At 41.4% G+C, this 71,811-nt stretch overlaps 5 protein-coding genes across 6 annotated transcripts; 4 read left to right on the top strand and 1 right to left on the bottom strand.

Moving 5' to 3' along the window:
- Window positions 1–451: 451 nt before the first annotated feature.
- On the top strand, window positions 452–1,048 carry LOC111601435. Its single transcript, XM_023318011.2, has one exon. It carries the CDS (start codon window positions 452–454, stop codon window positions 1,046–1,048), a length of 597 nt encoding a protein of 198 aa, XP_023173779.2.
- Window positions 1,049–25,689: 24,641 nt separating this feature from the next.
- On the top strand, window positions 25,690–34,228 carry LOC111601511 (homeobox protein slou). The gene is made up of 5 exons (XM_023318106.2): window positions 25,690–27,046; window positions 27,137–27,461; window positions 27,548–27,806; window positions 33,449–33,729; window positions 33,794–34,228. The coding sequence occupies exons 1-5, from the start codon at window positions 26,109–26,111 to the stop codon at window positions 34,007–34,009; spliced, it is 2,019 nt and encodes a 672-aa protein (XP_023173874.2). The 5' UTR covers window positions 25,690–26,108; the 3' UTR covers window positions 34,010–34,228.
- Window positions 34,229–50,666: 16,438 nt separating this feature from the next.
- LOC111601485 (C-type lectin 37Db-like) lies at window positions 50,667–51,364 on the top strand. Its single transcript, XM_023318073.2, has 2 exons — window positions 50,667–50,807; window positions 50,868–51,364. Exons 1-2 carry the CDS (start codon window positions 50,717–50,719, stop codon window positions 51,299–51,301), a joined length of 525 nt encoding a protein of 174 aa, XP_023173841.2. The 5' UTR covers window positions 50,667–50,716; the 3' UTR covers window positions 51,302–51,364.
- Window positions 51,365–55,904: 4,540 nt separating this feature from the next.
- On the bottom strand, window positions 55,905–63,190 carry LOC111601550 (phosphatidylinositide phosphatase SAC2). Of its 2 annotated transcripts, XM_023318190.2 has the most exons (12): window positions 62,939–63,190; window positions 60,969–61,197; window positions 60,489–60,906; window positions 60,307–60,428; window positions 59,883–60,248; window positions 59,494–59,821; window positions 59,362–59,432; window positions 58,608–58,823; window positions 58,113–58,346; window positions 56,982–58,058; window positions 56,425–56,575; window positions 55,905–56,366 (listed from the first exon to the last, which is right to left on the bottom strand). In XM_023318190.2, the coding sequence occupies exons 1-12, from the start codon at window positions 63,036–63,038 to the stop codon at window positions 56,238–56,240; spliced, it is 3,441 nt and encodes a 1,146-aa protein (XP_023173958.2). In that variant the 5' UTR covers window positions 63,039–63,190; the 3' UTR covers window positions 55,905–56,237. The 2 variants fall into 2 exon arrangements, with proteins under 2 accessions (XP_023173958.2, XP_023173959.2); XM_023318191.2 differs by lacking the exon at window positions 58,608–58,823 and having other exon boundaries at window positions 62,939–63,189.
- Window positions 63,191–63,453: 263 nt separating this feature from the next.
- On the top strand, window positions 63,454–65,126 carry LOC111601551 (serine protease HTRA2, mitochondrial). The gene is made up of 2 exons (XM_023318193.2): window positions 63,454–64,680; window positions 64,740–65,126. The coding sequence occupies exons 1-2, from the start codon at window positions 63,482–63,484 to the stop codon at window positions 64,903–64,905; spliced, it is 1,365 nt and encodes a 454-aa protein (XP_023173961.2). The 5' UTR covers window positions 63,454–63,481; the 3' UTR covers window positions 64,906–65,126.
- The last annotated feature ends 6,685 nt before the right edge of the window (window positions 65,127–71,811 follow it).

The following is a 71,811-nucleotide window of genomic DNA, read 5'->3' as shown; positions in this document are numbered from 1 at the left end:
GTAGCCCCAGTTGTTCATCTTAGGAGGTGGGAACGATGAAAAACAAATAAGAAAGAGTCTAAGCGCTCTCAACACGAAAATGTTCGAATATATGATCTTATCCGTTTTACCCTGAAAAACGAGAGGCTGCTCCTGTATTGCAGACGCACTATGAAAACATCGTTTTTTAATAACTCAATCCATTTCCATATTATTAAGCATTCCAAAACCATCAACGCCTACTGGAAAGTGAGGAATTGGCTTCAGCTTCAAGTCGCTTCAGTATTTTTTTTTTTTTTCAAAATAACACTTCAGATAACGTATCGATGAGACGTCAAAATTTGTTTTAAAAAATAGTTTTTTTTATCAGAATATACGGCGTTATTTGGATTTACCTTTAAAGAAAATTATGCCATTCAGTCGAACGTTGAGTTTTGAGGAGCTACAAGAGTTGAATAAATGGCTGTCTTCAATGCAAATAAAGCTGGACAATCGCACACGACGCGAGCTCTCGGATGTCGTACACATGGCTAAACTAGTTAAGAAGTTTAATTCCAAGCTGATAGACATGTACAGCTACACCTCGCGCAACAGCCTAGCCTTAAAGATAGAAAACTGGGAGATCTTTAACTTTAAAGTGCTGCGCAAATTAGGCCTAAGATTGTCTTCTGACGACTTGACGCAGCTTGCATCGGGCAGTCTGACTTCTTTAAAGTGCCTGCTTTATCATCTGATGAAATCGGATCGAAGAGAATTATTGCAAAAAAGAACATTGAAGACACAATCATACTCGGTGGAAGGCCAGAAGCTTTCCGATAGCTTATCTCTGAGCGAGAAAAGTGTGATAGAACAGCAATCAAAAGAAGACCTCCAGCACGAGTTGACACCTAAAGATAGCAAAGCGGACGTGCCGTATGCTAAATATAAACAATTGGTCCGGGAGAATTACAAGAAGAAAAAATATCTTAGCTCAATAGCCCACAAGACTAAGTATCTGCAGAGCCTTATCCTGGTAAAAGAGGAGCGCATCAATTATCTTCTGGAACAGCTGGCCGCACTTTCCACATAATCAGAGACTGCAAACTGACTCCAAACCGATGTCCGGACGTTTAGCAGCAGAGCAATAGGTGTTCCATTAGTCAGTAAGCCAACAAAAGCAATTCCAAGGCATTTTGTACTGGTTGGATCCAATAACTTATTTGTGCATTGCTAGATGCTTGGATGCTAATACTTTGAACATTCATTTGTATGTATCGAATGTATCTACGCAACTTCCAAGCAATCAAGCAACTTTTACAATGATTCAATTTACGGCGTCAGAACCAGAATGTCGTGTTATATTAAAAAATACAGTGGTAAATTTTGGTTTTTGGACGGATTAAACGTATTATTTTATTTAATATTATTGGCGAATTTCTCTTATGCTTTTGTAAAAATTGCAGGCTTCGATTAATAATGTTCACATGAAATCACAAAAAGTTAGGACGTTGTTTTTAGCAATTTTGAGAACTTCTCGGTTTTTCATCAGCAGACTTTATTACCAACTACAGATGTCTTCTCCTAACCCAACTGCTTGAGAGTTTTTTGGTTTTTGCACAGAATGAAGTAAGTGGCATAGCGGGTTACTGCCAGATCATCCATCTTTGTAAATGTGTAATTTGTAATTATGATAATTTATTTAAATTAGTAGCTAGCCAATTTCGTATTAAAAGATTCAAATTTATGTAAGCAAGCAATGTTCTTGGGTTTTTTCAACGAAATCGTAGTTATCGAATTGGGATCTTCTTGATTTAAGTCTTTAGTAGAGCTTCAAGAAAATTACTATTATTATTATTATTATATATTATTAATGTTACTGCAAGCCTTGTTACGTTCATAAAATGGGAACTGCCTATTCAGAGAGCATCTTTCCGTAGTCCTTCACGCTCATTGCTGTCATTAATTATGATAAGGTATAAGGATAACGTGTCAACATAGTGAACAGTGTTCAACTATACCCTAAGTTGTGCGAATATTAAATAAGGTCGTTTTTCTCAGCTCGTTGATGTAAGTGAATCGTGCCTTCCAAGGTGAAGTTTTGAGGTTTGGGTAACTGCAGTATGGCTCTAATTTGAGATAGAACCCAACATTAAAAATCCAAAAATTGAATTTCTCTCAACATCAAAGCTCAGCGTAGTAATGTCGAGAATTGTAGCTAGTATATAAATACTACCTGTATCTTGTAACGAACGTTCGGCATATTCCGAATTCAAACAGGCAGAGTCGGCTGTATGTGCGTGTCAAGGTAAAGTAAATAAATTCGTCTTCTTACTGCACAGTAAACAGACGGACAGACTCTTTTCGATTCGTGAACGAGTATTAAAATCATCCGACGAGAAAAACGTAAGTTAAAGTGTATTTTATTAATTTTTAGTAACAATATCTGTTTTGTGTATTTACTCAATTCAATTTATTATGAAGTCATCCCTCAGAAAGTGAATTAGTCATAATCAACTGTCACAGCTAAGATCTATTAATATTAAGTAAACACCTGAAACTTATCGAGCTAACACTGCACCTGAATAATATTTGTATAAACAAACTCAATGTTAAGGTCAGACACGCTTAAATGTTGTTGATTAATTTTAAATATATATATATATATATGAACTTAAATATTTTTATGATATGCTTTAAGATATATTTAATTATATTTTCAAAATGTTAATATCATTAGCTGTTTCTAGCTGTTACTAACTGCCTTCCTTCAAGTCTTAATGTATTAATCGAGGCCGAACATGAGTGAAACTTGTAAATTTCGAGTCTCTTGCTTTAAAAATTGCTGAAACATGCAATTTATACTATTTATAAAATATTTACTGTAAATAATGTAAATACAAAACGAAATGTTTCTATTCTTGGAAAGCTGCATCGTCTATTTGATTAATTTTAAGAAAAATAATAATTACAAAAATATCTCATAATACATCTGCTCAAACAATTGCTTATCCCGGTCTTCACCTATAAAAAGACATTCAACTGCTGCAGACTCAAACAGTATCAATTCATTCGTATCAGTAGCATCTGCTCCCGATCGCAATGTTCAATTTAAAACTCTTGATTCTCTTCGCCGTCATCCTCTGTGCGGCACAGGAATGTGTGCTCGGTGAGTCTGACGTGGATGAAGGCATCGATGCTGCCGATATTGGACATGGACCAGGCTGCAGTTGCTCCAGATGCAGTTGCGGCAGATGCGCCTGCGATTGCGGCGACTAAGTTTAACAATAAAACTAATGGTAAGCACTTGACAAATGAATACGAACAGAATCCTAAAATCTTTCAATGTTTGCAGAGCAGAGAAATGTCGAACCAGAAAATGTTAATTATTTGCAAATTGTTTTGTCGTTATCATTAAAATTGTTGTAGCCTTTGAATCTAAGTGTTTTCTTTCAACAATCCCTTGCTCGCCACAGCGTTCTTAATGCAGTGCTTTGTGCGCTCAATTGTGAAGCTTTTGATGCTTCAATTCACAGAGAATCATTTTCATTGCATTGATCACTTGTTTATTCATATCCATTCATTCGTTGGCAAAGTAATTTCTTTGCTCTTTATGCTCCACGCTTTCTTGACTTCGCAGCGACAATCAGAAACAAAGCAAAAGTAATCATCTCCTACACCTTCTTTTGCCTCGGCTCTGGAGCTGTGTTTTTCTTTGAATATCCTATGGAAGAAAACATGTGTGGGTATATTGAGCTTTATATTTGTTATGAAACATAGATGTTTGAATTTGAAAAAAATATTAAGAAATTTAATATAATGAATATATAATATAATATAATGAATGACAGAGTTCCTTAGAAATTTCTGATGGAATATTATCTAAAGACCTTTGAGGTTAAGTGAGGGACAGTGAATAGAAAATACTATAAAAATGGTTGGTATCATTGTTTGACATGAATTGAAGACTATTCCTTCTTAACTATCCTTTTCACGATTGGAGACACTTTTGACTGACTACAGGGGATATTGTGAGTGTCGCCACAGGACATGTGGCGTCTCCACCTAATAACCTTAAAAGCCTTATCGAGTCATTTAATATAAAAACAAGCAATTAAAATGATGAATATGCAATAAATGTGTATACACACATTAAAAGGGACAATTCTCTGGCCCTGCTACCCATTCATACATTTTATATGCTAATGAGGAGAACATTTTTTATCTAAAAAGCAAAAAAATGCGGACACACATTTGCCTAATGAAAATAGCGCCATTAAAATGAGAAAAACAACTTTAGATACCGAAATTCGAAACACGCCGAGTTTTGGCAATTAAAACGCTGGGAGCATAAGGTCCTGTCAACCTTCCACTCGTGCCGTTGCGTCCCGCTGGCTTCGACTGTCTATATATGTGGACAGAGCGGGTGCATGTGTGTATATATGTGTGTGTATCTGGCAACGATCGCCTAGCAAATTAGAGATTAACACGCATGTGTCATCCTTCTTTGTGTATTTCAGTTCATTGACCGCTACGCGGCAATAAAACTACGTAAATTTCCAAAATTTTAACTGAGTGCCAAACTTGTGGCCGGTTTTATAACTTTACGAATTAGAGCAATTTGATGAAACTATAAAACTGTCAAATCGCACAAATGTGCCGACTATGCCCAGGAAAACTTGCTGGCGCGTGCTCAAAAAAGAGAAAACATAGGTAGATAAGCCGAGGAGGGGCTACCCCTGGCCGTGTTCAATAAGCTATGACGAGCGCAAGCCACGCACATTAGAAGTGCAGCTAGTCAAAAGTGAGGGAGGGAGAGAAAAAAGGTGCAGGAGAATTAAATGCACTCTCAGGTGTAGACTAAGGGAGAGAACCCAGAGAAGAGAGAGGGACGCCTTCAGCTGGGTGTGTTGCATCTCCCAATGCCAACATATTAATTAAGCTGCCCACGAGCCTATGCGCCTGTCAGTTTGTCAGTCTGTCAGCCAACCCGCTGTCAGCTGGAGGTCAACTTCGGTCAGTAACTTAATTATGTTACAAGCTCCGCGCTTCCATTATGATATATAATTAAGTTTCATTATGTTTTGCATTTTTAACTTATTTATTTGTTTTTCGTACTGCATCCATTTAATTTGATAATTGCAATTACGTGCGCAGTCAGCGGCAATATGAAGCAGCGCATGCCCCTCGTTTACATAACTGATGGGTTAATTGGCTTTTAATTTGTGGCAAATTAGCTGGTATCCCATTTAACGGGCATATTATGTGTCTATGAGATACATAAATACATATGTAATTGGTAAAGTAGTTGAGTCAACAGCAATTATGTTTCACTTGGGCATTGAAACTGCAACCTTGTTGCACAAACTCCTTAAGGCGATCGCACAGAATAGAAAATTAAGAATATCCACTATATATAATTATATAATGGATATTCCTAATTCCTATAAATTTATATAAAAATCTTGGTTTGTGTACTTTTGAAGATATATATATATATATATATATATATATATATATATATATATCAGAATGTACATATCAATATATCTGAATTGATTCGTACTTGCTATATATATATCCTGATTTTGCAGTCTATAGACTGTCCTTTCTTAATAAATGCATGTCCATTACTTAACTAACGTAATATCTATTTAGTTGACAGCGTGTCAATTGTTGAAATCAGAGCACCAAATTAGCATCGTTTCGGGCAAATGTCCCTTGGCTACCGCCTGAGCCAAATAAAATCGTTGAGTGGCATTGAGTGAAATAAAATTGATTGATGACTCAGCTTGTATGTATATATATCTAACACTTTGATAGATTGCTGTGATTCTGTGCTCGCATTGGCTCTGGCGGGCGGTTGGGTTGACGGGTGCCTGCTAAATCCAAGCAGCAGGCAAAGTGTCAAAGTGTAATAAGGCCCGCGTTAAGGCCAACAATGCCAAAAACATTATCATTATCAATCTCATGCTTGTCCTCATTGCCATCATCAGCGGGCCATGGAAAGGGGTGCGGCGACTCTGGCTTGCGGCCTATGCCCAAAATGAGATACAAATGTAGCGCTCCATGTAAATGCTCAAAATTTGCTGTGTCTGTGGCTTATTGACAATAACCCAACAATTGTCCCTGGATTTATTAAGGACCGATTCGTCGGGAAGGGGTGCCACACAACAAGCCCAAATTGCCAGGAAAGCAACATGCGGCGTTAGTGGTTAAAATGTGCCTAGGCAGCATTTGCGTGTTGCGTGTGTTTGTCTGTGTTATCAGTCATTTGATTGATATTAATGATCTAAAATTTGCATTATTTTGTAATGAGGACTCAACTGCAAAGTGCCTTTGAGTTTGATTGTGTGTTGTTTATTTGTCAGTCAGACATTTGCAAAATATTCGCATATATTTCAGGGTTAATTAATTTCAGCAAACACGAAATGGATTTCTAACCCAAATCGATCGACCTATTTATACAGACTCTATATAAATTATAGTCTTAGCTGAGATATAATGCATGTGTTGTCATTTTGTATATAAAACTTCTCATGCAGAATAGAGGTGAAGTCCACATGGCAAGAAGATCAATATTAAACCCAGAAGAATACAAATTATCAAAGGAGAAATACCCACAAAGACTGCCACTACACACACACACATAAACACACACACAAACACAGAGGGAGCCAGGCAAAGAGGCAGAGTCATATAAATGCACAGTTTGTGGCGCATATAAAAACGGAAAGAAAATTTGAATTTTTAAATTAGTTTTTGTTAACTTTTGCTGCTGTCGTTGTGCACGTTGCTGTTGTTGCTTTTGGCATAGCCTGGAAATGTTTAACGACTCGTAAGGAAATTGCAAAGTAAAATGTCTTCAGGAATTTCAACATTTTTTATGCAGGAAGCACCAACGGCAGCAGCAGCAGCAGCAGACACAGCAAATGTAATAAAAAGCAAGCAAAACAGCAACAACAACAACAACAACAACTGAAAAAGAAACCACAAGATGACGGCAAGGTAAGTGGGTGGGCGGTGGCTTAGTGGATTGTTGGATTTGCTCAGTTGGGTGGCTCCGGCTGCCACAAAATGGCGAATTAAATTTGAAATTGCTAGAGAGGGAGAGAAAGAGAGACATGGAGAGGTGGTGGCAAGTTGTGGCAAAAGTTGTGTGGCAAGGCATTGCTTTTGTGGTGTAAAATATGGAAAATGTCTAGCTGACTGCCTGCCATGCCTGACTGCCAGAAAGATAATATGCAGCAAGGTGTGCGACAGTTGCTGCTTATGCATACCAAATGTATGTGGCATCCACAAGGATTGCCAAGAGATGGCAGCCAGCTAACTTGTTTGTTTTATCAGACTCCGGCCGACCGCACGTAGTTCACTCAATGAATGCCAATGAGCGAGTCATTTTCCAATTTCTATCAGTTAGATAACAATGCTTAAATATTTAGTTATTATTATTGCTTGTCTTTGTGTTTCCTGATGTGCCGTCAACTGTATAATTATGTTTTCACGTGGACTACTAATCAGTGTCAGTATATGTAGATAGATATATCAAATTTGTAAACTTAGTGTTGCTCTGAAAGATGAGCAAGCAGAGGACTATTCAAATTGGAGCAAATAAATCGTAAATTGTGGCCAATCAGCTCAAAGGAAACTTCATGCAACATACACGACGTCCGTCACATACAAAGTGCACAAAGCAAATGTCAGTTGGTCGCGGGCGGGGCGAGGGCTTGGCAGCAGACAGCAGACAGCAAAGGCAAAGGCAAAGGCAAATGAAAGCAGCAAAATCTTTGTACAATTTATTCGTCCAAGCAAAATTACATGTCGCTCCTGGCAAGCAACTAGCAACTGACGCATGGAACTTACACACGAGCCCTCTGCTGTTGATGTGTGTGTGTGTGTGTATGTTTGCACATTAGACAACAAAAGCAACAACGACAGCAATGGCGTTTTCAAAGTGAGCCATGTCACAAAAAATATTTAAATTAGCATTAATATTTTTCGTTCTTTCTACCCCGCAGTTGTTGCTTGTTGCTGGTTGCTGCTGCTGCTTGTTGCATGCTGAAATTGCCTGCGCTGAAGATGAGCGCGTGCCCAAAATTAGGCAACGCGATGAATTCGTAACACAACCCAAAACCTTCAAAATATTTTTTATAATTTTTCAATTACATTATTTCAAGACATTTTCAGTCAGAAATCTCTTCTATCTTTCTATACGAGCTTATCATATGTCAGCTATATGTTATCGTTTATATATCCAACTTTAAGAAATTATGTCTCAAAAATTCCTTATGAATATGGAGGTTCATAATTATTATAAATTATTTACAAACATGATTTTAGCTGTGGTATATGTTGACTTAGCTCAGCAGTTACAATCTTCATCATTATTTTGAATTATTTAACAACAACCAGTAGAGAGGATTTCAACAAATGAAATGTAGTCAAAATATAGTTAAAATTCCAATCACGATTAGCACACGAACCCAGCTCTAGCCTATGGTGCGAAATGTTGCAATCAAAAATTGGCTGCCAACTCACACTCACACCCACAACCCACGCCAGCCAGTTTCATCTACGTGGGCGCTGAGAGATAAAAGGCAATGTCTCTCCAGAGTCTGCAGCATCTACTCGTTAAGGGGCAAAACTTTTGATGCTGTTTGTTGTGGACTTTTCACATTTTGTTTGCAGCTTCATCCAATACGTTGAGCGTCCCTTTTGGCTGTTTTGTTTTTGTTCAAGTTGTTGGCTTGATTCCACTTTGATTTCAGTTTCAGTTGCACGTTCTGTCCATGCCCATAGCTATGCCTGTGCATCTGTGTCCGTGCCTGACTGGCTTATGATTGTGTGCGGGTCGAGGACAACGCAGATTCTATTTGCCACTCGTCTCTTTATGCCAGTCAATTTTGACATATTCCACGTGATAAAAACTCCGATTGGCTCCTGTGGTTTGCATCATTTGCATACTTATTACGTGATTTCAACTCAATCTGACACTCAAACCTATCAAAGATCACCTAAAAGTTTTTAATCTAAGATTTGTTTTCATGCCCAGCATAGGCAAGTGTGCAAGGTTAAAACTAATTAAATTTAGCACGATGGCAGCTTGATTTTTCATTTGGCTGTGGCACAGATTCGTTCTGCATGGCGCGACAGCTTGACAAATGAATGTGGATGTCAAACAGCTCTGATAACTTGCCAGCAATGGCGGCTCTGCTTGTAACAAATGGCGCAGCCAATTTTGAGGTGTGGCCACCGCAATATGGGCTGGCTGCCTTGCTTGGGGACGCCCCGGGCCAAGTACAAACTAATTTCCATGCCCGGCACGCGCACAAATACAAGGGAAATCATTAGAGTGTCGGGTGGTTGAATCGTCCATCGCATATTAGAGTAATTAAATGGCAAACGCAAAACTTAATTGGAGCGTCCATTTGAGTGTCTTCCATGTCTGTGGCGTGTCTGTCTGTGTGTGTGTGGGTCTGTGGGTGTGTGGGTGTGTGAGTGAGCTGGCAATAAAATAAAAAAAGCTACTAATAAAACTTAACTTGAATGGCGGCCATTTTGCAAGCGTTGCACTGTGCGTGCCTATTTATTTAACAAATTAGCATAATTGTTCACAAAATAAAATTCAACTTAAGTACAAATGATGTCCACCAACTGACTAGCTGGCTAGTCGGACTCTCTCTCTGTGTCCTTCTGTCTGGCTGACCGTATAGCTGTTAATTAACATGTGGGTGCAGGACGCATCCCGTGGCGCAAATTAGTTTGTACGCCATGCTAATTGCGGAATGGCGTGTCAGTCTACATTGAAAAGCACGCCATGTAGTTATTGCTGTTGTTGTTGTTGCTGCTGTTGGCTGGAAAATATATGAAAATTGTTTTGACTTTAGATAAGCGACAACTAGGAGGAGTCAAACGGGCTGGTTCCGTACGCTCCATGTGTGCCGTGATAGACGCGACGCGCTAAGCGAAAGGACAATCAATTTTATGACATCCAGTTGAAGACAGTTGCTGGCACTTAAAAGCCACTTGGCTACTTTAATTACTTTGCCCAACTAAAAAGCAAACAGCTGCTCTAGTGGACTTCAGCGACTCGATATGATCTCGATGACGCTGCCCGCCCATCAGCCCTTTGACTGACTGACTGGGCGACTGGTTGACTCCTGCCTCCTCCTGCACGTTACACGACAAAGGACATTGTCTGGCCGGCACTGGCTGCTGAACAGCATTTGTGTTTGTCCATCTGAGATAAGCTTTGTCGCCAGTTTGCTGAAAACACGCAATGACAACTTAGTCAACTTCGCGCTACCTATGATGTTGTCTTCCGTCTGTTATTGTTGCTTTGTGCGATTTTGAGTGCTACTTCGACTCATATACGATTGCCAGACCAATTTCGAGCAGCTACACACACACACACACATGCATACAGCTGACTGCCATGAACATCAACGTCCAGTTTAGGGCGTGTCCCGGTTCTCCTTCAGCTGGAAGTTTTCATTGTTCAAAGTGTTGGCCGGCACACAATTCTTATTGTTGTTACTACAAAAACGTTCATGTTGGGCTCAACTTATCGTGCAAACAATTCAGCAAATGACTAATACTATTTGAGCCTGATAAAAGTCGCAATAGACATGCACCCATCTGTGTACAAACATTTGAAATTGGCCAACGATTTGAAAGCTTGATTGATTTAATTAAATTGCCTAAAATTTACATTCGAATAAATACGGCAAGACATAAGACGCAGCGTTGACTTAAGGAGGTCAAAGTTCAAACGGGGATCAAGCATTGGGGTTACATGAAAATATTGTATAATATAGCGCTTCCTCGCCAACAATCAATCAATACTTGGCAACCTTCAATTGCAGTTTAGAATGTAGCTGTATTTATCCTATAACTGTATATATGTAATATATATAATATGTATATATATGTAACTGTTTATGCGTCAAATGTAAAAACAAATTAAAGCTCAACTTAAATTGAAGTCAGTTCACTTTCCGGTTCATTGTTCATCATTTAGCCTGGACACAAACCACAAAGAGAGCTTTTATGTGTGACGGCAGTCCTATATTTTTTTTGGCAATACAAAGGCACGCACACACGCACACGCACTCATGTGTGCGTGGAGCACACATTTACACACACAGTCTGCATGCGTGTATGCACATCAATGCGTAAACACACATTATGCTGGCTCGTCCTTGACACACAGCAACGCGGGCAGCGATTTCTGCGCGCCTGTTCGAAAATCTACCACGAAAGAATGTGTGCAAGTGTGCGACAAGCGAAGATGCGTCAGTGTGCGAAGACGAGCACACGCGCACGCACTCACACATGCACACACGCAAGCACAGATCTGTGTATAAGATGCGAACTCGTGTGCGAGCGCACAAGGATACGGGGCGTGCAAGCAAGCAAGCCGCTGTGACCTTGAGGTGCTTACCAGTGCACACGGACACCCACATACACAGACGCACGTGCACACGCAGCGATTCCACCCCTAAGCCTACAATGTAACGACGTAGTAATGAATGGCAGCGCTACCTACGCTGTCCGCCTGTTACGCTAAGGTTGCTCCTAGTTACGACGTAACTGTTAACCGGTTTTGGTCCGTCTGCTGCTGGTCTGCTCTCGCATGTTGGCGTCGTTATCATTAGCGTATTATGTAACGTTGCTAACGTTAGAGCCAGCCCAGCTGGCAGCTGTTAGCAGCGGGCGGGCTGTCAGAGCCGTTTGGCCTATACTCCGCCCTGTTGAACACGCCCCAGCGCCCAGCCCGCTGGCTGCGACATGCGCAGTGGCTGCTTGGCAGCCGCATCGCTTGCTGCTGGAGCTGTTCGCCTGGTAATCCTTGGGCGGGCGTTACCTTAAGAAGGGTTAAACCGCTGATGGACACGTGTCTATTTTAACGCGCCGCACCCACAGTGCTGCCCGTGGTGCTGTAGCTGGCTGCTGTCTGCTGTCTGCTGTCTGCTGCTTGTGCAGAGGTTCTTGGCCGGGTTCTTGCGAAAAAACGCAAAGAACCAGTACGGGCCGTACCATTCGAGCCCGTGTTGAGCGCGTAGCCGCCCATGACCGCGCTGCACCCAATGCCCGCTCTCGCCTAAATGCCCATTGTTGAATCTGGACCTCGCAAGCGCTGCGTGTGACCCACCCACTGGGCGGGCAGAGTCGCGACTCGTGGTTCCTCGACTGCGAGTCAGCTGTCAGCGTGCAGTGGCGGCGCTCCTGCTATCGGGCAACAGCTAACTGTGAACTGCCAGCAGACGCCGTCACTGCGTCAAAACCCACCCCTAAATGGCAAGAGAGCTTCGAGTGAACACACCCCTCGCACACACACACATACACACATACACATACAGCTACACTTTCGCTTTTAAAAAACATCGTGTATGATTCAGATGCCTGATGACGCGCATTGGAATGCGATTTGGATACCTCCTGGCGACTATGAGCGTCTGGTTAAAAACTTCAAGCGGAATTTCCTTTCGTTTGACTGCGAATTGTGAATTGCTTGCCATTGTGAATGCAGTCGTTGCTATGCGATCATACTTCAGCTGTAACTCAAGTAATACATTCTTACAGCATATTGTTTGGCAAGTGTTATTTGGTATATAATACTTAGGACTGTGAAGTAAAATAAGTAGATTTAAGTTTTCGTCATTGAAAAATCTCAAAAATTAAGCAGTCCCACAAATGTAAAATGACAAAAGCTGAATGCTGTGATGCGTTAGCGCTTAAAAGTATGCAATATAAAGTTTCTTGCGAACAGCCAATAGAGGTCGCTCTGTGTCTTCTGTTGGAGTTATGGGAATATTCGCTGCGCTGTGTTTTCGATGTCGAATAACAGCTTAAACAATATTTAAAAGTTTTAGTATATATATGTATATATTTAGAATATTCAGGACTGTGAAATAAAATATGTAATTCAAGTTTTCATAATTGAAATGGTTGAAAAATTTAGCCAACTCCACAAATGAGCAAACACAAAAGCTGATTGCTGGGTGCATTGGCGTCTAAAAGTATGCTACATTAAATATACAATGCGCAAAATTGCGCAAAAAGTTTTTGCGACGAATAGCCTGTAGAGGTCGCTTTTGGCAATTGGTGGAGTGGTGGTTTGAAATCGAATAACAAATGGTGAGGAACTTGGATAATATACAACTATCGATTGCTATTACAATCTATCGGGCATATCATTAGCCACCACAAAATATCGCGCGAAACGGTTTCTTAAATTTAAATTTATATACAGAGATAGTCGAAATGAAAATAGGGGTTTAATTGTCGTAGAGTGTTATACAATATAAATATCATGTAATTCTATAGTAACTAGCAGTCAACTTTCTTACTTATGTATATATATATCATGTTCAACTAATCAGAATACACTCAAGTGATATTTCGTAATAAGCACTACAAAATAGTTCTAGGGCCATTCAGCAGACAGGCTGACAAATAATCTAATTAGCCGCCAGTGCGATGAGTTTCAACTGTCAAGAGATGAATGTGGCTAATTTCAACGCCCGCCTGAAACAAAGCATAATAATAAGAGAAAAGATAAATACGGAGAGAACAGCAATGCAGCGACATCATGTCAAAATGTCAGAGTGAAAGGCCATAAATTGTTTCCAAGTCAATAGGACGCCCAATTCCCCAGCTGGCAGCGCTGTGTCTGTCTGCAACGATTGCAAGAAAAACAGCCTACGCACAACATGGCGGGTCTTTTTCATTTCCGCGGCGGCATATTTCAAGACGCGTTCCTTGGAGAACGCTCGACGACATGCGCACTTCGGTCTTGTCTCAAAATCTAATTAGTTGGATACTTCATTAACCACAGCCGACAATCAACAAATGAGTAATTAACATGCGCCTGGGAGCTGCGAGCTGCGAGCTGCTCTGCCTCGCTCGGTGTTCCTTGTCGTCGCATACGGTTAATATTTCATAATTGAGCAATTTATTTTCGCCTCTTTGACAGGATCAAAGATATTGCCGACCCTGCATCGAGCCCTAAACGGGCTGCGCCCTGCAAATTTTACGCTCAGTTAGCTGGCGCACAGTCCCGTGTGATAGTGCCCGGTAGGTCTTTTGTGTGGCGCTTGAATATGTTCCGGAATTCCTGTGAATGAAGCATGTGCCATGGAGGGAGACTTGTTCATAGGCTATGCTTGTTATCTAGGTGCTAAGATATGGCTCTTTGAGAAAATGTCAATCAAAAGCCTTTTATTATTATTAACTAATAATATGAGACTCAAGTTGCAAATTATTAATATAATTCTACTGTTCAAAACTTGGACTCAACACTACACTTCTTCTCTAGCCTGGAACTCTAGTACTTGCTTAAATGCCTAAAATCATAAATTATATATAAGAGTTGCTAGCAAAGCTCAATACTTATGTATAATAGTTTTTAAGTATTCCTATTATTTTTTTATATTTAAAAAATTTAACTTATTAAATTCATCGGCCCAATTTGTATACTGTGAACCTATTGTTGTGTGAAAATGAATAAAAAAAAAAAAGACAGAAGAAAGTGTGGCAGACCCTATGATGCAGACACTTTTGATCCAGACGACGAGCTGAATCGATCTAAATATGTCCATGTCTATGGACAGGCAGACGTCCGTCCATTGAACAGATCCCGTCAACTACAATAGCTAGAGTCTTGAAACTTTAAATATTTATTCTTCCCATAACAATCGATTTTCGTCTGTGAATTTTCACTAGAAATACTAGAGACTTTTACTTCCCTAAATAGGTGTGATGAATACACGAATGGAAAGAATGGAATGGACACGAATTGGAAAGAAAGGTCACAGTAATTTTTAAGATTTGTATGAGTGGTACTTTTACAGACAATAAATTCTCATTTGCCTTTTTACGGAACAATTTAAACTTGTCAATGATCAGTCAAGCTTTAAACAAACCAAATTTATATATATATATTATTAGTTATAAAATATATATATAAATATAAATTCTACAAAATAACTTAGAGAACAGTCGATTAAAATATATATCTCTTTAGTTATGAGAAATCCATGCCATCTTGTATCTCTCATCTATGTTGTTCACTTGGAGATAATTCACTTGATTGAGATTACACAACAGCTTAATAATAATCTGTTGATTATTGTGCACAAGTGTTAGAAAAGTCAGTTGACTTTTCCTGTCAACACTCGCATAAAAGCCAACAACTTCCGCTTGCAGTGCGCGTGGAACTATATGTGAACATATATAATACATACATATATATATATATATATATATATATATATATATATATATATATATATATATATATATTCAGATGAAGCATGCCTCATCCGTGCTGCGAGGTACCTGTTGTTGACTGCTTTGGTGCACGCTTCGGCTGCAACGCAAGACGCATCTTGGTCCAAATGGCGGCAATAAAATCAAAATTACACAATCAAAGTGACATTAGAAATGTCATTCAGTGGACCCGGTGTAGGCAGTTTGCCTGTTTGTCTGCTTGGCTGTTTGTTTGCTTGGCTGTTGACATTGTCAAAACAAGCTGGCACACACACGGGTGAAGTCCGGTGCTCAGAACTCATCATAAATTTCATTTGATTGTCGAGCAATGCCAGGCATTTCGAGTGGAAATTTATGCGGCATTGTGGTGGTAGGAGACGTGCGGGCTGCGTTGCACCAAGCTATCAATAGCAATGGACTCGGCAGTTGCAGCGTCAACGAGGCGTATGAGTGATTTGTGGAATGGGGGTGGAGGTCGAGAGAGAGAGAGAGAGAGAAATGTCTGGAGTTGCGCCATTTTATGTTTGTGATAAATTAATTAAAATTAGACACTAACTGCAACGGGAGCCGCACTAATTAACCGAAGACGATCGACAGCATCGCCTGGCCCAGCAGCAACCTCCGCCGCATCCCTGCCTCAGTTGTGTAAGCAGAACTTGTACGAAATGTCAGCGCAACAAATTTCAATTAGTTCACGCTTCACTTATTAGGCGGCGGAGGCTCACTCATAAAAAGAAAGTGCCGCCCGGCCCGCCTCTCTTGAGAGAGGCTGTCCTATTTGGAATCCAATCCAGCTCCCCCCAATTCCCATGTCGCCCTGCTCTGCGCGCTGCCAATGGGCCGCAGCATGAGCGATGCAAGTTGGAGGCTTGCATCGCGCAGTTGGAAGCTGCGGCAACATAATTAATTTGTACAACATTGTGTTGTAAAATGCTGATTGCGACTTTAATTAGGCACAGGGTCGCGTATTAAGCGGCCACCCAAAGCACTTAAGTGCAGCCTTTGGGAATCGACTCTCGGCCGATGCAAATGTATCTGCCCTGCGACGAGCTGTGAATGGAGGCAAAGGTTTAATTTGATGCCCGTCCAAGTGGAATGTCGCGCTATTTTCAGGTCTTGCCAGCTAAGCAGCTCCGATTACATGTTTTCTGTCATAGATTAGCCGCGGCACAGCCCATTCCATTCCCTCTTGTCTCTTCTCTGGGCGTTTTACTTGCGGTAGCGCACATAATTTCACACTCCCTGCCAGACGCCTCGAGTACTCGCTCGGCTCTCCGCTACTGTTGAGCATCTGTTGATTTTGTGACAGCAGCTTCTTTCCAACTGTGCGACAGAGCAGTGTTTGCCCGCCCTCAACAGCGGCGTGCCTCAGTCCCAGCATCTCGCGCAACTCCTGCCTTCAGCTGGTCGCGGCTAAACTGCATATTACTTATGCCACAATGATTTAGTGTGACGCGTGACAGATTTACAAGTTGCATTTACCGCATTAATTTATCATAAATATCGTTTAAAGGCATCCACGCCAAGCCACAACACATAAATAGCAGCTCCGATTTAGATACGGCGCCAATTGAATATTCAAATGGAATTTCTACAAATCTTATTGTTTATAGAATAAAATATTTAAAATACATAGTAGAGATCTGACTGTAATTAATAAATGTGATAAAAATAAGTTTACATCTGATATTATAGACAAAACGGTTTTTATCTAAGAGAAGAGAAGAGAATTAAACTAGAAATCATTAATCGCATGCTCACAGCCTGCTATAAATGTCAAATTTTTAAAGGCTTAATTTGATTGCGAGTTATAGTCATCGGCTGACCGGATATATGTATATTATATAGCTGCATGTCAGCTTTTAATTGACACCTCAGAATGCGGCTGGTCGGCAAGGAGACAATTGCCAGCTGCACATATGTTGGCATTTCCTGTCTTGGGTCCGCGTAAGGGCGCACCTCTAATTGCGCCTAGCCTGCAGCTAGTGCAGCTAGCTGTATCGCCATGCTCAGTACACTTGGGGCTGGCCTTTATTTTGTGCATAATTATGGCGAGGCGTTGACACAAATATCGCTTGCAGGCCAGCGAAACGAGTATTCGAGAATAATTTGCGCAGCTAATTAGGATACAGCTGATTATAATGTCTTTATGACTTTTTAATGTAGTTTTATACATTTAACATGGACCTTGTCACATTCAACAACAATGTTGCCGTCGCATATTTCGCATGTCAAATTTATTCAAATTCGCTTGCTTTTCATATCGAAATTTGTAATTTATGGACGGCTCGGCCAACTGATGCCCCTCTGATTGGTGATAAAATCTGAGACACACTTGTGCATCTATGCCTGAATCAATTTTATTGTGAAAACTCAAGCAGATAGCGATAAGGTTCTGGTTCTGGTTGTGCTTCTCTTTCTGCATTTTTATGAGCCATGAAATTAATTTACGATTACGACAATTTACATTTTTAAAATGACACTAAAAATATGTTAACAACTCGTCTGCCGACTGCCGACTGCCGACGCGTCGCCGCATTGTCGCAACGAAAGTGTTAAAAAGACTTCGCTCAGCCACAAATGTGGCCTGCGATTTATGATAGAAACATCGTCTCATTTGATGCTGTTGTTCCCTTCTGCAGCTTGACACATTGTTCCCGTTCGTTATTGAAGTGTTGAGTTTATGTTTCATATTTTGTCTAAAGTCATTTAATTTCTATAAAAAGGGCAGCCCCAAGCTTTTGGGGCGCATCTTGACACATGACACTGACATTTATGCAGCATTGGCAGCCCAACTCATTCCCATTCCCATTCCCATTCCCTTTCACAGTCACAGTCACATTCAAAGTCACGGCCTATTGGCAGCACGTTGTGTTGGCAGACAACAAGTTTTAGGGTGCTGTTACTTTATGAACTTATTAAAGGAAGTTGTTTGCTTTTTATTGTCGTAAAAAGTGAAACATAAATTTGAATGACAAGCGAAAGCAGAAACTCAGGTGAATATCAAGACTGATTAAGTTGGAAAGTTTCGTATAATATGAGGTAATAGCTGGCGAAGAGTCGAGGCGGACATAACTCACATTAAAATATCCTCAGCCTTTGATGCGCTTAAACCTATATTAATTGAAGTAAACAAATGAAATCTTATACTAATATCCCAGCAAATTCAATCAAGTTTTAATTATGTTCAAGGCAATAAAGTTTCTTTCATTATTAATTGACAATTAAATGATAAATCTTAATACAAATTACAGTAGCAGTAAAGCTAATAAGCTCGAATTACTTGCAGCTCAATAAGCTTTCCCGTTTCTGAAATCACATACTTAATATTTATTTACCTCACTGAGCCATTCACACCTTTGGGACATTAACAATGCCTCTTGATGATAGCCAATCATTAATACAGATGCCTTTCATAATAACAGTTCAGCTGCTGCCGAAGCTTTGTTTATGTGTGATTTGAAAATGTATTATTTATGGCACTGGACAGTGCCCATGAGAGGCAGTCGGCCAAAAGGCAATTGAGTTTTCGACTAACGTGAGTTGTCAAATGCACAAATAAACAAATCATGAAACCAAATGATGGAACGTCATCAACTCTATTGAGGGAGCTGCTGCGACTGGGCTGCCGAGAGCCTGCCGAGCTTTCGATTCAGCTCAGGCAGTCAGGCGGGAAGTCAAACAAGGCGAGCAGCCGACTCAAAATCTAAATCCTGACGTGCAACAATGAAGGCGACTTTTCGCTTTTGTACATTGTTGCCAGTACACAATATTTGTAAGGATTATTGTGGTTGTTGTTGTTGTTGTTGCGGTGGCTGTGGCTGTTGACTGTTGGCTGTTGTTTTTGTAGTGCCTGCCCGCATGGCTGCCTGCTTTTGTTGCCGCATTGGCTTTAAATGGATTTTTTTAGCGCAGCGCCTCACATTATTTTTATTTTCAACACTTTTTGTGGCGCTGCTTTGCACGGAGAAAAAAGAGCTGAACACGAAAACATTCATGAAATATGCATTATGCAATCTAAGCTCGTGTGAGCATTGCTAAATATTTTATGCGCATGTATTGTGCAGCACACAGATACAGATACACACACTCATACATGCAGACAAAAGTATTTTATTTATATTGGTAGTTTATTGCTTTGTTTTGCAGCTGAGTGTATGTGTGTGCGTGTGTGAGTGTGTGCAGTTGTCTGTCTGTGTGCTCTTAATCATTAATTTCACAGCCAAAAACAAATTAACAAATTTCTTAATGCCAAAAATATTCCACGCTTGAGCGAAGACAAATGGGCTGAGCTCTGCTCCCTTCATACTCAAACTAAAATATATGCCAAAGTAAAATAATAATCAAATATTTAAGACGCTTTTAAATAACATGTGCCGTTTAACACATTGAGCTCTGCATATTTGTTCTTGACTTTTTTCTCTACTTAAATTTGTGAATGCTTTTGTTTTTCGTCGTGCGGCACCCAACACATTCATAAATTTCAACTTAAATTGCGCGCGCAGTAAAAAATGTGCCGCACTTGCTGCATCTCTTTCTGGCGCTCTCTTTCACTGCATCTTTCTCTCTTTCCATGCGCCGCCTACTTAGCGCCGCCACTGTGGGTGGCTGACTTCCTCTCTCTCTCTCTATGTGTCTATCTGCGTCTCTCTCGCACTTTCTCCCTCTCTCTTTCTCTCCCGTTCCTCTTGCTGAGTTTGCCAATTAGCATTTGTGTGCTCTGTGTGTTGCGGGTTGCTGTGGCTGTTGCGCGTAGTTTATTTTGATTTGCCTAAGCAGTCGGCTTCAAAATGAATTAATTTCAGATTTCGAAACGATTAAATTATGAGCAAAATGTTGCTGCCCGTTGCTCTTTGATCTGCTGCCAAATGTCGCAGGCCCCCATAATGTGTGTTTCTGTTTTTCATCTTATTTTTATTGTGGTATGACTGTTGCTGTCTTCTCATTTTATTCATTCGTGTTTCATTGTGGCGTTGTGCATGCCTCGTTTACGGCCTTTTAATGAGCATTATGTGCCTTTAATTTATGTCTCAATTTTGCGCAGATTAAAAGTCTTTATTTTCGCATTTGATTTGCGTATTGTTTTTACATATAACATATAGGAAATGGCTTCGAGTTGTATATTTTGATATGAATTATGCTTATATTGTATATTTGCAGAGATTCTTTTGTGGTGTAGCTTGTTGTTTATCAGTTCGCCAAGCCGAAATGCAAATTTATTTCGTAATTGAGCCTGAAGTACTTAGGATATCATGAGCAAACAAAGTTTGTTAAGCAGCTGCAGCAGCAGCATTCAGGCGTAGAAGCCCACGCATATATATATTGTATATATAGAAAACTACAAATGCTCGAAGAACTTGTCGTAATGTTCTGGCAACAAGAGCTTTATTAGAAAAACGCCCTCTCTCAGCACACAGCTGTCAACGCTCGAGCACAGCGACCTACGCCCTCCTCCATGTTAGCATCGCAGCCAAGCCATGCAGTCAGCACAGCAGACTTAATATCTAAAGCAATTTACAGTTATGAAAATAAGAGACATATCCGCAAAACGACAAGCGCAGCAACAGCAGCAGCAGCCACCGCAACAACAATGGAACGAGGCGAGAAACTTCTGCTAACGAAGTAAGTACCCTCGAGGACACTTAAGCGTGCGACCCCAAACTCAGACTCGCCAGCTCGGGCAAGGCGGGCGGGCATAATGTCGCCAACATTTTCCGAAATTACACACAAATGGCCAAATAAAAGGTGCAAAAGTCTGCAATAGTTCCATGGGCCACAGCGAGAGTGCTGGCTGGGCAACAAGCGCTCACACTTATTCTCTGTCCCTCTCTCTCGCTCTTTCACTCAGCGCTTGAGCGAGTGAGTGCTGCTGGCGGCCATATTGGAAAAAGTCACTTGACAAACTGAGCGCATGGCGAGCCTCTCAATTTTGAGCACTTACTGCACAGTCAGCTGAGCGACGCTCATTGGCTGTCAGCGCGACCAGGCGCTAGGGGCGTGGCCACAGAGTGCCTTTGAGTGAGTTTCGCATAATGAGAGCCAGTGAGAGGGCGCCTGCGCTGAGAGCGGCGTGGGGGGCTGCGGTTCATGCGGATGCCAGAGTGTGGCCGACGAAATGAGGGTTAAATCGCGTGCATAATTTAGCAGTTCATTTCCTTCATTTGAGTGCAATGCTCAGACGTGCGCGGCTCAGCTTCATGCAAAGCTCTTGTCGCTATGTGCGTGCTGGGTATGCGAGAGTGCGAGTGTGTGTGTTGGTGTGTGTGGGCGCTGGCGCAGTGGCAGCGTGGCAAATATCTACTGTCGTTTACCGCTACAATGACAAGCATTTATGGCAATTAACACTTTAGCTGTTTATATGCTGCTTCCTCTGCTGCTGCTTCTGTTTCTGTTTCTGCGACAGCGACAGCGACAGCGACAGCGCAAGCGCTTGTTGTTGCTATTGCTGGTGCTGCCTCTGCTGCTGTTGCTTAAGTGTGTCAGCCATTAGCGCACCACCCACAAAACAACACCAACACGAGGACGAAGCGGGCATTCATTTGCCTAAAATCTAATTGCATTTCATGCAAATCACGTCGTCGGACCCACTTAGCGCCTTTTTTAGAAGCTGCGCTCGCCATTTTGCCCATTTCGCCTGGTCATGTCCAGCCATTTCGCTTTGCGTTTAGTGCAAATTCAATATCGTGCATAATTAATTTGCAATTAGCACGTTTCTGTTTTTGTTTTCATTTCACAAGCTCCGCGCACCGCTCACCGCGCGCAGCATGCAAATTTTCTAATTACAAGCTGAATGCAAACTAGTGTTGGGCATCTAGACGCTTGCCCGTCCTGACACATAAGCCGGCGGCAATCTGGCCAGCGTTTCGGTTTTCGCACGTACGAAACCCAGTCAAATGCGTTGGCATTTCAAATGAGCTGCAAATTGATGGAGGAATTAGCGCAGCATATTTAATTTGCCTGTAAATGCTCCAGGCAACAGCACCATCATTGATCCTCGATCAAAAGACCTTCACAGATGTATTTCATACATGCCTATATGCATATGTATGACTTTATGATAAGCTACCCAAAATACTTTTACATAGTTTATAAGAAGAAGAAGAAGTAACCCAAGTCAGTCAGTTAAGTCAGTCTAATAAATTATTATTAAATAATTCGTTTATTGAGAGTGATAAAATATAAATTAATAAACAGCTAAAGGTAGCTTTTGGCAATTTTTGAAAAGTTTTCAGCAAGCTGCCTTTAAATATTGATTATTTTTTACAATTTATTTGTATTTACTATATCTATATTATTTATAATTTTCGTCAGCTAATAGTCGGCAATGGAGGCTTTCAAATATTTATTAAAGGCTCGTATGCTTATTTACAAAAATGCAGCTATAAATCCTTTAACCGCAAAGCCATAGGCAATTAATTGGAAAACCGTAATCAAAATTGCAATAAGCTTAGTCAACACACAGCTGCTGCTGCTCGGTAGCTGCGTGGCTCGATAAGCCACTCCCATCGCCCTGGCAGCTGGGATGGCTCAACTGGCTGACTAATTTATGTATTAACTTTGAACGCTCATTAGTTTAATTAGTCAAACAAATTAACGTGGGGCGCTCGGCAAGTGGAGTGCAAACAGCAAAATGGCCGAATAAACAGAGAGGCCGAGCATAGGAGTGCGAGTGCGGAGAGCCATTCACCGTCTGGCATCTCGCTCGCACCTGGACAGTGCACGTCATTAAATATACAAATACTCAAATATTCAACAAATCCGTACAATTTAGGCTCGCGAAAATTGCAGAAAATTGCGCATAAGCGAAACCCGCGAATAAATGGAAAATAATTCAATTAGCGCATAATTACGCGTCTGACCACAATTGTAATTTTTTAATTGCGCTTGTCGCGAGGTCAGCAGCTTTTAGCCGATTATCGATTTTCCTTATGCACATTCGCCTTTTAATTAGCTGTAAATCTTTCGAGAGCTTGTTGAAAGCCATTGCAAAGGGCGTAAGTGGGGCCGAGACGCAACTACTGCCTTTGCATGCACTATTTATTTTAACAAGAGCTGCTCATTTAATACTTATTTTCACTAATTAAATGAGCGAATGAGATGGCAACATTCTGGCTACAGTCCAAAAGAGACAGCAAGCGAAGGAGACAAAGACAGAGAGAAAGTGATACGTCTGCAGCTGTGGGCAACGTCAGACATTTTTCGCGCAAAGTTTCATGTCTATGTAAACAGCGGCTTGTGTGTGTCTGGCGGGCCGCCCAAATCGTTCTCTCTGTGCGTTTGTGTGTGGCATACATAGCAGTTTACACACACACACACACACATGGACAGTGAAATGTCGCCCTCGCACATAGCGAGTATGCATCGTCTGTTTGGGCGCACTTAAATAATGAATAATGACGAGACAGGCAATTAAAATAATTTGCGGTTTTACCGTGCGTATGCGCATCATTTAATTTTGCATGTAAAAGGGTAAAGCGCTTAATACACTGTCACAAAATGTCGTGTATATTGTAAACGCAACTGCTGTAGTCTACTTTCTGGCTACGCTTGGTCAGCGAAGCATCAAAAGCTGCTTAGCTCGTTGGCTTGTCAAGTAAACTGAGCAAAACGCACAGCCAATTTGCACAGTGCACACACACACACACACACACGTACACACACATGTATATCACACACTCAGCTTCATCAATGGACCAATTACAGCGCTGAGCTTCCGCGCTGGTGTTGGTAACAAGCATCTTAAAAGTAATTAAAACGAAAATGGCATAACAAGCTGCTCATTAAGAATGCCATCTCCCCTCATTTTGTGGTTAATTATAGAGGAGCGAAGCCGAGCAGCGCTAACGAGCGCCCAGCTCCGTTGGCGTTGGCCCCGCAAAAAAACCTTAAGCAACGACAAAGTCAACGAAAGAAAAACATGCCTCAAAATGCCGACAGCCGACAAGTCGCCTGAGAGCCGACGAGCACATACAGGGAAGATCGGACTATGGGCAACTGTGTGGAGGGCATGCCGTTGAAGTTCATTAAGCAGCATCCTCGCTGTCCTGCGTCCACTTAACGATGTCACTTATACGCCCCATTGTGCGCTCAAACCAACTACCATGAACACGGCCACTAACCAACCAGGCTATCAGCAGGCTATCCACTTAGCTCCTTCTTTCTCTCTCTTTACATATGCATATCTCATTCTTTCTTTATCTCACTCGTTCTCCATCTCGCTCACTCTCTCCTTCGCCCACTCCCACTGCATGGCCATGTGGGTCGCTGCTACGATGCGTATAAACCGCAAATTGGATGCGATATTAAATTGTCTGTGCAAAGCGCATATAAATTTTTGTTCAATTTAAACCATTCTGTAAACTGAGCATCGAAACTCCCACACACATATAGAAAGAGAGTAAAACAGACAGAGAAAGAGCGAGTGAGTACGAGAAAGGACCAGCCGGAAAGAGAGTCGAACAAACATGAGTGGAGGCGACCGATGCTGTCTTCCTCTGAAATCTTTGAGTTGTACAAGGAAAAAGTATCAACTAACGTGGGCCACAGTCAAAAGTTGAGGAATTGACTTAAAGTCTGTAAGCTGGTTGTTAAAGCCGACAATTGTTACTTACTATTATTAACAACTAATTAACAAAATGATTAGCCACTAAAATGAACCTCATATTCAATTAGGCATTTTAAAAATTGGCAAGCAGAATTCCTTTGCTGGCGGCTGCTGCTGGCATTGGTTGTGTTCGGCTGCCAGCCACAAGAGCAGAAGCATTCATGCATATATGACTAAGAGCAAACCAGGCATAAGCAAGGCAACAACAACACAAAAAGCATGTGAAACAGCGCACATTTGAAATATAAAAAGCTGAGATCCATTTCGGAGCCAACGGAGCGCATAAGCAAACAATTTTTGCGCTAAATAATTTGACAATTACTCACATCCTCGAGCGCATATTTGGATGGCAATTGAACAGAGTGAGGGGCGAGCAAGCCAATGCAAAAACTGTGCAAAGCTGGGCAGCAGCTTATAATCGTGTGTGTGCGAAAGAGAATGAGAGATTGAGTTGGCTGAAGGCAGCCCTATGAGAGCAAGATAGCTGGCGTATGTCGTCACTTGGTTGCCTTGCTCAATGCTCCAAGACCTAGGAACAGACCATTACGCTTGCTAACGAGGACAACGCAAATTAAATCATTAGATGCTAGTCGAGATTAGGTCCTGCCGGCGTATAGTAAAAGGAGGAGCCAGTCCACTCAAAACACAACTCACTCAAACCGTCAGCTGGGGGCGTGTGCAGCGTGCAAAGAGAGCAGCCGCAGCAGAGAATAAGAGCGCAATGCCGAGCCACTCAAAGCAACCACCACCACCAAGCATCAGCAGCCAGCAACCAGCAACACGACAGCGAGAACGACAGACGCCGCAACAGATTTGTTCACTTTCCATTTAGTTGACTTGCCACGGGCCAGCGGCAGCCACAGCATCTGGACTATCGCGCGACTCAAGACTCACTCGACAGCGACAACGACAGCGAGCGGGCAGCAACCCTCAAATAGTGTCGAGCAATACTATTGACATTACCATTACCATTTCCATTTCCGTTTCAGCCCCGGCTGCGAGCAGAGTGTCGCACGCGCGGATTACGCTCAAAAGCAATGCGATAAGCGTAAATGTACAACAACAACGAGAACAACTAATAGCATCAGCAGCATCAGCTACACATATTGAGAGATACGCGCCGGCATCAGTGACAGTCAATTGGCTGCAATCAAGGTGACAACACCACGCCGCGGCAAGCGAACAGAGCAAGTGAAGTCAATTAAAGTGAATAGACAGTGCACAAGTGAACTCTTCTAGTGTTGTGAAGTGCCAAGAGACAAGTGCAGCAAGCGATATGGTGATGCTGCAGTCACCAGTGCAAAAGCCTAGCGATAGCATCGGGGCACAGCCCACGGCCGTCGGCGGTCTGATGAGCCCCAACTCGAATCCCGATTCGCCCAAATCAAACACCTCGCCCGACCTGGCGAATGTGGGCAGCAATGTGAGCGCCGAGCTAGTCTCTGTGTCCAGCAATGCCACCACTGCAACCACATCCATTAGCACGCCAGTAGCCAAGTTACCCAAGTTTATAATTGCTGCCAGTGGACAGGCTGCCAAGCAGGAGCAGGACCTGCGCTACTCCATTGAGCGGTTGAAGCAAATGAGCAGCGAATCTGGAATGCTCAGTCGCCTAACTCCCACACAGGAAGATGCTGAGAAAGAGAAGACTAATAACAATAATAACAACAATTTGGCCAACAACAACAAGAATAACTTGCGCCGCTCACAGTCACCGCCAGCGGGCGTCGGTGTCTTCCCTTTGCCGGCGCAACAGCGCAAGCTACTGGAGCTGAGCGCCGTGCGCCACTTGGCACGACCGGAGCCATTGCAACATCCACATGCCGCATTACTGCAGCAGCATCCGCACCTGCTGCAGAACCCTCAGTTTCTAGCCGCTGCCGCTCAGCACCACCATCAGCAGCAGCAGCAGCAGCAGCAACACATGCACCACCATCATCACCATTCTGCACATTCACATCCACATCATGCAGCAGCCGCTGTGTTTCATCTGCGTGCCCCTGCAGCTATATCCAATGGCAGCAACACCACTGCACCACCATCGCCTGCCACATCGCCTTTGTCGCCGCCCACATCACCCAGCACTGGCACAGCCACAGGCACAGGCGTGGGCAACAGCCAAACGACACATTCCGAGCCGCAAAGGGAGTCGCCCTTGGCAGCACCAGCAAATCCTTCACATTCAGCGCTGGTAGCGCCGCCACAGAATCTACAGCTACCTCCACCGCCGCCACAGACAATGTCGACGGCGACAATGCAGCTGCACTTGGGTACTGGCCCGCATACAGTGATGGGCAGCATTAGTCCCACGTCCGCCAATGACATGGATCTGGAGCGCATTAAGCTGGTGGCAGCGGTTGCCGCGCGCTCCACTCAAAGCCAAGCTCCCAGCACATCCACCGCCGCCTCGACTAGCTCCTCCTCCGCCTCGCCCACTGGCCGCGACTTAAGTGATTACGGTTTCAGAATACAGCTGGGCGGTCTGGCAGCAGCGGCAGCAGCTGCGGCAGCCACCTCTCGCCAGATTGCGGCCGCTAGTTATGCGCGCAGCGACACAAGCGAAGAGCTCAACGTCGATGGCAACGATGAGGACAGTAACGATGGCTCCGGATCCCACAGCACGCCGTCGGTAAGTCTTGCGCTTGACATTGACTGTTTGCCCTTCTTTCCATGCTCAGATTTGCTGTCCTTTCTCTGCATCCGCTTTTAAATCAGGTCTGCCCCGTGGACCTGACACGCTCTGTGCCGAATAGTGCGAATAGTGCGAGCACTGCATCCACCAGTGGAGCTAGCGACAGAGAGGCAACCAAGCGCCTCGCCTTCTCCGTGGAGAACATTTTAGATCCCAATAAGTTCACAGGCAACAAACTGCCAGCGACAGCGCCACCTTTCGGGCATCCGCGTCAGTGGACCTACGATCGAGATGAGGAAATGCACGATCATCTGGACGACGAACACAGCGAAGATATGTCTGGTAAGTGTCTGCTAAATGTAGCTCAATAACTGCGCCTTTAGAGCCAGACCCTGCAACATTGTTGCTGTGTGCTTTGATTGGATTCTGGTACATGCCGGGTGGCACAGCATCCCGCCTAACATTTACATCTTACATCCGTATTCTCCTCTTTGTACCATCGGACAGGGCAGAGGAAGCAGCAAAACGTTTTCACCTCCACTTGTTATTCCAAACTGCCAACTTTATTCGAGCGTCTTTTTTTTAGTCCACATGGCGCTGTGCAATTGTGTGGGTGGGCTGGGCTGTGGGCTGGGTTGTATTTAAACTGCCGCCTGTAGCTTTTGGTATGTTTTGATTTTGATTTTGTTTTTTTTTTTGTGCAACCACTTCACACACTTCCGGGCACACACTCGCAGAAGGTAAGGCAAAGTTGCCATTTTGAACGAGCAGAGATTTTGTGTTGCCTGTTTTCATCCGTAAGTCACGTAGACCCAGGGTGTATGTGTGTCTGTTGGTACTATGAGAGCAGTGTTATATGTATATATATGCATCGGGTATATTCGCCGGGTAAACAAATGTGCCAACAATGCCAGGGAGGAATAAAACTTGTTTAGACTGAAATCTGCACTCATATTCAAGTGGGGATTTTGCCTGGAATTTGTTTTAATTGATTGATTGATGTTTTAATTGGGAAAAGCAATTGCTGTGTGGAATTTTACGATATTTCTTTTTGCCAGCCTTTGTGCTGCCCGTGTGTTGGGCTGCTCTCATTTTAATTTTTTATTTTCCTTCAATTTTTTTCCTTTTGCTAGCTGTTAGCTAACATTTTGCTGAAAATTAATTGATTTTCATGCTTCGCTTCTTGCAAAGAAATTTCTCAAATAAAAATTTGCAAATTTGATTGAAGTTGTGTGGTAAACTTGGCAATAGGATCTGTGGGGGAGCACAGCAGCACCAGACCAGAACTGCTAAGCTGCGGCAAAGCGCCAAAATAAACGTTGAAAACAAAGTAGATAGCACGGGACGAGGCGGCCATACGGGAAGCACTTCGTATTATGCTCCTGACGAAGGACACAGAGAAAGTTAAGTTTTGCAATTGGTGAAAAGGTTTGTTTGAACAATGGTCATAATTTGATTATGACTATGAATGGGAATTTTGGAAAAAAAGAACGATTAAGTGCTCAACTATGAGCTAAGCAAACATAAATAGCAAATCTCAAAATACTGCGCTTCTGAGAAAAAGACAAATAATAAATTCATTTAAAATTTATTTCATTTTCCTGCTTAATCGTATTAGCCTTTCGCTGAGTTAAGTGTCGAAATCTATTAAGTAGGAAATATTTTCCGACTAGCGATTAAATACAAGCAATTTAATATGAATTGGCTTCAGTCCAACTAAATGCCGAAGGTAAAGAAGAAAGAATTGGATCAACTGCTAAAGTTGCGAATATAAAAGGAGTCTTCAATAACTTTGCAAAAGTCATCCAAGCTTGCTATATAAGGGCAATAATTCTTAACGAATGTTATCATTGAATGAACATTGATGACTCGAAACTTGCAATTGTTTTTCTTTAATCAATATTGTGAGCCACAACGGGTAATAGGAACACACAGCTTGTCAGTCATTTAGCTCGACCAAAGTGCTAGTTGCACGTTCACACTCGCATTTACACTCACACCAGGCTCGCACACACACACCCACACACTCCCTGACGCAAACAAGCCACTCGCTTTATTGGCCACTTCGGTAAGCGCTTATGTACGAAATTATAAACAGAGAAAATGGCGCAGAACACAGCAGCAGCAGCAGCAGCAGCAGCAGCAGTAACAACATCATTATCAGCAACAAATTATCGGCCATTGCTGCTGCTTACTGCTTGTTGTTATTGTTGTTGTTGCTAGCTGCTTGTGTGACTGTTTGCTGTTTGTGCATTTGTGTTTGTGTTAATAAAACACAATTAGCTTCATCAATGGCGCCGGACGTGGCGGTGGCTGCTGCTGGGTGTGGCGTCGCAGTACTCGAACATAACTGCTAATAAAACAGACTGAATGGCCGCGCCAACGACCCCAAGCGGCGGCAACAACCCAACACGGCAGGTCCAGAGACCAGCAGAATAGGGGAAGCAACCAGGATAATGATGCTGGCAATGATTATGTAGCTGGTCTTGTTCGTATTCGTGTTCGTGTTCGTGTTATTGTTGTTGGCAGTTTGTTCAGGCAGTTGAAGCGTACAGAAAAGGTACAGCAGCCGTACAGACAGACGGCCTGACTGTTCGCATTACGCATACGCACTGTTTCCGTCCTGTGATTCAACGATTGTTGCCTGGTGATGCCGTAGTCATTAATTAGCAAGGTACTTAATTACCGCACATTCATTAGCCGCTTCAATGGCTCTGTCCCGAATACATACAAACATACACTCACACATTTACACCAGCACCCCCACCACTCGCACCACACTTCCAATCCCTATCAGACACTTAATTTTATGACCTGGGAGGTGCTAATGTTGCTGCTGGTCGCTTCACTTTATATTAGCGTAATTATGTGGCCTTTTGTCTTTCCAACTAATTAGATTTTATGACATCTTCATTCAACCTATCCAACCCATCCGCTCGTTTACCGTATCGGATCATACTGAATGCATTGTGTGCATGATGCTTAATAATTTACATATATTACGCATACGCTGCATTTGTCAGCGTGCAATTCTCTAAGGCGCCATTCGCTGGGGCTGGTCACTGGGCGCACAGCAATTTGCATATCATTTAAAATGCAAAACAAAACTCAGCCAAAAGCACACAACTAGCAAATGCACTAAAAGCAGCGATGAAAGCCACAATACAAAACACATACACTTACGTGTATACACAATACCGACGGGACGGGACGGGACTAAGGGCGGAGGAAATAAAAACAACATGGATAGCAGCACGGATAGCTAGGAATTTACCATATCCCCACGCACACACACACACATTCTAGTCGGCCTTATAGTCGAGCAGCACAAAAAATGCGCCCCAAAAGTCATATGAAAAAACATGCGATAACTAAGTGGGCTCACAGAGCATGGCGGGAATGTACTGGCTGGGGTTGGGTCGAATAAAATGGTTATGTGGCAACATTTAACTGTGGGTGGTCGTGCCCTGGCAGCAAGCAGCAAGGGGAGCGAGACTGCTGGCAACCAACCCCCGAGAAAGTAAAATGGCTGCGAAAACTTTTATTCTTTTCAGCACTCAATTTGGCGCTCACTCTAGCGCTCTCGTTCGCACCCATGGAAAGCGCAATGGCAATGCCAATGCATCCTTATATACTTACATATATATACATACATATATAGATATATTTATGTATGTGTGTGTGTATATAGCATACTTTGTAGTCATGTATTGGTGTATATTGCTGGTCCTGCTGCGGGTCGCAGTCCTGGCGCTCTGGGGAGCTTTGCAGATTTGTGTGCGTGTCTGTGAGTTCTGTAAAGTTAGGCGACAATTTTCGTAGTCTCGGCTCGGCTCGGCTTTTTATATCCGTCATCAGCAACTCATTTATTATTTTATGAAAATGGCAAAATGAGACGACAAATGCTCCCCGGGGCCGCATTGGCCAAGCGTATGCGATTATAATGATTGCGACAATGAAGCCTCCCGAAACCCAAGTGCTCGAACCCAAATTTAAAAGCCATTTTGTCTGTCGAGCTTGTGTATATGTATGCGTGTGTACATGTGTGTATGGTAATTAACACTCAGATTTCATAATTAAGATTATGGCTTAAAATTATACGTTGTCATGTAGACTCTTTTATGTCAGGCTTCTACTCTTACAAAGTCTACGAAAGTTGGTCTACTCTGTTCGCGACGTATTTGATATACGTCGGAGCCCATAGAAGACAGTTGAATATATTTTATATATTCCATATATATTTTACCAAGAATATCTCAACATGAAACTTATAGAGTTGACTTGCTTGCTCTTAATATAATAATTAGGGTGCAATAAATTTGGTTTCCATCTTTTCCAACTTGCTTTTGGTGTAATTTTGTCATAGAGTATCTGTATATAAGTGTGTTTATATATTAGTTTTTTCTACTATATACGAGGCTTATATTGAATGCGCCATAACACGAATAGAGAATAGAGCTTGACAAATATTGTACGTCAGATAGAATAAAAGGAAGAGTTGTAAATGTAGTGTCAAATTAAAGATTACATAGCTGAGGACATAAGCAAACTCTTATATTTGACTCAAAATAGTGAATACAGTTTAACAAGGGTGTTCCTAAAATGATGTCTTACTGTAATCCATTAAATTCTCAACTTTAATAGAAGTTACACATACAAATTATATAAAGTAGTAATTTTTATTAAAATTTTTAGCTATAATATGAAGCAGAAAATAGTCAAATATTAGGTTATATATAACATAACCCTTTAGGTAACTCTACAGCCATATGCTTGCCCGACAACAAGCATACGCCGTGTTGCACTGGCTGGACTGCTAGTTACTCTAATTAGAAAAGCGCGCCATCACACCCGCCTGTTCCTCCAGCTTGCTCCGGCTTGCGCTTATTAACCAGCTGCGGTTGCGGCTGGCTGTTTATAGGACGCAAACACCCTGTTAGAGCAGCACACAATGCACAGTGGCGCCCTCTGCCCTCAGCCTCACCCATCGTCGTTTGCAGACCTCTCGACTTTTTCGCGTCTGTTTGCCGACGCATTAAACGTCTGGTGGAGTTCCGCCTCACGGGGCAGTTAATTCAATTGACTCAAACCAATTGTGGTCAGCAGCATTCGTCGGAGCCGTTCAATGGCTATTGATGATGATATTCGGGCATCTAATGTGCCATTAATGCATATCAAAGTGGCTGCAAACACTCCACAGCCCATTACCAGTGCGACAGACGACAGGCGAGTCATTTGCATTTGAAAGGGCAGACAGACTCCACGCAACCCCTGGCAACGTTGGCGGTCAGTAAAATCGTTAAATATTAAATGAAGCGTTCATGTTAATTTTCTGTTTAATTGGCGCGCTGTCTGTGGCGCTCTGGTAGGCAGCCACGGCCAGGCTAATTACATGCAAACATGGCCAATCGTGTTGACCAATTACCAGACGTATGCATTTTGAAGCTCCGTTTGCCCTCGACAGGAGCTCCTCTCTGCTTTATGTGGGTGGAACGTTCTGAACTTATTTATCGAGCTCTCGATTCTCCTATTTTAGGCTAAGTTATATCGTTGGTTATCCCATCAATATAGCTTGGATAATAATAATTACTCAATCAGTATATCAATAATTACTTAATCAGTATCTTTATGGATACATAAGAGTCAGTTATGACTCAACTTGGTAATCAATATGCCTGCGCAGTAGACAGTGAGCATAGTTGTGACTCAGTGGACAGTGGACGGTGGACACTACGCGTTAATTGAATTTTGATTGTCGCATCACTGCAATCAATTGCCGTTCCGAACGGTTCCGCCCACATACACATGTGCGGCAACATGTGCCCAAGATTCCAATTAACTTACAATGCTGGGACCGATGCGTAGTGATTGATTTCCGTTTGCAAATCGCGTCTGACCCTTAGGGCATATTGATTGATGAATCTCTTGGCATATGCAAAAAAAACTATCTTGTATTTCAACTTTTTCTCTGCTTGCGCTTGCAGCTCAGGATCTCAATGACATGGACCAGGACGACATGTGCGACGATGGCAGCGACATAGATGATCCTAGCAGCGAAACTGATTCCAAGAAAGGTAGCAGTCGCAACGGCGATGGCAAGTCCGGGAGCGGCGGCGGTGGTGGTGGATCCAAGCCGCGAAGGGCACGAACGGCTTTCACCTACGAGCAGCTGGTTTCACTGGAGAATAAGTTCAAAACGACGCGTTATTTAAGCGTTTGCGAGCGTTTGAATTTGGCGCTTAGCCTGAGCCTGACTGAGACGCAGGTAGGCATTAGCTTTGACTGGTTCGTGGGGCTGTCGTCTGAATTGTTGTGTTTCTTTTTGGCAGGTTAAGATCTGGTTCCAGAACCGACGCACCAAATGGAAAAAACAAAATCCAGGAATGGATGTGAATAGCCCAACCCTGCCGCCGCCCGCTGGTGGTTCCTTTGGACCCGGCGCCTATGCCAGCAGCCTGCTCTATCCGCACGCCGTGCCCTATCCACCGTACGGACCCTACTTTCACCCTCTGGGCGCCCACCACTTGAGCCACTCGCACTCATAAAATTGTAAGATGCAACAGCGTTTGTTGCAAATCTTCGAAAAGCGTGCCAAGGGCACAGCCATAGACCCATAGCCAAAGCCCGGCCCAGCGGCCGACGCAATGTAAATATGAAACTGCTTTAAGTGTTATTTAGTCTCGCCTGTACATAGTTCGTGTATAATATTACAAATTGTAGCGCTTAACTACAGCCAACGAAGCCCAAAGATGTTGCAAGTCAATGTTTGACATATCTAACCGTATAGCCGTTCGTATGTAATTACTTTAACAAATTACCAATTATGAGTATGTTATTATTGTAACTAGTATGTATGAGTATGTAGCACTATGTTAGCATTTAAGTGGCAAGCAAAATCAAAAATCAAAATTGAAATCGAAGTAAATATAAAATGTGAAAAAATAAAGATTTTAAATATTACCAAAGAAAGCTCGAGCTCAAGGCTTATGAATGTGTGGATGTTTGTATGATCGGGGCGGGGGGGCAAAAAACAATTTATCGCTGTGGTGCACACACAGATAAACACAGATAAAAGGGGCAGTCCGACCGCCAGACGGACAGACAGACATACTGTAAGGACTCTCCGGCAAGCGTGTGAAATGACAGGACAACAATGCTAAGTCAAGTGTAAAATTTTAAATTTGCTTCTCATTTGCTGCGTGCAGCTCAGCCACTCAGCCACTCAGCCACTCACACGCAGACAAGGACACACGCACTCAGGACTATTCAATTATGTGGCAAACGAATACGAAATATCTTAATCCGATTTGTGTGATACAATGACGGGCATATATAGCCAAGGCGAAGTTGTCAAAACAGACAGGAGACAGGCAAATGAATAAATTCACGGGCTTCACACCTCGCGCCCATTGATATTATAACTACTCACTGGTAACACGGGCTGCGCTCCCTCTTATTGGTGGGCAGCATAATTGAAACAGAAATCCATGCATGGCCAGCTCCAGGCGCCCGCCAGGACTGATCTGAATGGGCAGACGGCTGCGGATGTGCCGTTGACATCGACTGGATGTAAACAAACAGACAAACAAAACAAGCGGAGTCACTGAGCAAGGATATGGCGGAAATCCTTTTATATCTATTACGCCACCGCTCTAGAAACGTTGAGCTCTGTGTGAAAAGCCACGCGACACGCGCCGTGTATTTCGCGTGCGTTGGCTGTAACTAAATTTCGCACATTTGATTGCATTTGCTGGCAACAACGACTCCGCCCCGAACGAGGAGGAAGGAAGCGCATAGCACACTTTCCTTCTGCCAAGGGACATTTGCATAAATAATTTATTAAAAATTTGCTTTTACATTTGTTTTAAGCTTTGCTTAAGTACTTTGCAATTAGTCGAAAATCCCATTTGACGCACACATACAGATATGCATATTATGCATGAACCCGCAGCCATGTGCGCCTGTGTGTGCGTGTGTGTGTACGTTAATTTCTGTAAATGTGAGCCAATAAATTATTCAGCTGCAGACATGCCAGCGAGTTACGCACTAAATTTTCTAAAATGCGAATGTGAGCGTACAAGCTCCATTTGCATACAATTAAATTATAATTTTAGTTGCACCAACTTGTGCTGCAACTAGAGTGTGGCTCATCCTACTCGGCCGGAACGTATTCAAAAAAACTATATTCAAATTGTGATATTTGAACATGCTTAAGAAGTTCAATAACAAAATATATTTGAACGCAAGCTCACAATTTAAGTGTAATTGTTTTTCTATATTTATTTTTATTTTTTTATATATTTATTTATATTTTCTATATTTACCATAATTAAACTTAACTGAAAAGTCTTCTTAGGCAACTTACTTCATAATGTGCAATCGATAACTGCCCCAAATTGCCCACTAAATAGCATTTATTGCAGTGTATTGAGTAGACGCCCACAAAACATCTTCTCACTGGCAAACACAGCCACGAAACGATAAATTAACGAGACGCCTGCCCACTTAAAGGAATGCTTAACCTCACACCCTGTAGCTATCGCTACCCTTACAGTTTCGCCGTCTCCGGAATGACGTACGCCCAAAACGCAAATCCAAGACAATTGCTTTCCAATGCGCGCCATAATAAAGCAAATCCCATCTCTAAGTATTTTACACCACCAACTGGCAGCCTGACAGTTGCCCACTCCAGCAACACTTCACTTGCTTCTGGCGGAAACTCATTCGCAGAATCAAAATGCGACACTCACACAATTAAGTTGTTTGGCTCGAGCTTGTCCCGCTCTCACTCTCAGTGCGTGTTTTTAGGTCTTTTGGCTAAACTACTTTGAATTTTATTTTATAGGACTTATTTTGGATTCCAATTTACTTGCTTCTTATTATTTTTTTTAGTCTGCTTTGTTTACGTATTTTACGAGAACCTTTTTTTGCGCCTGAATTGCTGCAGATTACGCATACTTCATTCTGAGTGTGAGAGTGTGTGTGTGAGTATCTAGACGTGTGTGTGTGTGTTGGCAACATTTAATCTGCACCATTGACTTTTCTACAGTTCGCCCCTTATACGTGTTTGTCACACCCAAACTCAGTAATGCTCTCTCTCTATCACCCTCTCTCGCTCTCGCTCTCGCTCTGGCACCCCCTCCCGCTTGCTCTCATTGAATGTAGTAAATTTTATGCGAATATTTAGTTTGCTGTGCTTATCAGCACGGCTTTATCGAAACTTATTGTGTTTGTTTAATTGAATTTGGATTGCCGCGGGCTGCGACTGCAAGGATGACGACGCTGACGACAATTTCGCGGATGAGTGGATGCCTGAGACGCTGACGTCGGCCAGATAAACCAGTGTGGAGCAGCGAGTGAAACTCGTTTGCCGGCAAGTGGATTGTCTAATTGGGAGTGGTAGATCAACGCGAGACTTAGTTTAGTTCATTTAGCTCGCTATTTGTGGCTGGCAGTGAGTTGCGCGGCAATTAAAATTTAACTACTATGCCACGCCCATACGCCCATACGCCCACACGCCCACATGCACCACAAATGCTTGCATATGTGCGTCCATATAAATTATGACCCGAGCTTGACATAAACAAGCTCCCAAGAGGCACTTTGGCCAGGCTATATGACAGATTTTCCGAGCGTATTTGATGAAGCGCAATAGAATGAGGCAAGGATATACGCTAAAGTGTCACCGGGGAGCGGGTCGCCTGCCACATGTGTCTTGAGTCAAGCGACGCTGCGGAGCCATTGAGCCACCCCAGTTGGCATTGTTGTTTGCAAGCGAATCACATTTTGATGATTGTCAATGTGACTTTAATACCATTTTTCAACTTGACACGCGTGTGGGACGCTCAGCGTTCGGCGCTCAGTCAGAGACTCGGGGTTGCGCTTGCCACGTGTACTCACGGAGCTGTATGATAAGGAATAAAAAAAGGGCTATGGCCAGGAACTGTGCCAGGCACTGAGCGCAATGCTGACATCTGTGGATTAAATTGCAATTTGTGCTCATGTAATATTAAAGCTAGCAAAGAACTTTGTGTAACACTTTGACATTGCTGTTGTTGCCACGGAGTTTAGTGCGGCAATAATATTGTTGCTGCCACACACAATTGCTATTAGTATTTGAAATGGGCAATAAAACTGTAAACTGCCTTTGTGCTGAAAATTACATAAAATATTTCAATGGTCGATTAACTGAGATGAGAAAGAAAGAGAGTCGGAGGCAAAGAGAGGGAGATAGAGGGGAATAGAGCACTGTCTTAATCAGAAAGTGGGGCGCAAGGATTACGATTTGCATTTTTCATAGCACACTTTAGGGGGCGAGGCAGCTCAGGTATTTAGCCCCATTAGCTATGTGTTTTTGTTTCGCTTAGCCGCCACGAGGCCAAGCGCAACGCATTTAAACAGCCCGTAATTCATCATCGCTTAGCCAAGCTACCTGTCAAGTGGTAGATCCAACCAGGGACCGTGAAAAGCATTGCGAATTGAACGTAAATTAAACGCGTGTCTGTGACTCGTCATCTGCCCAAATAATTCGCAGCTAATTCGCCGGCAAGCGCAACGAAATGGGGCACAAAGCCAAACTTCGCCCCGACCATGGGAGCTGTGCCTTTTTATTTGGTGAGAAAACATTTACGCACTAATTTCAGTGCAGCGCTGCGCGGACTGCCCGGCATTGGCATTCGAGGCACATTACCAGACCAGTTGCTTGCCAATTGGTTTGCAATTTGGTGTGCTTAGTGACGAGGGTGAGGGGCACAAGGGCGAAAGGCAAGCGGTTGATAGCCCCGGGTTGCTTTAGCCACAAATAGCGCACGCGTAGCGCCCAACACGTGCCTCAATTACGCGGTTAAATGCATTCAAATTGAGTTGTTTATACTGTGGGCGTGCGCTGGCGGGCGGCGGTCAATTGGGAGTGGCTTGCTATTGAGGCCTGCTTAGATGCGTCCCGCTGGCAAATCAGTTACAGTTGCAATTGCTGTTGCCGCTGTTGTAGTTGCCGCTTGGAGCCACAAAGAGACACGCGACCAGTCATTGTTCGCCTATTTGAAAAAGTGTTGCTGGCTGCTGGTCCGTTAGCTCTTTCATCAGCTGCAAACATAAAACTATCAGCATTCGAGTGGGCGCTTGGCGCGGTGTGGGTTTATTGTTTATGTCATTGCTACCCCTTGATGTTAATCCGCTTATGTGTGTCTCATATTTAAGCCGACCTTACAGGCAAATCAAAACAAAGACGGCCACAGTTAAAGGCAGCCAGACAGGCGAGCGGCTGCTGCTATTTGCCATTTGTTGAACTCAGAGCACAAAGTTTTTGGCAAGCAAAAACCAAAACAAAAACAAAAACCAAAACAGAATGTGGCAACAGCAGACAGCAAACAAACTACTGTAATTATAAGTGGAAGCCATTTCGAGCAATTATAACGCGAAATGTGGGCAGGAGGCGGCTAAGCCAAGCAAGTTAGGCCAACCACGACGGCAGGCACGACGTCGGTGCTTCTCAATTTAGCTTTGAAGACGTTTACAAATGTATTTGCTGCTTGTTGCTTTTGCTCGAAATCACAGAGTACCAGCGCCAGCTGCTTTTCTGCCCCAGCTCAATCAGAGAGTTAATGCTACATTTGGCAAAGACTTCATCAAGGGTTCAGAGCTATGAACGTTACCTATTTATTCATTGTAGCCCCAAAACCAACTCATTACTGCCTGCCCAGGCAATACAATTACTAGCCAACGACATTTTCATGTCTGCTTGCCCGAAACCCCCACACCACAGTCCTGCTCACAGTGCACCTTTCATGTCTCAGTTTCATTTGTTGCGCTAGATTTTTCTCAATCACACACGGGCACCCAGGGGACTGGCACAGAACTAGTTCAATTCCGCATACAAATGCGAGACAGACAAAATACTGTGAGCAGGCCTCCTCTTGTCCTTATCCTTTTGCCTTGTGGCTGTTTACCTAGTCGAGCACTTCAAATAAACTAAGCAGCTAGACGCAAAATAAATAGGCAGTTGTTAACCAACTGACGCTCAGGACAGTTGCAAATGTCTTTGGTTTCGTGTCCTGCGCGTAATGAGCAAATTTATTTTCATATACAGCAGACGAAAACTAAGCGCAGGACACCCTCCACTTGGCAGTTTTAAAATGAGCAACACAAACGCCAACTACTTAATTACCAGCCACCAGCACAGCATGTGGTATACTTTTAGCTGAGGACTCTTTATATCACTTAACAATTGATGTAAATATAGTGTTAAGCATACACTGAACGAAGTAAGCGAATTTTGTTGTAAAGTAGGTTTTCTTAGATACTGTGAATTTGGAAATTTGAAAATTCATTCCTTGAGACTAAGGCAAAGATAGCTGTTGCTGAATGGGGTCCCAGGTGCTGTCAAATGAGAGTGAGATAGCTATGTAGGTCATTCGGACAGGATGGTTATGATTGTCAATGGACGAAAGGAGCCGACTCGAAAAAGACATTCTGAAAATGGAGTTGGTGGTAAAAAATACCATTTCCAGAAAAAAAATATATATATATGTATATATCTATATATACATAAAAAATGTATACACCGGACTTTTAGGATATGTTTCATTCTAAAATTTATATATAAATATAAATATAAATATAAATATAAATATAAATATAAATATAAATAAAAATAAAAATATAAATATAAATATAAATATAAATATAAATATAAATATAAATATAAATATAAATATAAATATAAATATAAATATAAATATAAATATAAATATAAATATAAATATAAATATAAATATAAATATAAAATGTCAAAATTACACTATCGAATTTCAATTGTCACTTGACCTATATATATAAATATAGGTTTATCCATCAATTAAAATATCACTTTTCAAGTAAAAATTGAAATTTTGATTTGATTCAATCAATTTTTCGGGCTAGTTCCTTTCTCAGAGTGTATGCATGCATCTATTTATATGTAATAAATATATTCGCTTTCCACTCAAATTATTTCGACTTATCCCGCGAGTTACTGCTGCTGCTGCTGCTGTTACTGCTTCCACTTTTTTGGCTGGTTCAGTTAATGTGCTCGTTAAAGTTTTACGGTGACAGCAAATGAGCAAAAGGACGCCACACCTGCGGCAGTGCAGGCAAAATTCTCGCATGTGGTCGTTATGACAATTTAGCGCAACCATTTGATTTGACAAAATTGGCAAATAATTGGCGTTGGCTGCTAACTGGCAACCCCGTCGAATTATGGCTGCATGTCGCGCAGCATGCGAATGTGGAACGTTGTCAGGACTATTATCCCGTCGCCTGTAATGTGCAAGCCGTTGCTAATTAGTACATGGATTTTTGGTCATCACGTCTATTGGTTTTTCGTGCAGTTACGAGCGAGTATTTGCCGTGTGCAGCATGAAATTGTTAGCGCATAAATTGTAACCCTAAGTTGGGACGAGCTGGGGTCAGGCGTTGGGCAGACTTAGCCTTGCCTTAGCCTTTCAGTCGAGCGCTCGCAATTCAATTTTACACTAACAACTTAATCCTTTATTCAATTTGAAACCCATTAAAAGGACATTGCTTATCCTTTTAAGTGAATGCAAACAGCTTTTAATGTAAATAAGAAAACGAGATCGATGCCGTTTGCCGTTTGAAAATCTCTCAGAAGTTCCCAACGGACGCTCAGCCAGTCAGCCAAGTCCAAAGCCAACTCGTCGCCAGAGCAAAAGAAAATTAAAATGCAGCCTGTTACCGGTTACCGGTTCGATCTTGGCCAAACGGCCAATTGACATTTGCAACCGCACTTAAGGCCAAACAGATGCGACGACTTCTGTCGATGCTATCGATGATTCAGATACTTTTGATGCCGAAGCTGATGCTGATGCTGCAGATGCTTGTGAGTTGTTTGTGCCACTCGAAACAAATCGAACTGTGTGCGACTGAATGCCATTTGAATATTTCATGCTGTTGTGGTGCAAAATTTTAAATCGACTCAAGTCAAGTGTGCGGATGCCGAAATCAATCTCGTTTGTGTAGCAACCAAATTAACATAGTCAAGGCGGGGCAAGGTGTGGCAAGCAGGCATCAGCTGTAAGCCACTTGCCACAGAGTCAGTTGCATTTGTCGATTTCGTCTACTTAGTGCCCTCGCAGCTTCCCTTTGCCCATGCTACTTAGTTACACTTGGCTTTGTCTTTCTGCTTTTTAATACCTACGAGTTTACTTTTTTAAATGTATTTTATATCTGATTCCGGTAACGCACCACCAAGGCAGACACTTCTTCTGATGAGTACTAAGTAGAGTTTGGGAAATACACCATGTGCACTCACGTAGTATAATTTACCCTCGGCACGGCGCAAGGAAGTACAATAAAAACTCGAAACTTAGCTGCAACTTTTTTCCCTATGAGTTTTCTTATTTTCTTCCACTTTTTCGGTACTGGCCCAGCGTGGCCTTTTTTGATTGCCTTTTGTTTTTGCTGGCTTCCTATTGTTGTTGCCTATAATGGGTGTTGCGAGATCTGAGTGTGGCTCAAAGCCCAAAGGAATTTTGTGTGTCAAGTGCTGTGTAGCATATTTTAAAGATTAGATTCCTAACATTGTGCTTGCCAAGCTAGACTACCAAAAATTGTATTGCGCTTAACCAAACGATGGAGAGCAGGGAAACGTCTGGCAAGCGATTCCAAGAGGTTCTGCATATTTATATTATATTTGACCATATGATCCTTGGCAAGCTGCATAAACAACAATATTTGAGCACGCGTCACAAAGGCAAACAAACAACTGTCGAGGCGGCCACTTGAGCTGCCACTTGAATGGAGAAGGTTGACAGATTTTCGCATTGCACAAACACACTTCAAAGGGTACAAAAATGTCAGAGCGTCAATGCTGAGCAAACAAATAAATGCAATTACACTGAAATTACAAAGTTCTTAAACGAAAATTAGTTGTTAGGTCCAACGACTCATAGGGAGCTCGAGATGTTACCTAATGGCAAAGGGAAGCAAAAGGCAGGAGTCCTTTGTGGCTTATGCCCACTTATCCCTGTCGCAGCTGGCGACTAGGACACGGCACACTGAGCACCGGACACCGTAAACCGTAAACCGGGTACTAATAAGCGGTCAGTCAAAAGGAAGGCGCTGAGTTTGCGCTTTAACATGCTCGAAGCTACCTTCTTATCTATAAATACCCATAAACCACTGCACAAAACAGTTGTCCTTTTTGCCTCGCCAGCTCTTTCATTAGAACCCGAATTTCAACACATTTGCGCGCAAAATCCCTTAAGGCTCTTTAAACTTTACACACTTTTAGACGCTCGCCCCCATCTCGCCCCAAAGAACTCCGAAAAACATGGCAGAATGTGCCGAAAAAAATCAAAATAATCCTTTTTTTCTGCCAAACAGCAGCTAAAAAAAGGAAAGGTTAAAACATCAAGACTAAAAGGCGCATGCATTATGAAGGGTCTTGAGTTTTAATTGAGTGTGTGCCCTGGGTGGGTGGGTGTCCACTGAAAAAAATAAAAAGCACAGCAGCCAGAGAAAAGTTGCTGCAAACTGTAATAAAACAATTTGCCACTTGACGCATGGCTGCGGCCTCCAAAAGGCCTTACAACTGTGCAATTGTCCTTTGGGCGGACGGTCGCCAGTTCATGTGTGTTTGTGCCCAATTAGAGTTGCAGCAGCGGTCAACTCAAGGACAGCGGACTTGCACGACACAAAGTTTTTGGGTGACCAAACTTTTCATTTCACGCCTCAAGTATGAGTAATTGATTCATTTATGCTACTAATTGCAAATCAGAGAAATAGAAAGAGAGGCAGAGATAAGTAGAGAAAGAAGAGAGAGAGAGAGAGAGAGAGTAGCCTGTTTGTACTTAGCATGTCTCTGCTCGACGCTTGCCAGCAATATGCTAATTAGCAGCTTAGGCTCATTTTTCAATTAAGGCTGCAAAGTTTTACGGAACAGTCAACTTAATTAATTAATGGCAAAACAATTGCATGCGGCAGCTAAGTCTGCAACGTCAAAAAGATCTGAATTGAAAATAAATCATAATTGCAACAAAACTTAAGTAACTTTGATGAAGTAAATCGAATAACTGGGGAAGATTTCTAATAAAGATTTAACTTTCAGTATTTTATATACTTGGCATATGCTGACTGCTGAAATAATATTAACATCTTTCTAAATACGTAAGGTATGGATAAGTTCTCTTTGCTGTTCAGTTATTTAGATAACATTGGATCTTGTATTTTGTTTAATTTTATATAAATGCATTGCTTTACTATGTGACACTTAAACGTTATCGTTGCATTATTTAAAACATTTTTATAGTTTAGAAAAGTGTTAATAATATGATATATCTGAATATACTTCATGTTTCATTATTTCACGTTGCCTCATGCGCCTTTCTAAGAAAACACAACAAATGCTGTGCTATGACTAATATCTAATATCGACTATCTATTATTATATATTATATTATTAATTATTAACTAATTATTATTATTAATTATATAAACAGATATATATATATATATATATTAATCTCTCGCATTTCCTGGCATTTATGAGGTTAGCGATAAGTTAGGTAATAAAAACAAAACCTGAAGTAACTTGAAACATTTGTGTTGGGTTTTATTTCAAAAATAAGCCGCCAAAAGGAACAGTGTGACATAATTGCGCCGCCATTTGCCACGCTACGTCCCAAGCGAAATATGCGACTGAACAGGCTCCGCTGTAATAGGAACCGCAATTTACACAGAGCAAAGCTAATTTTAAGAATTAGTTATGCGCCGGTAAGAGCCCAGCGGGCAACTCGATGCCAGAATGCTCACAAGTCAATTAAATAAACAACCGACAAGGATTCGCTTAGTCAACCACCCAACAACGTCGATTGATTTATCAGGCGGCAATTTGGCGGGTAAACAAGGCGAACGCGCTGTAAAATGATCCATGCCTTGGCCTACGGCTTGCGGCCCGTTGGAGCCTTGACTGGCGCTTATATTGTTGACAGCTCGTCAGCTAATTACACGCCACAATAAGTTTAATAACTTTGCAACCGGCTCGACTTGAGCCTGTTGTTGGTATTGCCGGCATCAACGCTTCGCCACGATAAACATTTTAATTAACTCGAAACAAAATGAGCCAATGTCAGGGCTGAGGCTGAGGCTGAGGCTGAGTTGTGGGGCGACTGCTTAAGTGCGTCAGGCTTGGCCCAAGCTTATGACTACTTAACGCCTTCTCACTTCACACTTAGCACTCGACGCCTGTCGCTTGCCACTTGACAGCCCTCGCTGTCCCCATAATCGATTTTAGCCTTCAGCGCAAAGTGGCAAACAATGTTTCATAATTTTAGTGCCTCTGGCTGGCGGCGTTGCTTCCGTTGTGTCCTAGCTGACTGACTGCCTGGCTGCCTGGCTGCTACTTCTGCACATCCTGTAGCGATGTTGCAATGTTTTTTTAGGCAATTTATGACGCATAAATAAGCGCAACTTCAAACTATGCAGCGACAACGTGGCCAACGCGCTAAAAAACAACGCTCGAACTCATTAATTTAAACGAGATTTGACGTGCGCTTTGATAAAGCCGCAATTTATATTCGCTAGCCTGTTAGAGGTTGTGGAAGCCCAGAATGGAAACAGGAGCTCAAAATAAAATCCCGCACTGGCGATGGGGGCATAGAGCCAACCTGCAATTGCCTCGTTTAGTTGGAAAACAATGGCGAGCTTAGTATGCTCTAGCGTAAAAAATATGGCTACAAGAATTACTGCACTGAGAGAAAATCAGTCTGCTGAAGAAAAGTTAAAATAAGTCCGAGAAACCTCATCAAGAAAGCATTAAAACTAAGAGCGATACTTATTAATATATTGACACTCTTCCTAAGCCTTAGCTTCTGCTTAATTATATTCAGTGAAACATTGCTTAAATCAGATTAAAGTTAGATTAACGATATTTTGATACTTTTGATTTTGCCATTGGTGTAGCGCAGTGTATTTATTTGTAAAGCAAGGAGTGGGAAAAAGCAGCCATCACAAGGCCATAACAAAAGGCCAAGTTGCCAACTATACGGGGCAGACTTTTCGGTGTCGCCGCAAACTGCAGCGCACTCTATTTGTAAAAGCAATTAATTTTTTGGTTACAGCTTCGCCCAATGGCACATAAATTTAAACAACTTCCGGCGGCTCTGTTAGCATCTCGTAATCGAGACGAGGGCTGAGCGAGCATTTGGCCAAGACCGAAGCCAAGCCGCAATTTGCGTGCATTTAAATAGCGAGCGACAATGCGGTCAAAAGCGTGACGAAATTTTCCACAGTCCAAAACTAAATAAATATTTACACGGGTTCGTCACCAAAATGCGAAATAGACACATCAACAATGCCAGAAAAAAATTTCAAAAAAAAAAAAAGCAGAAGAAGAAGAAGAAAAGATTGCCAATTCCCAAAGCAAACAAAATGAAAGCCAAAGCAATCAGAGCGAACCGGTTAAAGTGAAAATCAATTTGTCAATTCGAACAATTGAATTGGGCACGAAGGGATTACAAACGCATATATCTAGGTATGTGCTGGGCATGTGGCATGTTAGCTCCTTCGAGTGCCAGCCCGACTATATAAATCAAAATATTTCCCAACAGTGCGTAAACAAATTTGTTTCAAGTGTGTTGCTCAAAGGGTTACGCACACTCTCGGGATCTGTCAACCTATGTAGTTTACAATTCGCTGCATTTGCCATTAGACGCGCCAATTAGAATAGTGAAGATTTTGTGAAAAATTTGAATCCTGCCACATCATTTAATTTGAAATACATAATTGGACAAACGATGCACCCCTTCTAACTCCCATACTCCCGTAGTCACTTCTGGAGTGTGGAAATTTTTAAATTATTGCGCTGCATTACCAGCGGGCCAGCACATCATTTATTGCTAGGCACAACCCCCGGCCCAGGCTCAACTCGGCTGCTTTCAAAATCGATCCGATCTACCCGGTTGTGTAATACGCGAATTTAAATAATCTTTTGTTGTTACCCTGCAGCAAAATGATAAATTATTAAATTAGCTGTGGCGACAGTTTTGCATTTCGTCGTCATCGTCGACGAGCAGGCGAGGGCAGGGTGAGCCGAAGAGACGCAAACTTACATTTGCCTGCTCTTCTGAGCTCTCTAGTGTAGGTACACTAATGGCCAAAATAATAGGTACATGATAATACTATATATTTATACGCATGTTGACTCTAGGTATTGATTTGTTTAATAACCTTATACCAATGTGTTTTCAAAGTATTAAGTATGGGCAGATTTATAAAATGGTAGTCGATGTGTAAAACAAAAAACATACAATTTTTAAATAGATTTTGATATTTTATTTGTTTCTTAACTTCATAAAAAAAATTATTGGCAAAAAAATGACTTTTTTAAAATAAATCAGAATATACTCAGATAAATCTCCTTACGAACAAAAATATTTGAAATCTTAAATCAACCCGTTTATAGCGACAGGATGACAGCTGGAGTAGCAGGCCAACATCCAGCATTGAATTTAAATGAATATAGCTAGCGTACATATTTTGTTGGTCACAAGTGTAAATTCATGTAGACCCCATGGCTTCATTGGCTGCAGTAGTAAAATTGAATTGTCTGGGGAAAAGTTTGTAGTAGAGTAAAAGGCAGCGCAGTTAAGGACATTGTCAGACTCATTTTATTTTAAATGGCTGGGCTGGTTTTTGCTAATTTGCCCTTTACATTAGGCAAGGATACACTTAGCTGACTGCAGCTTCATCTTACTTGCAGCTTTACTGTGTAAAACATGAAATAGTTGCAAAATATTTAAATGAAAATTAAAAGAGATTTTTTCAAATCATCTGATTTGAGTGAAAAAATGAATGTTGCATTTTAAAGTATAAACAGTGCAGCTGATTTTGCTCAGTGTAAGCCATTTAAAAGGGCTCGTCGCACACTTGTGCTCATTTACAATGCAAGCAGGACAATTTACAATGTGTTTTTGTTCATTATGGAACTATTTCAGTTGACCTCGTCGGCCCGCCCAAAAAACCAGCCGAAGGCAATATTCGACGCAATCACCGCTTGTCGCCTCAGGAACGTTACGGAAACAAGGGTATGGCCCGGACCTCCGACCGGGATGCTGCGGCTGCTTTTGCCGCATTTCGAATCTTTTCACTGCCCGCGGGGGTAGCTAATGAATAGTTGCCGTTGTGCCAGGTCGAGTTGAGCGTCTCTCAACACATATATTTATTGTGTATTATGTTGTTTGTTTGAGTGTCGACTTGATGCACTTTAATTGATGTCAATATGCAGAGATTTTTATGTTTTTGTTTTTTTTTTTTGTACGATTGGTAGAGGGGTTAAACATTTTTGTAAATTGCATTTCGGGTTGTTCACAAATATTTACGTTTTTCTACCGATAGGGGCATATGGCGCAATTGTGTGTACATAGCTGATAAAGCTAAAAAGATTCGTCTGCTGAAGTTTGTTGACGGTGTCGAGCACTTGAGCCAAATATGCAAAGTATTTGCGCATATTAAAAACTAATTTCAAAAGTCAACATGCCAATAAAAACAACAAGCTCAGCCAGAGGGTGGCGCACTGCCAGCCATATCAGTTCGCTCTCCGGGCACGCACTTAAGACGCCATAACACACCCCTTTTGGATGCTGGATGGCTGGCGGCGTCCGCAAATTAAGCAAAAGGCACTCAATCTGAAGACTCCCCCGCACGGGCAACCAGCTAGTAAATGAACATAATTTAGGAAATATGTTCCTACGGTTAATATTTAAGCGAATTTAAGGGTTGATCCGTTCAACGGCAGCCAACCAAAATGCGGGCGTCCTGCTTTGGGGGGTTGGCTGCTGCACAAACAAAAGCCAAAAGTTATGCCGCAAATGATATTTTTCATTATTAAACACAATAATGTGGTTATTATTTTTATGATTGCGGTTACCAGCCAGTGAGCTACTGCCTTGCCGTTGAGTTTGCCCTTGCCCAGTGTTAGCCATACAGCACTTACCCAGCCGTATTCCCGGCGGATGCTGCGCAGCATTCACAGTTGCATTCATTCGGTTAGTTTGTTTATGTTGGGCCTGCGGTCTTTGGGGATTTGGGCACGCTTAATTTTAAGTTCCCGTCGAAATGGCAAAAAAACAACAGAAAAAAGCAGAGCGCAGCATGTAATGAAATATTATGGCTTGACCAGGAGTAGTCGCAGCCGCAGCAGCCAAGGGAAGGTGCTGCTATTTTGTTTGCCATGCGGACAAGCGAACAAAGGAAAACATTTGCGCCAAATGGTTTTCTAGTAATTAAAGAATGACTTGGACGCAGAGGTGGTGACGACGTGCCTATTTTAAGGCGTTTTCCCCACCGAACTGTGGGCTTCACAAAATGTATATCTAATCACAGCACGCTCCCGAAAACATGATCTACGACAGCCGTTGCACAGCGCTCGCTTCTCACGCAGCACAACGCCCAGAAACTAGCCGCCTTAATAAGGCAATTAATCAACATAATTACCAGCGATTAATCATAGGCGGCATTATGATGCATGGCAGAGCATTCTAAGACTCAACTGTTGACAGTTTTGGGAGGAACAAAAATTAAAAAATAAAAACTAAATCAGGAGCGCGAGCAAATAAATCACTGCCGCAATGGCAGGATATGCTCAGTGAACTGTGAGTCTAGTGCGGCGCGCTTGCTGCAAAAGTAAAATCCATCAATCCCTTAAAAAATGTCAAAGCCACAAAGCAACAGCTAACAAATTCCTGTAAATCCTTGCCTGGTCTACTTAAAAATTGAACAATCTTTTAAAAGTTGCGACACCCTTTCAATGCCTTGTCATATGCTTAGCATCTCATTGACCCGTGGCAGCAGCAGCAACAGAAGCAGTTGAACAGAGAAAGTGAAAGGGAATAGACGAGGGCGGGAGCGAGAGCGAAGGGAAGAAAGAAAGAAGAGGCAAAGGAAACGAAGTTAGGTGCCAGCTAATCAGTTTGAAAAACTCCCATTCAACATGATATGGCAACATATATATGTGTATATGTATTTGAGTGTATGTATTTGTGTGTCTCTGTGTGGGTTGCGGCACATTTTAATTTGTAATACGAGTCGAAATTGGGAGTAACTTTGGACACGCTGCCATGGATTTTAGGTGTGGATTACACGAAACCAACTGACAGCAGAGGACGCGAAGTTGTTGCTGTCGGTAGAGCTGAAGCTGCCAGAGATCTGAAGAAGGCAGCGTCCCCAAAAAGTGTGACTAAAGCTGTTACTGGAAACGAAGCTATACAGTTTATACAATGTAAATCTAAGCGGATGTAATGCAATTTATAAATCGAATTATTAAAACCAAATTATATTTAATAATAACTTTACCTTTAGCATATTTATTCGCTAATACTGAAGCTAATAGAGTAAACAATAATTAACAAAGCTTATGCATCAAGTCGTACGACAAGCAAAGTAAAACCTCTGTAGTTTGAAGTAACCGACAGTTTAATACTCGTTCGCGATATTAATTTACCGATTGGGAAGACAATGATTAGATTTTCATATGCAAGTGCTGGGTAGAGATGGACAACCGGACAGCCCCCGAGTAGAATACAGTATTAAGCGACTATACCCCTTTCATTTCGAGTATAGTTGCATAAACAAAACGGGTTTGGAATCAAATATAAACTTACCTTAATCAAATCATCGTTTATATACTCTTTTTGAAAATTATAATTTTAAAAAGGGATTTAATATACTTTAAGCGATACTTTACAAAGGTGTTTTTTTTTTATAAATTTGTTTGAGAATCAGTTACACTGATCATTTGCAAATTTTTGTCAAAATATAAAGAAAATTAAGGGTTGATTTAATATTGTTAATAGATAATTAGAAAAGGTCGTATGACTCCAAAATTTCTAAAGAAGTTAATTACACAAATATTGGCAAAAGACTGACTGACGCTATTGACTATTGACGCATTTGTTGTGTTCCAAAACTATTTAATTAGTATATATTGTGTACGCAAACTAGTGCAAGCAAACAAGATAAGATAGGAAATGGAGCTGCTTGGTAATGTGCTAGTTATAGAAGCCGGTTGAAGCTTGATGTATGCACAAATATTAAGTAGGTGTGCGAGAGCATACACATCAATATAAAGAGGCAAATATGGAATTTTGCATATGTATATTTATGTAAATACTCAGATTTCACTATAAAAGGCGTCAGCCTAACTTTCAGGTTGTTCAAACTAATTTTGCATTCGTGAGTTGCTACTGCTACATGCCAAAATGAGATGTTCTCTATTTGTTCTTCTCGGAGTCTGTCTCTACAGTACATCTGCATATGACTTCAACTATCCGAGCAAGCCTGAAATCAATGGTAAGATATCTAGAACTGGGTGAAATTATTGAAGTAGCGGATAAAAATTGTCCCAAACAGTGACTTGTGATAATAGCGAGGAGCAGAACTATGTCAGGCTTGGTGAGAAGTACTACTTCCGAGGTCCATCAAAGGTGAACTGGTTCGAAGCCGCACACATATGCCGAAAGTTTGGTGGAGATCTGGCCTTGATCGAATCAGAAGACGAGATGGCTGTTATTTCCAACTATCTTGAGAGTCAGGACAAGGACGGGTGGTACTGGATATCGGGCAACGATCTTGTCACAGTTCACAAGTTCATGTCAATAGCTGACGGATTGCCACTGAAATTTACATCCTGGTCCGCGGGTCAGCCCGATTTTCCTGGTAAAGAGCAGTGCATGCACTTGTGGTTCAGAGACTCTGCTTTCCGAATGAATAACTGGAAGTGCACCGAAAAAGCAAAGTACCTGTGCCAGAGACAGAACTATACACGCTGTAGCGACAGTTGCTAGACTCAGTCGAAAAGTCTATATACCCGTTTTAAAATAAACTTGCAATGAAGTTAAAGAAATGTATTCACACTATTTTTTTGAAAACTTGCCTCCTGAATGAGGGATATTGCGATTGTCCTTACTTCTGGATATCACGCAATGGCTTATTACAAATCATAGGTTCATCGGTCTATCTTTATAGTAGATCCACTGGCCGGCATCACGCACATTTCCGCCTTAAGAATTCTACATCCCGAATGAACAACTGGCGCTGCCAGACGTAGAACTGTTTCATCCATTTATTTGAGAATCAATGAACTAAAACAGTTTCAATTCAGCTTTAGACTAGCTTCTTCGACCTTAACACATTTCAATAGAATATAAATCAAAACTCTATTATCATAAATTGGGACTGGCAAAAATGTTGTCGTAATCTCTCGATTATGGTTTCAGTAATCTAACTACTTTAATGACAAACCCAATTTGCCGCCATCGAAACAATAAATCACTGACAAAATGACGCTGTCAAATGGAGAGTGACAGAAGAGGAGCGAGCAGCAAGGAACAGAAATAAAAACAATGACACAAAACAATTTCGCAAAAGATGCCCCACACAGATCCACAGAGCCAACCCCAACCGAATGTTGACCAGCATGTTAGAGCGACCACGTAATGCCAAAAGGCTCCACACACATAGGCCCAGACCGATTGGCACTCATACGTGCACACAAGGACACACTTCCTGAAGCTTGATAAAGGTGTGGAAACGTGCGATTTTGTAATTGATACTAAAAAGCCCTTAATTGGCACCTTAACGCTGCTGATGCTCTGACAAATTTCCCCAAAGGACCTGCAGCAAGGGGCTGGCGTTGACAAGCGACGTGCGTGGGCTGAACTGGCCAGGAGTGGGGTTGGGCGTCGGCTTGAATTTCGGTTTGGGTTTGGTTTTAGCTGTGGCTTTGGCTTTGGGTGTGATTCGCCCGCATGGTAATCCGATACGCTTAGGTAATAGAGACAATCCGAGCCAACGGCAATGAATATCGGTGCCATATAATGCCAAAGAATCGTCATTAGCATCATTGTCAGCCGCATGATTTGCCCATAACCATGTGAATGCGAAGTATCAAAGACCGACGAAAAACAAATGGTACTCATCCATAATTGTCTGACCAGGCGCTGCTGTTGGTCAAGTGGGACTTGAGCCAATAAATCTCATCAAACTAATTCGATACGTGAAGTGTGTGTGTGCCCATGTGTGGGCATGTGTGTGTGTAAGCTGTCTGTGTGGTCAGCACGGATGCAGGAGCAAGGCACCCTTGCGGTTTTTGCTGCATGTTTGCCAGCCTGTTGTCATTTGTTAACATTTCATTACATTTATTTCACTAGAGCGACTGGACACAATTCCAAAGTGGATGAATGGATTTCCCGTTTGATGTTGCCTCGAGTGTTTCGACCAGTCTCCACACACACGGCAATTCATCCCTGCACATAGACGTATATATTTATAAATATATGTAACTGAGTATGGCTGGATGTGTGTATGTCGCTGTATTTATTTGCGCTCAAACCAATTTGTTTTATAATTGAATTTGAAATTGAAGATGACATTCGGTTTCCGATTGTTTGGCGTGTGGTGCAATAGCCACAGGCCAATGGGCTAAGTCACCCACCAAATAGCGCTGATCTGATCTGACCTCAGCTATCTATATGTTGGGTAATAGTATGCACAGATTGAATAAGTGTGTGTGACACGATTTGACCATAAATTCAATTATGTATAAAATTTCACAACACAATTTTTGACTCACTTTTCCTCTAAAGCACTTTTCTATTTAATTTGCTTGCAAGTGTCAATCTGGTTGCTCTGTGGTCGTAAACTGAAATCCTCGTAAATAACGCACATATTGTGCACTTTGACCTATGGGTCATGCTTGGCACGCCGTATGGCATTGATTTTATTTATGCATCATTTGATTTTACGGTTCTTGCAATCAATTTATTCACATTGTGCAAATACTTGAAATTTATAGTTTTACACAAACGCCGTGCATTTATTTTAATGGGCTTCCACCAAGAGTTAAGCTGCAGGCATTTAAGGAGTTGGAGGATCGCAATTGGAACAATAACATATTTCTAGCAGAGTCTTAGGTTTGCTAATGCCATAAAATGATTTACTGAAAACACAAAATGTCTTTTCATTTGCAGTTGCTCAATACTGCTGATAACTGCCATCAGGCTCAACTGTAAATTAAAAGTCAATCGCAGTAGCTGTCCTCAGAGGCATCGACTATGCTCTCAGTCCCTGGGCGAACGTTAACTAGACATAAAATTAGCATACATGCCATAAAGCAAATTCGATTCCTATCAAAGGAGCCAGTGGCAGCAGGCTCTGCGCTTTATATAATAGAGGCACTCAGCTGTGCGTCAAGCACTTAACCCGCTTTTAGCAATAAAATTAACTTTCCTTTAGACCCGGGGCCGGGCTACCAACACGTACAAGTCGAACGTATAGGAAATTAATGGTTTAAGGCAAAAGTGTTTAACGAAAGTGGCGGGCGGGTGCAGGGCAATAAGAAAGGGAAGATACACACACACAGACTCTGACACCCTCACATGCATACGATAGATTGGAGGCAGTAAATTCTTGGACTATCTGTGTATTTCACTTTATTGGCGCATGGAAGCCAAAAATACTAAAGGCACGAGCAGCCAGTCGCATGTCAACTGAGTGTAAGAGAACTGAGTTGGCTCAAGCGTTGCTTCAATTTGAGTAGAGAAGCTGTGCTTAAGAAGGCGTGTAATTGAAACATTCAAAAGACAATTTCCAAGTCTTAGCACAGACACACTTAATGGACGCAAAAGACATGGACAAAGTTAAGAAGTGAAATGCGAAAGAAAAATGCCAAACCGAAGCAGAATGAAAACGAGGCTAGGACATGGACGGAGGCGAGCAACTGCATCGCACTCCGGAACGAGGATACATCGCAATCAAGCGTAACCGGGGGTCAACTGGGTTGGCTGGAGCACTCGATACTTATTTATCTCGAGCTGTTGCTGTTGCCACTGATTGGGCAAGGTAGACAAAGCGGCCTGTGCGTTAATTAAACAAACATTCAAAAAGATTGATGGCACTTTGATTGAAAAACAATTGATGCAACTGTGTGGCAACATTAGCATGATATTGGACGTTTGGTCAAAGCAGAACAAAAAGAAAATTCCAAAAAAAACATCACCGTGTGGCTCTTATCAGCTGACGTGCCAAAAGTTCAATATGCGACCGCCTGATGCTGGCTCGTTGCCTTCTTGCCCTGTTGCCCGACGTTGGCCCTGGCAAAGTTCGCATAAATAAAACTCCAATATCAATAGAGCCATACACACTTATGTATACATAAGCTGATTGGCAGCGTTATATGGTCCGTTTTCGTGGTATTTTAATGGATTTTTGATTTCCACAATGCACAGTGACGTTTTTGGTGGTGGCTTGTCTGCCATTTTTTTATCACTTATGTAAACAAGGGCCATCCAACAGTGGGACAACACTTGGCGCTGACACGTTGTGTTCCTATTAGATGGGATTGGCTAGCCGCATAAGTCAGAATAAAGAGAAGAAAGTTCTGTAACTGTTAGGTGAAGGATGCAAAAATTTAATCGAAATTACTTTAGTTCTTTCCATGGGACCTACTGATATAGAGACAAATACTCATTTATTACACGAAATTTGGAGCTCAATTCCTTAAAAAACAAAACTACTTTACAGGCGTTGATTTGACCTAAAACCAAACTTATATCATGATTCGGAAAGATACATGTTGCATTAGTTGAAAATTTGACAAAACACAGTCCAATTTGGTTGATTACTGTTATTAAATTTTGAAATAGTGCTCAAAAATTCTTCGTTGTGCTTGTTAGTTGAGATGATTACGCTGTGCAACCCATTTACGATTTAGTGAGTCTTCATTTCGATTCTGAAAACGATATAAAACTCTATAAGTGTATAAAGATAAAGAATAACTCAGACGATTTGTGGTTGCTATGTGTTGCAAACGTATTTGAAGCTTTATTTATATATATATCCAAGTATTCGGTGGCGTATATGTACATAAATATTACTACAGATTCGTATTACATTTCAGAGTGACAGTAAACACGTTACAGTTAGTAAAATACATCATAATCGTAAAATCGTACTGTGTATAATTAATCTGTATATTCGTTGGCGTTTCGAATTCTTTTAAGTTATCAGAAAGTTAGTGTTTTCTTAATTTGTATCGAAAGTTGCTAATTTATAATGGATTTTCTTTATAATACTCGTAGTCTACATAACAAATTTTGTTTTGGTTTCAGTGTTTCGTGTATAAAATAAGATACATACGCATTGGCCAAGTCTTCTGTTTGTCTTGTCTTTTTGTTGTTGGTTTGTGACATTTGTTTTGTTTTTTACGTAAGATGGTTTCATTCATAAGCACGCTATAATTGATTAATTATTTCTATGCATTTGGTGGTTAATTGTATAAAGCATGTCAATCCCCTTGACTTACAATAGTATTTGCTACATCAAAATATATAAATATTTAAGTTGCTAAAATATCAGTTTAATCTGAAAACATATTTCTATTGCTTGTGGTTATTCACGCATACATTACAAATTGGTTTTTTTTTCTTAATTTACCATATGATCACAAACATATGTATTTATAAATGGTGATGACACACACAATTAAGTAACGCACTACAGTAACAATCACAAACATTGCATATATCGTGTACAGTTCAACGAACATGCATATTAAATACGTGCCGCATGAACGAAAATACTTATTGTATATATATATATGTATATATGAGCTACATATTTTATATAGATTCCCTTATTTGGAAGTGCCACGTAAAACAGCTAGAATAAACTTTCTGCTCAAAACTTGTATAATAAATAATTGTGTATATCACTTGTATCCCTTCACAGAGCTATTAGCTTGGACTTGCATTTCTCAGCCTCCCACATTTCCAGCAAAACATCCCGTGAGCCTGGGCCGCGACCAGGTGGAGAGTTATCCGCCAATGCGCTAGTAGGGGAGAGCACGCTGGTCTGCAAGCAATCAAGAGAATCAGATATAGGTGTGTACAAATAATTCAACTATAATCACCTTGTTGGCTATCTTGCGTGGATCCAGATTCAAACCAATGTTCTGCATACCTTTGGCCAGCTTGGATAGTGGATTGGTAATGGGCTTAAACTTGTTGGTCTCAAAATAGACAGGCTGACCGAGCGGGACATTTATTTCATTGGCAGAAATACTAAAAAAGGATCAAAGCAAGTGTAACAAAAAAAACGCTCTTATTTTTTGACTTACGAATAGATTTATTTTTGAACTGTAAGCTTTAATTAGATTACATTAGAAATAGACACAAGGTTTTTCTATTTTGTTTAAAAGACATGCTTTGAGTATGCATCTAAAACAATACTTTTTGTATACTTGAGCAATTGAGCATATAATGGTTAAAATATATAATACTTAATAGCTTAGGAGCTATTTGTGAAACAACTGTAACATAAAAACATTTACAAAAGAACAAAAAAATTACAAATATATAGAATACACAGCATGTATATTGTAGATGAATTAGCTAAAAACAACTTAAAACCCAGAACACAACAAACAAAGCATAACTTTACTTGAGATATTAAATGTAGAATACCGACCTTAGCCCGCGCTTCTGCCCTTCAATGTCCAAATCCTCCGCCTCTTGAGCCTGTAAGCATATTTGCGGATTTGGTGTAATTGGCCGCAAGGGTGGAGCATTCTCTAACAAGCCATTGGGCAAACCAACATTATCCGTTACCGTTGTTATAGAAATAGTGAGCACATCCTCGGCAGTTTTGCACATACTATCCTTTTGCTCCAGTTGTCGCATATTGTTTGAGGAACTAGGTTGCTCTCTTTGACCGCCCATCACAATTCCAACTGAAGGCAGAAAGGCGTTCTCATTGTAGTTGGCCTTATCCAAAGCAATCTCAACATCCGAGTCCACCTCAGGCTCGTACAGACTATTGTCGCGCTCATCGGTGTCCGTGCTGCTTGAACTATTTGCACGTTGTTTGCCACCGACTGTGAAAACGGCCTTATCGGCTTCCTGGCAGAAGTCCAATACGGCGCCCTCTGACTGACGCATTACTTGTGGGTTGAGAGTAGCAGCAACATTTCCTGGTTGACCGGCGTTCGAGGGCTTCTTAAAGGTCTGACCTAATTTTGAGAACTGTCCGGCGACGTTCGAAATTGCCTTCGAACTGAGCTGCACAAGTTGAGATTCAGATAGATTGCGAGGCATGCCTTTGGGCACATCTAGCAATGGCAGCTTACTCTTCCGTCGCTGCAAAATACCGCCAGTAATAAAACGAACATCTTTATTGCCTGAGTTCTCCAGAGCAATTCGAAACATTTCCACAATCGAAGTCAGCGATTCGGTTAGCTCTTCTTGTGTCTTTATAACATAGGCCGCATTGTTAAAGAAACGCAAATTGGCAGAGCGGAACATGTGAAAGTATCCCTCTTGATCATCAATACAGTAGTTCAGTCGCAGGCAAAGATGCGCCGCCGAGGAGCCTTGAAAGATTTTCGTTTGCTGATGCATGCCAAGCTCAATGAGACGCATCTGCGACAAATGTACCTTTTCAAAACGCACAATCTTGTCTAGATGCGAATCGTATTCGGCAACAATATAGCAGTCGTCGGTTAGCAGTAAAACTGAGTCCACCTCCGTTTCATTGGCATCACCAGAGCTAGGGAAAAGTTGTTAGAATTTAATAACTCACGTCTTTTAATATTATGTTTACCTGGGATCGGCATCGATTAAGCCCCAAGCGCCTACTGGATATTGTTCTGAGCTCAACAACAAACGACGACAATCTTCCACTAGTAATTTCGCTTGCTCTGCACTTTCACCATCGGTTTCATCTGGCGCCGCTTGACCACCCAAAGCGCTTAGCGACTCCGAAGAGACATGGTTGCCCAGCATAAGATCGATAGTAGCTTGTCGGTACGAGTCTTTAAAGCGCGCTAGGTAATAGCTGAAACAGTATATACAAATATGTTTAATATTTATTTCACAAAAGTACTCAATCGAAGAAGCAAAGTGCAGATGAATGATATTAAATGACAAAATAAAATCGAAAATCGAACGGTAATATACCTTTTATAAAGAAAGAAACAATACAATTGTAACAATTGGAGCAACTAAGAATTGTAATTGTGTGAATTTTTTTGATTTAATTGTTTTGCCATCTGGAAGATCTGCTTTCAATGCCTCACTTATGGTCCTATCTGCGCACCTGTTTAAGACAATTGACTCGAGCAATTTCAGCTCAGGTCCCAGAACGCCTGCACTGTAATATCCACGCAATGGTGGTTGGGACTCGGGCTTGAGTATTTGTATAATGGTTTCTAGAACATCATCCTCTTTCAATTCGGCCGCCTGCTGCAGTTTACCTTGCATCAGATCGATAATGCACTGGCGAAACGAGTCGGCAAAGTTTTGAATGAAAAAGCTACGAAGAAGTGGGCATGACATTAGCTCAGAGTCATATATAAACAGGGTTTACAGATATGCAGCTTGCTATTTGTTAGAATAGTACTGACATACCTGTCACCCAGGTACAAAGCATGGGATCAAGAGCAGTTAGTTAAGTATAGAGTATTCAATTCTTTTAAACTCTTTTGACTTTAAAGTGAAATGTACAACTTAATTGAAGCTTGAACAAATAACATATAAGTGGGCTTACTTTTATAATTAGTTGAGTAGAAAAAAGCATGCGCGATTAGTAAAATGGGTAAATAATTCCGAAATGGCCTTTGTTGTTCAATTTTACCATTAAAGAACTTTAAATTGCGATTGATAACAGGGCGATAGGTTGATGATGGCCATATTCAAAAATATAACAAATAAAACCCAAGGTGATATTATAAACTTTAAATAATTATCATGGAACAAAGGTATTTAGATAACAAACGTAATGTTAATAGATAAAGTGTTGGCAACAGCAAATATATAGAAACTTTCTAAAGTAGTGTGAATATGCTACAAACCGATTGGCCGAGTTCATGCCATCCTTCATCATGCCGCTGATCTTTCGCTCTCCCGTTCGTGTGTAGTCGCCCTGGAATTCAATTAAAATGACTATTAGATATATACAAAATTGGTTCCAAATCTGTTATAACCTTCAAAGCGTTGGTGCCTGCATACTGTCTGCTTATAACGTCACCATTATTTGCCCAGAGCACCATAAAAGATGACTTCAATGGGTCTGGTATTGGGGAATAGGGTGGCGAAAGCCCCAATTTAACCAGCTGAGATTGAAGCACCGCTGTTCCTATTGCTGTTTGTACCACATTCGTACGATCAAGACAATCCATACAATTAACTCGAAACACGGACTTTTGATTGCAAATTATTCCGCGCTGATCCCGCCAGTGAAAACCCATGGCACCTGCTTCAGGACCAACTGCCTCAATCAGTGCTGACACATTCCCAAACCGCATGCCGCGGCTAGTGGATAAAGGTAATTACAATTAATACAATAGATTTAATATGAATCCTATTTACGCACCAATAGTCGTGAAAATCAAATGTGACATAAATGATCTGTTCGTTGTTGTATTTTATCACATGCTCCGCATACGAATCGCCTATCAGTTTCTCCTTTCCGCTCTGCTCCACCAGGTTTATGATACATACGCGCTCGTAGATGGCTAGTTCTTTGGTAAAGTGCAGCTCAAAGGCTTGTTGTGTTTCACCCACGCCGCGATCCAAACGTGGTGGTGGGCGATATTTGTACCCGGGTTGACTCCAGTAAATGGGAACCGAACCGCGCACCTGAGTAAACGACAACTGATGATGGCGGAATGAGAGTAATTGCTCCGTTTCAACGTAATTAGCGCAGTTGCCCTTTTCATCCACCCCGCGTCGTTTATAACTACAATTAGAAGATTACTATTAATCGCCGGTAATTCCAAAAATGTCCTTTGACTTACCGTGTGCCCGCACGATGGCGCGAGCGCCGCGAGACCAAAGATAATGTAAAGCAGTCATTGCCAATGACGCATCCTTCTACTTGCACAAAACCTTGAATAATGGGCAATGTCCATGTTTTATCCTACAATGCATAAATATATTAAAATAATTATGACGTTTCCATTAATTTTCCAATACGCACATTCATTTTAATAATATCTCTGATCATGTGCATGTTCCAGAAAAATCTCTCATCTGGTCCTGGCTGGACACCATCCGATTTAGCCTCGTGCCTTTGCAAATTATTGGTTAAGTCGCAGTCGAAACTGAAGTAGAAACTATCCGTCTCGTCAAATATCTTGTGCAGCTCCTCGGTAATGCGTCTCTCGATTTGCCTTGGCTCCCGTATACCCACGGAATTTTTCACCTGTTTGGTGGCTAAATTAGCTGCCTGCTGTGTTGTGGCTTTGATTGTGTTCCCAGCGCTCTTTACAACACCCCAAGTTTTATTCATGCCCTCGAAGAGTTTGGTACTCTTCGTGCTGGACGCTTGCCTAGTTCTTCCGCTCGCATTATTGCTGCTTGAGGAGGCGCTGTGCGTGGGCGTGGTGTTGTTACTTCTATAAAGATGTCACGTCAATTCTGTTAATAAACTAATACGCTAATCAAATAATAAACTTACTTTGTGTGCTTGGTACAGTTGGGCAGTTCAGAGTCCGGCTCATCGGCACTGAGTATGCATATTGATTTGATTTTGTACACCAAATGCGGCGGATATAGCACACCCATGGCTAACGCCTCCTTAATAACTACCAAATGCGGCTCATACACATTTGGCAGTGAGATGACGCCCACAATACCATGCGTAACACCAATACATTCGATGTCCTCCACCGAGCTGAGATCCCATCCTGTGAAATATATATGATTTTGCTATTAGTCATCTAATGTCCACAAAGTTGTTGGTTTTATATGGCAATTGTAGCACCTATTTGTCTTACAGCCAACTGATAACAAATGTCTATTTGATAATCTTGACGGCGCTGCCACAGAGAAGTGTGAGCAATTAATGTTGACAGTATGAATGGGTCTTTTTCAAGTTTTAATTACTAAATGAACTAATTTGTCGTTGAAACTTTTATTTTTATAAAATAAAATTATATTAAAAAAAAGCTTTTGAAATTATGCGTGTTTTGTGGATTAAAAATAAATTGATCAGGGTACATTGATGTACCGTTAAACCCACTTTTAATTAAGAAAAGAAAAAACTAAACATAATGGAATCATTTCAAAAATTTTGTCGCATCCTTGAGAAGTATGTCGCAGCAATCTGACCGGATGTGACTAGCTGAATAGCTTGAAATCTCATTATGGGAAAATTAGCTCAAGACAAAAAATTCCTCTTAATCTTATCTCATTTGAAATTTTATCGTGAAGAACACGTGCTTATCAGTTATAAAAAAAAAACTACTAATTGAAACCAAAACGACTTAAATATAGTCAATATACGCGGCATTAAAATGACATATCTATGAATATATATAAAGTGTAATACTTTATATATATATATATATATATATATATATATATAGAGGTCATATCATATCAGAGAATGACCAAAAGTTTAATTTAGCTAATAACTTAAAACAATTACAGTAAACAAGCTGGTAATTAGTTAAAACAGTTCTATCGTAATTAGTTAATGAACAACGTATAGTAAAGTAAAAAACTAAAGAAAATAATAAGCAATATATCAAAAAACTGTTTGTGGAAATTAGAAATATGAACTTGGAGAGCAGCTTCATTGACCTACAATGAGATTTATGTTTAAGTAAGATTGAAGCTTTCGCAAAGTTAAAGGTCAAAGTCTGTAGTCAACCTTAGAATCGGATACTGAATTTATTCATGAACGGAACTTTTATTGCGTGTTCACTAAATTACAGGAGTTGTAATGCCTGCTCAATTAACAAGCAATCAAAAGGACTTTGAACGAAGGCCAATTAGGAGGACATACATACAAATTGACAGCCGAGCTATTTTTATAACGACTTCCATAGAAAGACAGTCAACACAAACAGCACACAGCTGATTGCTCTAGGAATAGTACAGTAAACGCTCCATGGTGTGGAGAACAACAAACATGAATGAGCACACGCAAGCGTCATTAGCGCAGAATGTACTTGAAGCAAGGATGTGCAGCAGGCGCTTGGAACAAAACAAAACATTGCCTTGCCAAGGAGGTTCTGCGTACACTGTACTGTACTGTATTCCGTATATTAATAGATACACGTCGTATTAAATCGCATTTACAGTAAAACACACATAAAGCCAGACGCATACGCCCACAACATAACACATCAGACACTGCTAACTGCAAAAGTGGGCGGCAGAAGCTCGGACTTCTCAAGCCCCATTCCACCCTTGACATTCAGAGGCAAACTAGAGCAACACACATTCACATACACACTCATACAAGTGAACACGTTTAAGAACATTTAAGTAGCCTGCCTCTGTCCGCTGCGCTTTCGTTTTCGAGAGCAAAAACGTGAGCGCAATGCAGATAAGGCAAAAAGTATCTAAGCAATAACAACGACTAATTATGAATAACAGCTGCTGCCGTGCATCCAAACAATGATTCATCTCCGTATTTACCTGGCTTTATTGTAAACTCCGATGTCTTGCGATTCCACCACAGGCTCTTGTCACGCTTTACAAATATGTAATGTGTATCAGTTTGGAATACTTCCATCATGACTTCTGCTTTTGCTATATTATTTGCGACATTTCAACACCAGAATTGAGATTTAAATTGAACTTTGTGCAATCAATTTTGCCCCATTGTTATTTCACTTTTTCAACTGGTTTACAACTGTAATCGAATGGGACTCTAGCACTAGTGAAGTAATCGATAAAAGTAACAACCTATCGGGACATACACGTAGAAATAGTCGTACAACATACAGATTGTGTGAAACTGGCATAGCAAACTCAGTATTTTTGACTATGTGTAGCAATCACTGTTATTATTTATTATATTGTCGTTCATGCTGATTATGCCAGCTTAAAGGTGTCTTTGAAAAACAATTCCGTTAATAAAAAGTTGTATGTCCAACATTTGCAAAAGACTTATTGTGTTACGCTTATCGATAGATTGTGAGCAAAATTATCTGCGTGACGCAGCAGGCAGCTAGCCGTATGTGTCAAACAGCTGTGCGGCCAAGTCTCAAATGGAAGCACAAATTAAATAACAATAACTACATTTTGATACAGTCACAGAAATTAATGGCGCTGCGCAGTATCAACAAACTGGATGTCCTCATGAAACGATGTACGCCCACGTTGTACTACTGCCGTAACAATTCCGCGCACACTGCAGCCAACATCGTCAGCAGTCAAAACACAAGTGCCAACAAGAGCGACGATAACAACGACGACAATAAATATAAAAAAAATGGATACAGAGGCTACAGTTGGCGCAGCGCCATTCGCTTCTTTGTGCCGTTCTCGCTTGGTGCACTGGCGAGCACAATGGTTGCACAGCGCGAGGAGTTGACACCAACGATCTCGGCGCGAACTCTAACCGGTCGCCGGCGTGAATTTAATTTCATTGCGGATGTTGTCGCTGGCTGCGCGGACTCTGTCGTCTACATAGAGATAAAGGACACGCGGCACTTTGACTATTTCAGTGGGCAGCCCATTACAGCATCGAACGGTTCTGGCTTCGTCATTGAGCAGAATGGACTCATATTAACCAATGCTCATGTGGTCATCAACAAACCTAATACTATGGTACAAGTGCGTCTGTCCGACGGACGCACGTTTCCAGCCACCATCGAAGACGTGGATCAAACGTCCGATTTGGCTACATTGCGCATTCAAGTAAACAACCTGTCTGTAATGAAGCTGGGCAAGAGCAATACATTGCGTTCTGGCGAATGGGTAGTTGCCCTGGGCAGTCCGCTAGCGTTGAGCAATACGGTGACGGCCGGGGTCATTAGCTCAACGCAGCGTGCTTCACAGGAGCTGGGATTGCGCAATCGCGACATAAATTACCTGCAAACTGACGCTGCCATTACATTTGGCAACTCCGGCGGTCCTCTAGTTAACCTGGACGGCGAGGCCATTGGAGTCAACTCCATGAAAGTAACTGCTGGCATTAGCTTTGCCATACCCATAGACTATGTTAAAGTGTTTCTCGAGCGTGCCGCGGCACGTCGCAAGAAAGGCTCAGCTTATAAGACAGGCTATCCAGTCAAACGGTATATGGGCATCACAATGCTCACCCTCACTCCCGACATACTCTTTGAGCTGAAATCCCGAACGCAAAATATGCCGAACTCCTTATCGCACGGCGTTCTCGTCTGGAAGGTAATTGTGGGGTCTCCAGCGCATAGGTAGGCGAAATTGTACACATTCATATCGATTTCCCAGATTAATGTGACTTTCTTTTTAGCGGTGGTCTTCAGCCGGGTGACATTGTAACCCATATTAACAAAAAGGAGATCAAAAACTCCTCGGATGTTTACGATGCGCTAGCAGATGGTAAAAAGGAATTAGACATTGTCATAATGCGGGGCGTTAAGCAAATGCGTGTAACTATTACGCCAGAAGATCCTTGATCCGAGATTGATTCAGATACAAACTTTAGTCTTATAAGTGCTCTTCAAATTGGTAAATTGGCTTTTGCATAAATTTGTATAATGTTTTGTGATTTGCTATATAAAAAGGAACCGCCAGTCCAGTATAACGCAAATGCAATAGCTAATTAGGTTGCTTTCATGTGGCATTCAGCGATTTGTCAAGCTGCGCAGTAAAGCCAATACAAATATAACATATCAAATTATGGTGTTTGCCTAAGACTAATTGTTATTTGTATTCCTAAAATACAAACTATAAAGTGTACTTCTCTAATTATGCAGCTCACAGTACGATATTTGTGTATATAAATGAGAATTCTATAAAGGAACATCATGCTACGAAGTGTAACTGTGCCGACGAAGCTGACAGATCGAAATTCTTGTACTTGCATGGGGATTGGGCAAATGGGTGTAATGAGGTGGGTAATGGGCATGGTAGCGTTCGTAAAATATATGTATAAAGCTGAGTCGATCTCTGTCAGTATGAATGCAGCGAGATAAAGAGATAAAGACTCAAATGCTGAATAAAATGTAAATATGTATATGCGACTGAGTAGTCTATATATATCTATATATCTCAATATTGATATTTTAACTTCATACTTTAAGCATAAAAAACTGCTTGAAAACTAACGACTTTAAATTTACTACGAAGATTTTATATGAGTTTAGATTCGATCTTTAATTCCTCTCAAAAGAATTATTGAAATATACGAAACTTGAGCTTGGCTCCACTTTGAACCATATTCAATTGCGGAACGGGCATATCATAGTCGGACATTGCCGCCTAGAGCACTCTTTTTTATCTTTGAATAGCAACTATATCGTTACTTCATTTACGCAGCCGTTGCGTTTGCTTAAGCGTCTGCAAAAGATCTTCGATTTCTCTTTGGTCGCAGCTCGTCTGCCAATCTGAATGCCGCGTCTGCCTCTCTGTGCGTCTGTCCGGCCGTCCGTTCGAACAGCGACAAAAATGTATTTACGCTAATTGAAATATCTTGCGTTGCGATCAATCGATGCCATATTTTTTCTGTTTTGTTTTGTAGGCCAAAAGTTGGCGCAGCAGCAGCAGCAGCAACAAAAGCGTCGCCAGCTCCAAAAACCGAAATGCAAATTTCAATAAATTTATGCAACTGCGTTCGCTTTTTTTGTGGGTGACAAGGCAGACGATGATGATGATGTTGTAGCTGCTGCTGCTGCTGCTGTTATTGTTGTTGCTGTTTTGTGTCGTTGCGTGAAAAGTGAAATTCTTGTGATTATTAATTTTATTTTCGCTTTTGGCAATATGCCTGCCTGGGTGCCTGACTGCTTGCCTGCCTGCTACGCTTTTTTAGTCTTTGCACATAAATTCACTTATTGAATTCACTTTTCGCCCCATAGCCACATAGCCACTGTGGCAGTTGTTGTTATGCGTTGTTTATGTGGCATCGGCCTTTATGACACTGTTGGCACTAAGTTACCTTTATTGCATATAAGCCGCACGCATAAACGCTGCTTTATGTTCATAAATTTGCCCATACTCGACGGGGTTAAGCAAACAGACCTCTTCTGTACACATGGCGCTTCGACTTTCTTCTGCTGGCCATTTCTCGATACGAGTCACGTTTCTCCGCACCTCACCTTTGCTACAACTAATTGAAATACTATTTCAAATCACCATAAACTTTGCAATTAACTTGTGGTCGATCTGAACGAATTGTCCTCTTGTTGTTATTGCACAAAGATTACAAATCTGTGAGAATTCAACTTGCTAGTCTACTTTATCTTTACTGTCAATAGACTTTAGGAAAAAGTTTGTGTATGCAAATGTTGCCAATTTGAGATTTAGTTTGATTATAAGACCTAATTTAAAATATTTATATTAAAACTTTCTTAATAAATATAAGTTTTATACGTTTTAGTTTTACTTGAATAAAGAAATTTGCCTTATATTTATTGCTTTTGTCTTCTTGAAACTTGAAATGCATACCAGAATGCCACAGAAAAAATTTACGCCCATTTGGAGGCTTGGGAATTCGAGGAAATCTATAGCTAGCCAAAAATTGAGTATTATTTTATATGATTTTGTATATATTTTGGGTCATTCTACTAAATAAGACTTGATTAAAAACGTGAAAATCGAGATCAACTATTTCTACCACAGTTTTATAACTGGAAAATTAAAAAAAAATGCTTTGGTCAAGTCATCAAACTATAGAATTTTATACATTTTTTAGTAATTATATGCATTTACATTTTAAGACTATGGAACATTTAAGAACTGCTGAACTGCTCTACACATAGACCTACAAGCTATATGGTTCCCAAATTCGTGGCAAATCCATAATTTAACTGCTTTTGCAGCGTGAACGACGAAAACTAACTTAATTACTTCAGCTCTGGCAAGTAAACAAGATCAAGATATAAACTGATTGCAGAGCATCTAAGTCTCGATTTGAAAAAAAAAATATTATTTTTATTTTTGTGGCTGATCAAGTTCACACGCCTGTCTCCAGCTCTACAACAACGACGCTGACAAATCTATTAATGTTTAACTGGATGCTTTACACTGATTTCCAATTTTATAAATGGCAATAATTACGAATTGTTGTTAGCTGTTGGCTGGGTTCGCACTTGGTTCGGTGTCCATCGATGGCTATTCGTAATTATTGCATATTATATTGATGAGGGTCAGTCGAGGCACAGCCATCTGTGATGTTTTTTGATTGAGTTATTAAACGTGCTGTTAATTGCAACACCTGACAATCAAGTTGAAGCCGTGATGCTTTGTCGCGTTAACCCAAAAATGTCAGACATAAGATTTTGCACGTGTAATTATGTGTTGGGATTGCCATTTGATGCCTTGACGCGACCTCAGCACGTTTCCGAGCTTTGGCACCTATGCGCGACCGGGCACATCAACACCAGAAAATAACAACAACAACAACAACAGCAGCAGCAGCAGCTACAACTGCATTAACAATAACAACGACTTTCTCAAATGTTGTTCCCATGAACTGCTCACATTTAAAGGTATCGGCAGTTGCAATGCAAACTGCATAAAAATTGACTGCAACAACAGCAACAGCAACAGCAACACCAACAACAACATAAACATGCTTAACATTAAAGTTCATGACACACAACTGTAAAATATTTCAGTGCCTGCAACTTTTACCATCGATAACAAATGGCTGCGACTTAGCGCCCCCAAAAGTTCAAGTCCCGCATATGAAAAGTTCTCCTCAACGTCGGCCAGGGACAGGAAGTCAACGCCGACGCCGATGCCGACATCAACTTCAACTTGAACGTTAACATCTTAGGCAAAGCCAAGAGCAGGCACTGTGCAGAGCCAATGGCCAATGGCCAATGCCTGGGGCTATAAATCATTTAAATATGCCAAAAACTTACATAACAATTCTGGCAAGGCGATCATTCGAGCGGGCTTCAAGATGATGATAATTGACAACTGGGCGTCGAGGCAGACTCAAAGACTCACAGAGTCTGTGCCAAAGCAAAGTTTAAGCAAAGGCTATGCACACGCACACACACACATACACACACGCATATAAATATATATGTATATAGAAACTGTGTCTTGGCATCGATCCCGTCATTCCGCCAGCATTAATCAAGAAATCGAGAAACACTTTTGCTGGCAAAACGAGTTGAGCTAATGAAGTCATCGTCATCAGTGGAACTGTCCAAATTGAAACGTATTCAAATGTGCCATTTTATGCGGTGTGCCAAATTGTGTTCGGTTGGTAATGGATATCGCTGTGGACTTCACTAAATTAGCAAATACATTAAATAAAATATCGTGGAAAATCATGAAAAATTATGATGATTACGCGGAAATGTGTGGCAATCGCTGGCCACTGGGCACAAAAATCCAAATTTATGAAATTGCACAAGCAGAAAAAAATTACTAAATTATGGCAACAATTGTCGATGGCTGCTCGTGGTGCCCGGTCGCCGCTGGGCGCTGCTGCACATAGTTTTCATTTACATTTTGCACTTGGTACAAAAAAACAGAAAAAAAACACACAAGAAAAACATTGGCTAAATGTCCAACAGCGTCTGCGAGGCCAGCTTAGTGGGTCAGTTTACACATCTGGCTGGGCAATATGAGGTTTGGGGTCCGTGTCCCGGCACTGGCTTCGTTTAGCTGTCGTGCTCTCTGGCCGTGTAGTGTTGCTTAAATATTTGCGCCGGCGTAAAAGTCATTATCATTAATAATTTGGAAAATTTCACCTGTTGGAAAAGCTCAGTTGTTTTCTTTATTTAGGCAAATTAATCAATTATGCTCAAGCGCGGCGGCGGCTTCAAGTTCGTTGCCTAAGTCGTTTGTTTTTGGATCACCACCGATGATCTGATGGCGCCAATAAACGCTTCGATAGAGAACGCTGTTAGCCATGTCTCAGCGAACGTCTAAGCCCCGGCTTCAGCCTGTCTGTAAATGTAGCTACTTCGTGTATTATCTGTCAAATGTCAAGTGATTCTGCCCGCCGCTTACGTTGCTTGATTGATTTGTTAGCTTTGGGTTTGTGACTGGCACACAGACAAACATCTAACGATTTATGTTCGATTGTAGTGCTCAAATGCCTTTTGACCATTTTAGACAAATTATGCAAAAGCCTGCAAAGGCCTGTCAAACATTCAAAATCGATTGACTAAAATGATGTCATCGCCATGTCGCATCGAATTTTGACCCAAACACAAAAAGAGCCTGACCCACAGACAGAGCTCGCTCGGGCACCTGAAACTTTTTGCGAAGAAATCAGGCCACCTGAATCACTTAATTGTTGCTATTTTTCACAAAATTGAAACATCTTCCGGCATAAAGAGTCGTCTAGTCGCAGATAGAGGCGGCTGTGCCAAGACATACGATGTGTGCGCCGAAATTAGTTTTTCGCATGATGCCTGGCCCGCGGCGTGAAAAGATTTTCGCATGCAAGGTGCGGCATTAAGGCGGCAACGCCAGCGACAACAAACCAACAACAGCCACAGCGGGCGCCGCAAGCAGCGCAGCAAGTGTTGCTCTAATTTATAAAATGCTTTTTGCTACCAACTTGGCTGAAAGAAAAAATTATTTTAAGACAAAGCAAGTAAGAGTGCTCTGGTCGGAAGTGATCGACTACGAGATATCCTCAACTTCATATAGAGCTGTTGTTTTACTATATCAACTCATTTACATTGACGTATATAATAATTCACGTATGGCTCAGGCTTTTCTACCCAAGTATGTCAAAAATATGAAGTTGGCCCATGGAACGACTTGTGAACTCCAAAAGTGCGTTGGTATGAACGGAGGATGTATCCAAAATGTGGAATACTTTGTGTTTGAATATACTTTATATTATTCTTTATATGCTTTTCCAGATCTTAATACTATGGAGCTTCGATATCATCAGCGATTTCATAAATATAGAACAAGTTATCGATTAATTGTTTATATTCCTATCTTTTATAAGTTCCCTGATTGATTGATCAGCTGAAAGAAAGACTACTAAATCGACTTGGCTGGAATAATATTCTGTCTGTAACATACACATTCACGAAAACATAATACCCTGAATTCGAATTTTGAATGCGTATGGGGTAAAAACAGCTAAAAAACAAATTAGGTATGTTTGATTGACTAATTGCTACTCTGTAGGAAGCGATAAATAAGTTTTCTTCTGCCTGCTTTAATAGAAATGTTGCATAAATGTTGTTTATTTGGCAGTAATTTATTTTATTATGTTAGAGCCAAGATAAATTTAGCTTAATGAAGAGTTTAAGTCCATCTAAGCTGAACTCAATTGAAATTTTAATTTTAATTATTATTTTTATAGGTCCTATAAAGTTGAGGAAAGTGTTTTATATGGTCATATAGTTGTAGCTACCCTAGTCGTTAGCTTTGATAGCTGTAGTGTATTTTATACAAATTAATTGCTTTGCGGTTCTCACACACGAGAGTACGGCGAAAATTTCACTTCTTTTTGAAATTCCGCTGCGCGTTGGAGCGATGCTCAACGCTTGAGGCATTTCTTTCACACTTTTTCCCAAGAGTTGCTGATCTTGTTGCTAACGCTGTTGTAGCTGTAGCTGTTGCTGCTGTAGCCGTTGCTTGTGCCTTTGTTTATAACGCATGAAGCGCTGTCCCAAGTCGCCCACCCATCATAAATGCCGTCACATGTTTTAATTAAAATCCAGCCAGCTAGCCAAGGAAATAGGCACAAAGCTCTAAAAGTTTATTTTTATAAGCCACATTAATTGAAATTACAGCAGACGCGGCCTACCGAACGGATGACTGCCAGCTTTTTTCTTGATTTTTTATTTTAGCAATAATTTATTTTTACTATTCCCTCGCAGATGTCACATCGTTGACAATGTGGCAAGCGGCGCAGTTTGGCCAAAGCCCCCTGCAACACTTTCTCCAACATTTTTTCTCTCGCTTGTGTGAACACAAAAGGCATTTTTACGGATTACTACTACCATCGCTGTTGTTGTTGTTGCTGGATGGTAGTTCAATTTTATGTTCTATTGCTGTCATAAAAACATACAAATAGCCATAGCCACAATATGAACCACCGCTGCAAGCTTTGTCTTAGTCAACCCAGTTCGCTGCCTAAGTCTTTTGTTTCTCAAGCAGCTGTGCGTGAACTATATGACTCTGCGTGGGGGTGGGGAGCCTCTACAGCAATATGCGATAAATGTATATGAACTACAAGCAACTTTTGTTCAACACATGCATCAATCAGTCTGACCAACTGTAAATGCGAGCTGAATGCTGTTTTCATAAACAACATCGAAACTCATGCAAAATGTCATTAATTCAGACTCGGCAAGTGCCAAAACAGAGTAAAAGAAACAGGAAAAAATGACAACTCAAAGCTAAAGCTGTGCTCCAATCAAGTCGAGCAT

Source organism: Drosophila hydei, unplaced genomic scaffold (assembly GCF_003285905.1).
Source record: "Drosophila hydei strain 15085-1641.00,03,60 unplaced genomic scaffold, DhydRS2 tig00000063-arrow-pilon, whole genome shotgun sequence".
Lineage (NCBI taxonomy): Eukaryota > Metazoa > Arthropoda > Insecta > Diptera > Drosophilidae > Drosophila > Drosophila hydei.
This window is presented reverse-complemented; position numbering and strand designations above follow the sequence as displayed.

Bases quoted from the DNA above. Each gene is read 5' to 3' on its own strand.
- LOC111601435 (XM_023318011.2), top strand. From the start codon at position 452: ATGCAAATAAAGCTGGACAATCGCACACGACGCGAGCTCTCGGATGTC.
- LOC111601551 (XM_023318193.2), top strand. From the start codon at position 63,482: ATGTGTCAAACAGCTGTGCGGCCAAGTCTCAAATGGAAGCACAAATTA. The intron at 64,681-64,739 runs GTAGGCGAAATT...CTTTCTTTTTAG, and splicing joins GTGGGGTCTCCAGCGCATAG to CGGTGGTCTTCAGCCGGGTG.
- LOC111601550 (XM_023318190.2), bottom strand. From the start codon at position 63,038: ATGATGGAAGTATTCCAAACTGATACACATTACATATTTGTAAAGCGT. The intron at 60,249-60,306 runs GTAAGTCAAAGG...TTCTAATTGTAG, and splicing joins CGCCATCGTGCGGGCACACG to TTATAAACGACGCGGGGTGG. The intron at 58,059-58,112 runs GTAAACATAATA...ACTTTTCCCTAG, and splicing joins TTAATCGATGCCGATCCCAG to CTCTGGTGATGCCAATGAAA.
- LOC111601485 (XM_023318073.2), top strand. From the start codon at position 50,717: ATGAGATGTTCTCTATTTGTTCTTCTCGGAGTCTGTCTCTACAGTACA. The intron at 50,808-50,867 runs GTAAGATATCTA...TGTCCCAAACAG, and splicing joins GAGCAAGCCTGAAATCAATG to TGACTTGTGATAATAGCGAG.
- LOC111601511 (XM_023318106.2), top strand. From the start codon at position 26,109: ATGGTGATGCTGCAGTCACCAGTGCAAAAGCCTAGCGATAGCATCGGG. The intron at 27,047-27,136 runs GCTACCTCCACC...GGGCAGCATTAG, and splicing joins GCGCCGCCACAGAATCTACA to TCCCACGTCCGCCAATGACA. The intron at 27,807-33,448 runs GTAAGTGTCTGC...TTGCGCTTGCAG, and splicing joins ACACAGCGAAGATATGTCTG to CTCAGGATCTCAATGACATG.